Raw genomic sequence first — 71008 nt, forward strand, 5'->3', positions numbered from 1 at the left:
GGTGGAGGGAGCAGGACTGGGCGCTGGGGGCAGTAGGAAAGAAACCACCAGCGTGGTTTCCCAAGCGATCTGCCCTTTTACTGGAGGGCAAATTAGCTGACACAGGCAAGGGGAAATGTTTGCTCAGTTTGAGATCAGAGGCCCTTGTTTTGAAAGCTCAGTTTTATGCTCCGTCCTAACTTCTCTCCGCGCAGCTTAATCGCTGGTCTGGGAACAGAGGATTTGAATGGTCTCCAGAGCTATACAAGCAGATTTGGTGGCTCTCAGCAGTGCTCTGTAAATAAGTCCCAGCGGGCAGCTCTGTAAGTAAACAGCTTCTTTGCAAGCACCAGTGCCTTTCTCCATAGGTCACTCCATCTGGCAGAGGATGCGAGAGCAGGGCTCTGCTAGCTTTTGCACGGACAGCCCGAGCACCGCAGAGAACAGGCAGGGACGGGCTGCAGCCACCAATTTACAGCTTTACCCCCCGCTTCTTTGCAGCTTAGCAAGAGCGGGATTTCTATCAGGGAGCCAGGAGGCCAGCTGTGTGGCCAAAACAGCTGTGCCTTGACATCATCGTTGTCCCTCGGTGCGTGTGTGTTACGACACGGGCTTTAATTACACAAGCGTGAACTCACCTTACCTACAGGGCCTGCTTTGTCGCAAGGTGGTTTCTACATGCAGGAGGAAAGGTGTGGCTTGGGGATGAATGACTGAGGGGCAAATTCTCTCTTAGCACTTCATGGTAGGCTTCTAAAACAGGGCATTCTGCTGCAACCAAGAGCAAGGTATGCCCTGGGACCTTGCCAATATTTTCTCGAACGTTTCCCTTAAGAAATTATAGTTTTGAACCATTTGTATGCAATGTCTCAGAAATTCCTCATGCACACATGCATGTGGTTGAAATTTTAGGGAAAGGGAGTGCATTTGCATAAGCATTCCCTATGCATTAAGGTATTCAGTTCCATCCAAAGGCTGTTTTTCTTTTTAGATATATGTGTTTAAGCATTTTTTGTTTGTCTCTGTGTGTATGTGTATTTATCTTTATTTCTTTGGTTGTGTTGGTTGGGATTTTTGTTTGTTTGTTTGTTTTTGTTTTTGTTTTGTTTTGTTTTTTCCCAGAGGGACAATATCGCTTAGCCCCCGGGGACTTGATGCTATCAGGCAAGATTCAAATTATCGAACCACCGAGGATATAAATAAATGCCGCTAAATGGTTTAGCTCAATGGCCTTTGCCCTTCCTGGGGGATGGAGCTCATCTTCCATCAATATGATTAGCGGAGGAGATTGTGTATTGATTAATTGTCCAGGCTCATTTCTCATTAGCCTGTGATGCATGACCTTTTCCAGCGAGGCGAAGCAGTGCATTTTACTCCTTAGCGGTTGGGTGTGCGAATCCCTCAAAGCTCTCGAGGGCCTTGCTGGTGGCTGTCCCTATGGCTCAGTGACGACTCCAATTCAAGGCATGCCTCTAGGGAAGCAGATGGGGTGAAACCTGCCCTGCTGCTCCTTTGCATGTAGCCTGCCCCGGGGAAAACATCCCAGGCATGCAGGTCTATGCAAAAAGCAAGCACAAAGCAAACCCAGAGAGCAGGTGTGCACAGTGGTGCATGCACAGCTCCCCCCTTGGCTGGTGCACTGCTGAATGGCCTGATCACCCTGCCTGGGCATTGTCCCTAAATCCTGGCCTTCCTGCCAGCGCTGTCAGCGGGGCGTTGCTCTTTTCCTGGGGAGGAACTGGCAGTCCCACAGCAAGGGAGGGAGTGCCGGCGCAGCTGGATGGGGCCCCAGCGCGTTCCCGGCACAACCTGTCCCCAGGCCCCCAGCCTCCGGAGCTGGCACCTTGCGCTGCCTATTGTGTGCACGGCTGGGCTTTCTGCAGGAGTGTTAACCTGTTCTTCAGCTCCACAATAACACCCGAGCACTGCTGCCGCACTTGGCCGGATATTTCTTTTTCCCAGGGGCTTGGCCCTGGGACAAGCGGGATAAGGAGGTGGCATTCGCAAGGTCTATTCCTGTCACTGCCACGCGGCGTGACCTTGGGCAAGGCTGGCGGGAGGCGAGGGGACATGGTCTTGTGATGCTGCCGCCAGGCTTTGCTGTGCTGGGGCAGGTTGTTCCTCAGGCAGCAAGTGGAAGCATCATTTCTGGGATGGAAACTTCATGGAGGAAGCAAACGTGCTCCACATGAGCGATGCTGCTCAGTGGCACTGTGGTGGAAAGCACGGCACCCGAGGGAAAGAGGCAGGGGAGCTGTGGGGAGGACTGGGATTCAGGCATTGCAGAGGGGAGCAGGAGGTTTGACTCCTTCAGAAGCATGAAATAAGTTTCACTTATTTGTAAAATCACCTGGCTGAGGTGATTTTACTTCATTCTAGGCCATCTGAAGATGTGGAAATCCCACTGCAGCAGGGATCTTACTCTCCCATCCCCGTCTCCCTTCCCTAATTGCAGCACAGAGGTGGAAATGCTTGGGTCATCCCTACTGTGCCTGCTGAGCAGACACGAGAGCAGAGCTCATCAGGCATGTTAGCAAGTTCTTCCCTGCTACTACGTAACGTGAAATTCAAGAAAAGGCTTTAAGACTGGGAATGGGGAGGAAAAGCAACAAGGAGGAATGAAAAACTAAACCCATCAGCAAAGGAAAAGAGGAGGTGGAAATAACACAAAGTCAGAGCCCAGGGAAACATGAGGATGACATCCAGGAGCTGCTAAGGAGGAGAGGCTGCAGGAGGAGCTGCAAAGGGATGGGGGAATGGACAAAATGGAGCCAGAGACCCCAAGGAGCACTAGGGCGAACAGGTCTGCGTGACTGGGGACTCTTTAAGAGGAATAATTGCCCTGTTACAAAGAGAATCTGGAACTGAAAAGGAGCCTGACAGAGAGAGAGACTAATCCAGTGGCACCCTTCATGTTGGGACAAATGATGGCCAGATTCTCACTTAAGAGACTTGGGAGTTTATGTGGGCTTTTTGTCTGGGACTTGTGTATTTTCCACGCCTGCTTTTGATGCGTAGTTGAAGGAGGAGAATGAGCTTTAAGACAAAGTGATGAATGAAGGAACATGTAAGAGGAAGGACGTAATACTCACTGCAGCAAGAAGCTCTGTCCAAGACGACAGACCCAGTATTCATTGGAAATAGTGAGACATGGTGTCAAGATTGTCATTACTACTGGTTTTAACTTCCCTGTGGGGAGAATAATTGCTACTAGCATAGGCTGGACCCTGGTATTCCTGTACTGGCTGATATATTTCTGCACCAAAGAGGCAGCAAGATAATCAGAGCTGCTGTTGTGTTTGACCTGCTCTTGGTAACCAGTGAGACATTACAGAACAATGTGGCAGAAGATAACTTTTAACCTTGACTGGGCACAGGCTGATTCTGTTTAAATTAAATGGAAGAGTAAATATCATGGGACCACAGCGAAGGTTTTTTCCAACTGTGAAACGGGAATCGTCACAGAAGCTACGGGGCTGAGGCGATGAAGCAATCTGAGCTAAAAGTCTCAAGTACTTGTATGTGGAAGACTTTCAGGCTCAGCATTGCAAGAGCTAACTTGCTTTCTTCAGAAAGGAAGTAGATGGAGAGCACTTACTTGGAAAACATGCCTCTCTCTGCTGATAAAACTTCCTCAGTGAAAGATGAGAGCGGTCAGCAAGAACAAATACATTGCACAGGTCACAAAGTTTAGGGGAAAAGACCTGTCAGTCAGAGGAAATCAAGGAGAGAGAGACCTGGCAAGGAAAATCATAAGCTGCTGAAAGAAGTTTTTTGCATGGGTAAGAGGATCAAGGAAAGAGACCAGACCTTTGTGCAGTGAGGCTAAGATCAAGGTATGCCTCAGAAACCCAACATTTTGCCTCATTTTGCAGGGAAAATGATATGGAAGAAAGGGGTTGTAAGCAACAGCTAAAACTACCTGCAGATAGAAACAGTTCCATCAGAAGTTAAGGCAAAACTTGCAAGGTTTATTCAGATCATCTGAATAAATCAGATGATTTATCAGAGATCTGAAAAAAATGACTTCATCAAGTAGCAAGAAATCCAAAACCAAGGATGTTCAATCAACTTGTTAGACTGAAGTGTAGATAAGGATGACACAGTTGAACAGTACCAACTATTTTACCTAAATTTAAGTAATGAAACAAAAAAGGCATGCTGTTATTTACAGACCCGAGATCTCAGAACAACTTCTCTTTTTATTCCCAACCAAAGTAGGAACAATTAAACATGATGAAGTTGTTCTGAGATCTCAGGTCTGTAAATAACAACATGCCATGTACGGAGAATGGGAGAAAATTCAAGCCGGTTAAATGAAATGTGGGGTGGTTTGGATTATCTTTATGTTGGAGGAGAGAAAACTCATTTTTAGACATCAGTTATGTGGAGTATTAAATGCACTTGTGTTTCACAAGGGTGGTTAGTAAGACATGAAAGCAGGGGAGTACAGGGATTCACAGCTGAATTAGAAAGTGGGCAAGGAATTACTTGATAAAGAGACACTGAAACATAGAGCAGGAGGCAATTACTGATGACATTCCTTCGGGGCTGTTTTTGGCACCAGTCAAATTCATATCTCCAGTAATGACCTTGGAGAAAGAAACGTAGATGTTTGCTGAAGAGACAAAACAGGGAGGCACTGCCAGTACTGAGGAGGACAGAGGTAGCTTCCAGAGCTGGAAAAGGAGTGAGAAAAATGTACCAAGGGCAAGGACCAGCAGTAGAGTGATCTGGAAAAAAGAAAGAGGTGATGGTAGAAGTCTAACAGTCTTTGCTTTTTTTAGCCTAGCAATATGAATGTTAAGAGGGCATATGATTGCTGCCTATTAATACATCAGGTGGGTAAATCCCGGCGAAACAGAACTGCTATTTGAGCTAAAAGACTGGAGAGTACTGGCATGCGAACATATATGCATCACCGACTTAAAATAGAGGCCAGATACTCAGAGGTGATTTTAACTGTAATAACATGGAGGCTTCCTTCTCACCGCTTGTAAGCTGTTTTCAAATGCAAGCCATAAAAAACAGCTCCGGAGCCAAACTTTCTCCCTCCCTCGACCAACCTGGAATAAGCTGTCCCTCTGCTCTGTTGTGGGAAGTTAGCTAAACCATGCTGCTGGCCACTCCTAACTCCAGCTGCAGAAGGTCAGTCTGCCCAAATGCCATAGATTCAGTGGAAGTGGTTTTGCCCAAATTAACCTGAGCTACAAAATACAAACCCTCTTCTCATGGTTCCAGGGATCTGGCTGCATGGCTGGCTGCTAATAGCTAGAAGAAACTTCTCGAAGGAGAAACTTCTCTGGTGACCTCCCCAAAATGCACGTTTGGCACTGCCTTCAAAGTTTTGCACTCTCTGATACAAGCGGACATGTTGCCACTGCTCCTCATGAGGCTCTGGGCAGAAGCCCAAGAGGTAAGGGAAATAAATACATATGGGTTAGCAAGATGTCTTCCACCGCAAAACATCTTTCATCTTCCCTTTTCATTTTTCTTACCCTGCGTACATGTGGAATCAGCTGGCCCATCCCTGCTCTAAAAATAACAGAGATCCAGGACCCAAACCCCAGAGGAGAGGCTGAGCTGTGTTCCTGGGCTGCTCGTGAAGGCCCCAAGACAGAGGCAGGTCTGTCCTCACGTGTGTGTGCCTGCTAGGCTTCATGTGAGCTGTCCTGCCTGGCCTCAGGAACAGCCCAAATGGGGAAAAATAGCTCCTGGGAGAGCTAAAGGGAGAGGAGAACATCAGTCATGTGCCCCCTGCTTCGAATGATGTGGTCAGCTCCGCCTGTTTTACCTCCATCCAGCGACGTTCATATTTCATGCAAGGGTGGCCACTCCTTGCAGTTTGGCTGCTACGCGTGAATGCAGCCTGGAGACACAGCTTCCAAGGAGAGATTTGGTCTCACTTCATCTGGACTGTGTGCAGACACGATTGCCAGCGTGTGGTGTTCCCACTGAGTGCTTTGCATGGTTCAAAACTGCAGAGGAGGCTGCGGCACCTACACTGTTGCCTCCTCCATACACTGCTGTTTGCTGCTCTCACTGGTTAAAAAACGATTTCCCTATCTTCTGAAAGGGAGATACTGAAGCATCAACTTCAAATCTAATGTACTGTGCTTCTTTTGTCAGACACCCTTATGGACAATGACAGATTTCTTGTAGCACACTTGAGGATATCTTTCTGTCTGTCTGTCCTTATCTTCCTGCACTATGCTGTGTGACCATGCAAGATCCTTTTTCTGGCACGTGGGGCTCTGTGTTTTTGCTTCTGAATCTGTCTCATCAGGACCTGTGTGCATCACGGCACGGACCCTATTTTGTGTCTCTGCATGCCTCTCTGCAAGTTCCTCCCTCCGTACCAAGAATGTGAGAAATGTAACGAAGGTGAAGTCCTTATGCTAACACGCTAAAGGGAGTTGGAAGTGCGGCTGTCGTAATCCCACTCACCACCACCACTCCCATTCCCCTACCTGCTGGGAATTTAGGATGAATTTAGGATGTGCTGAGGGTAACCAGAGAGCTGAACCACCCTGCCTGCCCCTTCCCAAGGGCTATGAGGCATCAGGGGTCCCGATGGGAGCCAGCCAAGGCATCCTACTACCCATAGCCGATGCGGTCCTAAAAGATGCACTGTTCCTACACATCCATGGGCAACTTGACTGAGGTAGAGGAAAGAAGGGAGCCCTTTGTCGCTGCGCTGGGAACAATGCCCCGTCTGTGAGCCCGCGAGCAATCCTGCCCTGACCAGCATCAGCTGCCTTTTTTTCTTCCGCCACGCTGACAATGCACAGTTGCAGGGCTTCTCTCCCCACGCGGAGAATGGGATTTAGTGATACCATAAGTTAGTTGAACCGGCAGCCAAGACGCCAATTCAGGTCCCGTTCAATGGACGCAGCGTTTGCTTTGTGTTGTTTTTCTTCCACTTCCTCTCTTTCGCACTAAGGCTCATTTCCTCTCTCTTTTTCTCTGCAGCTTGAGCACCACGAATGTGCACAGGCTTTCACTCATCTCTCTCCCATTCGCCTCCTGTTTGGGAGGAAGCAGCTGCGAATTTATATTGCTGGGGAGATGGAGTGTTTTTACCAGCGCTGCCCTCCGAGAAAACAAACAATATTAATCATCGAAATTAGTGCCAGTGTGCACCAGCAGCATTGCATGCACCCAAACCACAGTGTGGCCGAGATTGGCAGGGACCTCTGGGGGTCAACTGGTCCAACCCTCTGCTGGAGCAGGGCCACCTAGGACACCTTGCCCAGGACCATGTCCAGGTGGCTTCTGAAGATCTCCAAGGAGGGTCTTCCAGCAATTTTCCTCTGGGGCCAGGAGAGAGGAGGCAGCCAGTCCCTGCTGGTCTCCTCTACGTGCAGCTTAGCTGCTGATTGATGACCTTGCCTTGTCGTTAGATAACCCGCAGGGAAGAGCCAGCCGGGAGCTTTGTGCACAGCAGCTGTCCCGGGAGAGATGCACGTACCCTCCGTGTATATCTAGCCAGGAGGGAGGCATGCGGTCTGGATAGATTTTGTCTCCATCCACAAGCCACCTGCTTAACTGCTTCCCATTGCTACATACTCCTGTAAAATCAGGACAGTCCTGGCTGACTCTCATCTGAAGCGCTGGAGATGGGCCATGGGTAGAGACACCCTTGCCATACAGATTAGCGCCTGGGTTGTGGAGGTGGGTTCACAGGTGGGAAGCAGCGGAGGGAGTTCACAGCCTGTTTCCCTCTGTGCCTGGACCAGGTGTGAGGAAACAAAACGTCCTCGTGAAGCAGCCTCTGGGCTTACAGCGGCTGGCTCGGGTGTACTCGATGGGTTTGGTAGTTTTAGGGGAGGAGGAAGGAAAAGGGGAGTGCAGCCAGCTCCTTTAGAGGAGACCAGCCCACAGCTGGAACCGAAAACAAGACGGGCGGCTGGAGAGCCAGAACTAACCCCGGCTGTGCCAAGCGACACAGCGCATCCCCTCCAAAAAGTGGCTACGGCCCAGCAAATAGGATCCCAAATCTGTTTGTAGGGCCTGGAATCCACAGCACTGCAAGAAAGGGGCCTAGAGCAGGAGTTAGGAGCTGCAGAGTTCGGTGTGTGGGCCAAGATCCAAAGAAGGGCCTAAACTGGCCCAGAAACTTGCCTGTTTAACCCACCATGTCTGCTGGTCTGCTGAAATAATTAATCTCAGGGTTATCCTGCTATCCCAGCGACATGCTCAAAGCACTGCTGAGCAACTAGTAATGTGGTGGTGTGGTGTAGAGTGTGTAAATATACATGTGGATAATAGAGAGAGATATAGATGTCTGTGTGTGCACGGATATTTGTATATGTAGGTATATATTTACAGGATACACTCGCAGGCATGGATATGTGACGATATCTATGTATGTTACAGTAGAGCACCTAACAAAGGGTATGTTTCTACCTGCTGACGTTACCTTCAAGAGAAACCCGAAGAGAAAGACCCTGCTGCCAGAGGCACTGGGGATTTGAAGCAAGTGCTGAGAGACAAGGAAGAGAAAACAAAAGCAGCCGCCCCAGGATCTGAGGTGAGGGAGCAGGGAAGTGCTATGGCAAAACCACATCCCTGAGCACTGCAGGGACGGTGAAACACCCAGCTGAGGAAAATGCCTGCTCCTGGCAGCAATTGCAGGTGCCCCGGAGGAGTCCTGCGAGTCTGAACAACAGCAGTGGGTGCTGCAGCAGCTCTCAGGCATCGCTCTCCAGGTGGATTGTCCTGGCTCTTCGTTGCTGTGCCCCGAGCTAGTGAACTCTGCTGTTGTTCTCCCACTTTGATCTGAAAAGTAAGCCTGGGGTGGGTTGAGGCCAGTGCTGCCTGGCCAAAATTAACACGCTCCTTATTGCCTCATCTGTGAGGGCCTGAAAAACCCTCCTGAGCACAAGCTGAGGGTGGAGGGCAGAGCAGCACCTTGCTGGAATAGTGCTATCGTGTGTCACCCTAGGCGAGGGTGTGCTTTTCTCACCACGTGTGATAACTCACTGGAAACCTTTCTCATCCCGGCATGCAGAACATAAAGGGACGCAATGGGATTGCATCTCTGGCTTCAGCACATGTAACTGAGCTTCCCAAATATTGCTTTAACAGAGAGTTGGACTCTGAGCCGAACGAGGAGGGTGTCTCCCTCACATGGCGTGGGGACACCAAGCCCAGTTTCATGTAGTTCAGTATAAAGGAAGAGCAGCAGCGAAAGCATCCTTGAGATTCAGCCAAAATCAGCTCCAGAGGGAGCTTCAGGTGCCACTTCTACTGGGAGGTCGGGCTGGTGCGTGCAAGGGCAGATTCCCGATGGAGGCAGCTCCATTTGCTGCAAGGAGACACCCCAGGACAGGCACACACCCTGTTAAATCTGAACTGGTTGGCTTGACCAGCGAGAAGCGATCAAGAAATGTGATCAATGTTAAAAAAAAAAAGGGGGTGAGCCCGGGTTGCTCGGGACAGAGGAGATCAGACTGGACCAGGAGGTCAGAGGAGGGATGCAGCTGGATATTCCTCACCTTCATGCAACTCAGGATGGGTCAGAGCCATAAATGTGTATGGCAGAGAAGAGGTTAAGTGAGGAAGGGTGGAAAAGGTAAAGCCACAACTACCCCCATATGAAGGCCGGGATGGGAACATTCTGCTTAGCTGCCTAGGACAGAGGTTTATGATTTTTTCCTATGCAGTTTGGTGGTGTTATCCACCGTGAAAAATCATTGGCCGTGGAGATATCTGATAAGAGCTGAGCTGGCATCAGTTGGGAGAACAAAATGTCAAGAATGCATCGGGCTGCGCCCCCCACTTTTACCAGCGGGCAGGACATCAGCATGGGAACAGCGTGTTGCCTGCCCTTATCTCTAATTGTCCTGCCTGCTTCGTTTCTTTACTGCCTCCTAATGAGTGCAAATGCTGTGTTTTGAGATTCGATCTTCTGCTGAGAACCCCCTTCTCCTGCATTCCCCAGCGCACAGCCGTGGCTGGGGATGGGAAGCTCAGGGCACTGGGAAGCTGGGGATGATGCGGGTACAGAGGAAGGAGGACCTGCGGTTTGGCTAGCTCTGTGCTCCTAGGTGAAGGGTAACACTGTTTTCCCCAGAGAACAGCAAAAACCTGCCATTTATAGCAAAAGCTGTCGGCTCCCAAGTGCTTTACAATGGAAAAAAGCAATGAATGAGCCTGTTCAGACTCGTCTTCCTGACAAGAACGGAGATACGGGCTTTGGGGTGCTCAGCAGCCTCCGCCTGCACCACAGCCATCCTGGGTGCACCAGAAATGTCCCACTGGGTGTCAGGAGCAGGCAGCTGGAAAAAGAACATCTTCAATGCATCTTCATGCATTTATGGCCCCGGAAGGCACATCCTAAGCTGCTCCCTGGGGCTGTGGGCAATTCAGCTCGTTTCCATAAAACCTTGGGCAAAATACCTGCTTCCCTCTGCCTTTCTGAGCAGAGGGTGCAACTGCTGTCCCTGAGGGCTGCTGCACCCTTCCCACGCTGCTGCTGGAGGACATCCAGGGCCTGTAGGGCACGGCTGCTGGGGGTCAGGCCCCACCGATGCCCTGGGAGAAACAGCATTGCTGTGCTCTGCCTAAGTACTGGGACAAGCCCATTCAGGCCTGCAAGGTGGTCAGGCAAGGGTATTTAGACAGCTGTAGCTGTAAGACATCTCTGGTCAGGTATGTAAACAACCTGATGTTGCCTGAGTGCTCAGGTGCTAATATCCCACTGATTTGGGTGAAGACAAGGTAGCTTTTAAGGGTTATGTGGCAGAAAAGTTCTGCTAAGTCCTGAAAATTTGGTTATAGCATGGTTGCTCCTTACAATGAGGGGGTGTTTTTGGGAGGTGTGTTCAGTGAGGATCCAGAAACCATGTGCATGTAGCAGTGTGAGTGGCAAGCTTCATGTGAGGGGCTAACAGGAGGATGATGCACAGAGAGGAAGAGATGCTGACTTCCTCATGATTTCGTAGTAATCTGGGGCTTTCACACAACCTCATCGGTGAAATGGAAGCAGCTACCTCATGACGGCATAAAAAGGGACCCTGCTGACACCAACACCAGTCTCTTGGTGCCAGTAACAATACTGGGGGTTAACAGTGTCAGTGAGTTCAGGCATCTGATTGCAAAAATGCCCTGAAACCCACAAGGAAGAAGGGAGGCTCAGACAAACCTCAGCTATCTGGCTGCTTCCAGAGGAGGTGGTGAGCACCCTGCCTTGACCAAAATCTATCTGTGACCAAAATTGACCTTACCCAGCAGATCCTGAGGGTGTTCATCTTCATGCTAAGTTTTCTTTCCTGTCAGACTTTCATATTTCCAGGTGAAAATAGCCTCAGTGGAGAACAGATCCAGGTCTCTGTTAAGCCTCTTTTCCTCCCAGGGCTCTGGGTTCGGGCACCGGGACAGCAGGGAGGGAAGAGAGATGCTTCCCAGCTGACTCAGGTCGTAGCTTGACAATGTGGTAAACCCCACTGCCGGGCTCCTGACATCAGATCAAACGCACCCCAGCCATGCAACACGAAGGGCAGATGAGTACAAACTTGTTGGTTCAAAATCGCTTGTGAATTTTGGAGAGAGCAATTCGGCACAGCCAGGCTTTACAGCTGTGCTGCTCTTTTTTTTTTTTTTTTTTTTTTTTTTTTATGGGTCAGACGCTGCCTGTCCTGTACTTGGGGCCAAGCCAGCACAAACACCACACAGTCCTCATGAATGGGCAGTTTGACCGAAGCGCAGCACCTCAGCCAGATCAGATTTATATGGGTGGGTAATGCAGACTTTGGGCTTTGGATGGACATAAAACGACCATATCCTCACCACCTTTTACATGTATAAACTCCTTTGGCTGGTGCTCTGGCTGAGGAGCTCCGTGAGGAGCTCTGCATCCTCTGTAATGACACTCTGTCTGCTCCTTGCTGGCTCCTGATCCAGCCCAGGTCCGCCTCGCCATGAAATCCGAGAGCAGCATACTGTGTCAGGCAGGTATGAAGACCAAGGTAAATAACCCTCAAAAGAAAACAAACTTGTTACAGAGAGAACGCGTGTTCGATTTCATAATTCACCTTGGGACTCACTCCCCTACGGTGGCTCTCAGCCCTTACAGCCGATGCCTATTTTTAACCGTGATTTCAGACAGCTGTGGGTTCAAGCCCATATAGATGACATGGTGTCAAGAATCCTTTCCTTTCTTTTTTTCTTTTTTCTTTTTTCTTTTAACATTTAACCCCCCTGTGTCGCTATTCTGCTGGCCATTCAACCTCTGCACAGCACCACGGGGAGGAGCCGAGCCGATCTGCGTGGCAAGAGGTTTCCCATGCCTCGTGGCTGATGGTTTCCAAAGGATCCCTCCCTCTCCACCTTGCCTTTGTGCCTCTTGTGAATCACCCAGCTTGGCGAGCACGCTGCACCTTGGGGTGCCAGCCAGGCACACCCCCCAGCAGGGTGACACCGACTTTCCATGGCGCAGGGACCCGAGTCTCGTGCTGCTGAGGAAGCACGGCTTTTTCCAGCCGTAGTAGGAAAGTTCCCATGGCATTTCGCTCGAGAGGAGGTTTTCGGTATCTGCCTCCTGATCCAGTCTCCCCTCTTGACTGTTTGAACTGGCTGTTTGCCTGACAGCAGCGTGAGCCTCCCGGAGGCTGAGGGAGATTTTATGTGTACCCTGCAGGAAATTTGGGGCCTTTTAAAGTGAAAGGAACTGTAGAAATGTGAGAAGCTATTGCTGCTGTTATTAGAGCTGGGCAAACTCCCCATATTTGCTTTCCAGCCTTCAGAGGGTTCCAAGGTTCACGCAGGTGATGATGTTGCTGTGTTTGGGACAACCAGGTGAAAGAAGCGGGAGGAAGGATGAGTGTGATGAAAGGGATAGGGAAAGAGGTAAATTTTCCCATAATTAGGGACCCTTCACCCTGCAAAGCCCAGGAATCCAGAAGCTCCTGGGAAGGCACGTGGAGTAAGGCAGAGAGAGATGGAGGAGGGCTGCGGGGGCTGGAAATGATGAGAAGAAGAGGGGAGGAAGAGGGCAATGTCTGAAGCAAGGGCAGATAGGATCTGATCTGAGGCCGGCAGCTGCAGGAGAGCACAGAAAGGGCCCCAAGCACTGCCCGGGAGCTGATGAAGTGTGAAGCTGAGAGTGGGAGCTACTGGGCCTCCCTGGTCCCTGGGGGGTGTGCTCAATGCCAGGCTCCTGGGGAGCCTGTCCCAAAGGCCCTCAGCTAATCACTCCGCTTTACCGTTTGCTTACACATTTCCACCTAATTGGGGTTAATCTGCTCGGTGTTTTGGCTGATGGGATGGTTCAGGGCCAGATACATTGGAGGGTGTGGGGGGTGTTTTTAAACCTTCCTTGTGTTTCCAGGCCATGGAGCCAGGGGAAGGAGACAGATGTGGTGTCAGGTCTGCATGAGGCCCGTCCTGGTGGCCACCGAGCCTTCTGCTCCTGCCTGGCCCTTCACCCTGCTGCCTCGGGGCCCCAGGCAGAGGAGGTGCGTGGGCCGGGCACCCGCCTCTGCTGTCCTTCTGTACCCTGTGAACTTTGCCTTCAGGGAGCCCTTCTGCACTCATCTCGGCCTCCCTTGCTATTTCGGGTCCTTTCGCTGGTGGGGAAGGGGTGAGTCACAGGCAGCTCGTGCAAAATGGTGCTCGTCGTTACGTTAAAGGAGAAACCGCCACCACCAGGAACTGCCACCCTGCCCGCTGAGGGTGGAAGAAGAGCTGTGTTTTGGGGGGGGAGCTCAGCTGTGCAGCAAGTGTTCATTGCACTAAGGAGAAGCTGTGGTGAATGCCACCCCTCCGCCCTCACCCGAGCTTAAAGAGCTTTTCCTGGAGGCTGTGATGGAGGAGCACAGCTCCACGGGACGTGCCAGCAGTGGCTGTGTCATGTTGTGTGGCATTTTGGACCTCCTGAAAGCAAGGCTTGCTTACTAGGCTGAGGACGGGTCCGATCCCTTCAGATGTTGGAGCTGGTGTCCAGACTGGTCCCTAAAAAAGTCCTTGCTCCCCTGGAAAGGCACCGTGGAAGAGACAACACACAGCAGCGTGTTTTGGAAAGCTCCCAGTTCCCCGGGCAGGAAACAAAAGGGAGCCCCGGAGCTGATAAGTTGTATGAAAAGGGGCAGAACAAAAACTCGGCTGTCTCCAGGGCCTCTCACACAAGCTCCCCCCCCGCACGGCGACAAAACCGCAAGAGAAACTACGCCGGTGGTGCGACGACGCCGAGCCGGCTGCCGGCAGACACTCAAGGTCTGGCGGTGTTTAATCACAGCAGACACAAACCTTCCTGTTATTCAAACCCGTCCTGGTGCCAGCTAATCCCGAGCCATCCTGCAGCCCGCCACCCAGCCCGGCTGCCCTCCCAGGGGGGCTGCAGAGGACCCCGTGGGGCAGTGTGTGACCATCCCACTAAAAAAAAAAAGGGATTCGGTGGCTTTGCCCTCCTGCCCCTGTGCATTTGGGTGAGCCCCCATCGCTAGCCGGGGAAGAAGCCTCTCAGTGAAGCCAAGGTCAGGGGAGCGAAGCAGCTCCAGCTTCTCCCTCCTACTGTTTATGCAAGACGCCTGCTGCTTGTGCTTGGCCCGCCTGCCAAGCCCGTGGGGCAGTGATTAAAGCTCTGCGCCTGGCACCCGTGCAGCAAATTCAGGTGGTTTCCCGTTGGGCTTTTTTCATCTCCCTCCTGCCCGCTAAGGTGGAGCGTGCCCTTGCCACAAACGCGGCTGGCCTTGCACCTCTCTGTGTGGTGGGGAGGCTGAGCTGGCTTCCTAAAAATTCAAGAGGGCAGCTCTGTCAGGGACATGTGGCCCATCACTCCTGAAGACACCCCAGAGGAGGTTGCTGAGTCCCTCTGTCATGGGGCCATGCTGAATCAAAGCCCTGTCTCACCACCCGCCCACCCCTGCATGGGGCAGGAGTGACCAAACAAGAGAAAACGCCCTCTGGTTGGGACACCATGACATGAAATCCTCTGTGACACAGCCCAGGCTTGTCACCTCCACGACCATAAGTCTAGCTGATGGCCCATGCACGATGGACCCACCAGGTTGTGAAGCGAGAGCTTCCACAAAGGTGGGCCTGGGCCTTGGGCCCTCTGTGGCTGCGCTGAAGGAACCAGCATGGGTTCAGCACATGAGAAAAGTCAGGACACTCTTCAAGAGCAACACCATTTAAGCATCAGCGTTTGGCGTCAAAAGCCTGGAAATCCAACATCCACGGCATGAAATCACCACCACGCTCTTTGTTTCAGTCTCTGCCTAAACTGATCTCAATCAGGAAACCTTTCTGAAGGCTTTAGGAGCCTGGCACCATGGGCTGCACTTCTCAAGGGCATGAAGCCCTTAGAGCAGAAAATCACAGGGGACAGATTAGTGTTGGTTTTGCAGGTTTTATGCCGGACACTGTCACCTCAGCTGCTGCTCTGCTTGGTGCACAGCAGCACTGGGCCTCTGCCTTTGGCTTGGTAGTGGCTATGCAGTCCCAAGCAGCTGATGCTGACTCTGTAAACACGCATGGAACAGAGCAAATATTGCTATCAGGGTGGTCTCGGCATGGGGAAAACTGCTGGAAGGAACCTTCATTGACATACCATGGAGGGAAGGGTTTGTGCCTGGCCTCATTCATGCAGTTTCATGGCTCCCCAGGGCCAGCGCTCCAAAGTGGTATGAGGAGTGTGTACAGGCCACCCCTTATAAAAGCCTGTTATGTTTTTAGCCTACACCTCGTACTCCACCTTTGTTGCCATTTAATAATTTTAGCCACTAATTAATGGGCATTGCTTAGCTTGTAAATATTGACAGATACCCGGAGGCTATATAAAACATCTTGTGGTGCCTACAGGACCGCACTGATCCTGGTTGCCTGCTCCTTCCCTAAGCATCAGTCCCCTTTGCCCTTTCTTCACTCTGGAAGAGACGTTACTCCAGGCTCAGCTTCAGACCAGTTCTCTTCCAGGAGATCACAACTAGGCTGGCCAAAGACAGCAGGAATTGCAGGAGAGCCCCTGGACTGCTGGTATCCAGGTGAGATATTAGGCTGAAGCAGCAGGCGTAGCCAGGAAGCATTCCTGCAGGGCATGGCTGCTCTCTGATCAAGGGGTTGGACCTTCGTTTAGCCCCCCCAGCCTGCATTTTTTGTTCTACTGAGAGGCCTGCTGCTAAGGCTGGTTAAAGCTGAACTGCCAGGGGGAGGAAGAACAGCTTCCTTATTTTTTTAATTTTTTTTTTTCTGACAGCATCAGCAAAGCTGATTTTGCAACCCAGTAGGACTCTCTGATGAGGAAGGCTCAGGCACTAGTCAAAAAGTTCAAGCGTCACTTCTGGGTGGAGCAAGTGTCATTTCTGCATCACTACCCCATCATCATCAGAGCCAGTAAAACTCATCCCACCTTCCTCCTTCAGCGCAACTCCTCATCTCTCCCTTCCCACCTAGCATCACCACAATTGCACGGATTCAGCTGTTGGCATGGGCACTCACACAAGTGGAAGACTTTTTCTTTGTTTTAATAATCTCCAGGCAGGGGTTCCACATTCGAGCATCTCAGCTAAGGTACAAAGTTCCACCCCTAGCTTCAAACTTTCTACAACCATAGCTCCCTGGTGTACTACTAAAACTGTTCACAAGCCTACAACGTACAGGAGATGACAGAAGTGATCGCTTTAAAATAACATCCAAAAAAACAACATGGAAGGATGGATGACAACATGAGAGTTTTAACTGCAGATGCTTTCTGTAATATGGTTTAGAACAACACTTTGCAGAGACAGACACACAGGCAGGACGTTCACAGACTTAGCAGTTCAGAGACAGGACTAAGGGCCTGAAGAACCTTCAGGTGGTTTAAGAACAACAACACAAGGAACATGAGGTTAGGACTTTGAGATGATGACTGTCCACACATGAAACGCCAACTCTCCCACAGAGCTCTCAGCAGTCAACCATACAGACATTAAACCATAGATCATAACATACAGAAAACAGCTGGAAATCCAGAGTGAAGCAGCATGACCCCCTTGAGCCCAGAGGCAGATTAGAGACCAGACAAGCACTGCCTTACAACAGTGATGAGTTATTTAAACCATTCGTGATGTGGCTAAAGAGAGAGGCGTTACCACTTGCTATTTTGCCCACCCTCGGTGATGAGACGAGGGTGGTGTTGAGAAATGGAGATGGGGTAGTGTGACATGACTTCCTCATTCTCACTCTACTCTGGAAAAAAGCAACATAGAGAGCTCCAAGAACAGAACCAGCTTAAAGTAAGAGAGGGAAGTAGGAAGCTTTGCAAGATGGACTTAACCACCCCCACTCCCACTAGAGACATAAAACCTAACCCCTGCTGCCACTGGCTTAGGGGCAGCACACACGCTCAGTGTGTATCCAAAAAGGGTGCTAGGAAACATGAGCCCTTGCTTGGCTAAGCAAGCAGGAAAACCACAATGGCAGGGCTGGGGGAAGACAAGGGTTTGGGGTCAAGTGCCAGCCAGTGGAAGCCTGTTCTCATTCTGAGCCCAGCCCACAAGTCACAGCCCGTGGGAGCAGGCCAGAGCAGACATTTAGCCACCACTTCTCTGCACCTGACGTTACATTTGCATGGCAGAAAACTCTTCCAGAAAGCAGCCAAGATACATAGTTAGAGGCCAGGAAGCTTCCTAGGCTTAAGGCTTTGCAGTGCGTTTGCTAGCAGGTTGTCCTGTTCAGCACTGACCTAGGCAGTGGAAAGGCACCGTGGCTCTTAAACTGCAGGTGCTGTTGGATCCAGCTACAAGAAGGGGAGGCCGAGGGCTGGAAACCTACACTGTCAGTGCCACATCCTGAACGTTTTTTTTGCCTTGAGAAAAACAGCTGCCTAAGACCATGTGGGGGCATCCTCTTAGAATCCATCTTTATTTGTAAAAATCCACATATAAAATCTTCTGTTTCCTTTTACAAAAAAACAAAGGCACGTAAAGCTACTCAATCTCTCATCCCCATGGACTGATGGTCTGACACTTCCCCCCATTCTTCCCCCTTGCTTTCTCCTCCAGTCCATGTTTCTTCGTGCTTCCTCCAGTTTCAGCTCATTCCTGCCCAGGCACAGTTCTGCGCTTGCAAAGATGAAGTACATGCACACAGGGGAGATGGTGGAGAGGTGGCATGGGCTGTGCGTGGAATGTTCTACAGGCGCTTTTTAGTAGTAGGTCTCTTTTTCCACCCAACCTAGAAGATAAAAGGAAGGAGAAGTGAACTTTACAGCCTTGAGACTAATGCAGAGAGCTTATTTCAGGCTCTGAAAACTTGCACAGCCATACGTGTGCTAGAAAGGGACCTAGTCACATAAACTCTTGCCAGGTAACTGGGGTGCTGCAGCTTTCGGGCCTTCTCCTGACTTTTTAGAATTTCCCGAGCATTAATGCACAGAATTAATGCTTGAGAATTAAACTCACCACAGGTTAAGTGGCCCAAGTTGTCAAAGAATAGTAAACGCAGCAAAACACACACCCCAAAACACACCCCCACGAGGTGCTCAGCACCGGGGGTCCCCAAGCACACCTCAGCAGCACGAGGAGGTAGGGAAGGGAACACAGAAATTAGCAACACATTCTTACCACCAGGGTTGCGTCTGATAATGAGCTTTCTGATTTCATCGTAGAGGAATATAAGGAGGGAGTATGGGAAGGCGCAGAACCACCACATGGGCCTGTTTGGGAGAGGAGACAATGAGAACACAGGCAGAGGAGATGCTCTTTGCCTAGAAGAGCTCTGATTTGATAGCACAGAGGAATACAGATCTTGAAGGCTGGCTAGCCCCAGCTTGCCAGTGCACCCACTCCCACGAGGCTGTGGTTCAATGAAAATGCTCCAAGCCAAGAATTACCACCTTTTTACTGCAGTAGATTAATCCACTTTTGTATATTAATTCCAACACAAGGTGTGTCACAGCACCTTTGTTCGTCTCTGTACCAGCACCTCCCCACCTATTAATCCAGCAACATTTCCTCTAAGTGCCTGTAACCTTTGTACCCATGGTCTTGCTCATTCAAACTGCGCTGCTTTCCCTTATGACTTACATGTGCTAACCTCCAGTTGCTGCAGGCACTGGGCAGATGCCAGCTTTTTGTTAGGAAATTCTAGCACTTCAGCACTTAACTCCAAACAACACTTCTGAGCAGAACTCAAAACATACCAGGAGTGGTTTTTTGTTGTTGTTTTGTTCTTGTGTTTATTTTTTTTTTTGTCGTGAAGATTTCATGGAAGTTAAGTGACAGTTAATCTGAGCCTAAATCCTGCTGTGAAATGTTGCAATGCTGTTGGGCAATGCTTATGCTGGCACTCTCTCAACCATTAGGATTATTAGCATGCACCAACTGATCTATCTGCACCTATGCCTCTTAAAAGATTTTGTGCTAATTCTTCGGAAGGTAGGATAAGGCACAAGATGTCATCACCAACTCTTCAGTAAAGAGGAGATAGCTGGCCTATATTTTAGAGCAATTCAGCTTGCTTTCTTTGGAGGTACAGTCCCCTACCCATAAAAATACCCCCATACAAGTGCAAGAGTAACTGCTCTTCTCTTATCTCCCTACTCAAGCACTCTTGTTCTGTGGTGTAGCCTGCCGCACAAGAAGCGTGATACAACTTACTTGAGGGGATACATCCTTAGAGCAACATCCATCCCGGGACAGTAGGAAAGGAAAGCAGCCAGAGCAGTCTCCTCAAAGAGACCAAATATTAAGATCTTGTTCCTAACAGAAACAGGAAAGAAAACAGTCAGGCTCAAAATGCTCTTGTGGATGATATCCTAGAACCCACCCTCGTTACCACATGGTAGTGACTGGAGCCAGACGTTCTGGGCTAGCCCAGAAGTCCATCAGGTGGGGGCTGTCAGGCAGTCCAAGCTGCTGGCATAGCTGTCAGAAGGGTCCTGTTGTGCCTCTAGAGCGAGTATTTCACAACTGCACCAACCAGCAGCGGCCTTCACCACAAGTTCAGAAGGCAGCTGGGGTTCAGGTCAGCAGCTCAAGACCTCGGCTGCTCTGTCACTGCACAAAGCTGTTGTGATGGAATATCTCCCTGCCACTGTCATTCGAGGTGAGTTAGCTTCTACAGACAGTGTCAAAACAAGTCAGCACTCCACTCTGTCTCAGCCCAGACTGCAGCAGGAAGAATGAGAAAGACACCTGATGCCTTTACCCACCACCAAGGCAGACTGTTTAAGACTTGTGCCAAGATGCCCAGGCACTGCTAGGATGGTGAACTGGAATGTCACGTGCTGTGGTCCCACCCCAAATCCTCCACAGATGGCCCTACTTACTTCATTCCCTGCTGGAAGACAGAATTCCTTCGGGTCTTACAAATGATCAAGTCCGCCCACTGCACAACCACAATGCTGACAAAGAAGGCTGTATGGCAAGTGAACTCCACTATTTTCCTCTGTTCATAGGTCTAGGGAACAGACAAAGCAGAGAACATTTGTTCAGGTACACTGCTTTTGCTCTCTGGTCTGAGCACCAAGTCCAGCAGACGCATTACTGATCTGTCTGGCAGCCTCTCAGCTGTGCCTCAAAACATACCCACTGCTGTCCGTAGCTGTCTTCGACGTCGTTAATCCATCGGTCATCCCACTGGACTCTGATTCCTAGCAATCCAGAGGGCCAGAACCCATTCTCTGCCATGATTACAAAATAGGTGAAGAAACCTCCAAGGGCCTGGATCATACCTGAACGGATAAGAAAAGGGAAGACAAAATGATTAAGCTACCGCACAGTGCAATTAACAGAAAGCAGTTTACTGGAGGCCCCAGGCACCTCAAAAAATTGCTCCCTGTGGGGCTCAGTCTCCCAAAACAGCAGCTGTGGAACTAGTTCATGCTAACAAACTCAACTGCAGACATTTGCTGAGCAGTTTCTGCTCCCAACTTTGTACACAGTTACTTCTGTTTTGCTCTGTACCGTGAAATGCATGGTACTCAAGGACAGCAGATAAAACTCTCTTTGTGTTCTCATTAAGCCTCATCCACCCCCCAGTCTTTGCAAAATACAGGCAAGAAGGTTCCCAAGGTCTGCTGCAATTAAGCACGAGCTCCCATCCTGTGAACCAGGCACGTCTCTGTAGCTGCCTTTAATCAAGGCTCCTAATGCTGTGTGTTTAGGGATATGCTGGAGAGAATCCTTTACTTCTAATTAAACTAACAATGGGATCTATGTTCCTGCTGAACAAGTCTGAACCAGAGGCGAGCTGGTTGTCAGCCAGCTCCTTTACAGTGCTATGCAATTAAACAAAATTACTGTGAAAGCGATTCAATGGATCAGGCTGCACAAGCCACTGCTATGTGCTGTAGGGGCAGGATCATGGAAAGTTCTCAAAAGCCTGAAGGTTCTGGTTTACACAGCCCAAATTTCAACCCTACCAAAATAAACACAACAGTCACTGACTCAGGATGGCATATAATCCCCCACTACCACCAAGTCCAAGACAGTGCCAGAGCAACCGGAGCAGCTTACCGATCTGCCCGTAGGCCATGCTGATCAGCCTTTCGTTCACCAGCTTGTCTGTTTTGGGATTTCTGGGCTGCCTCTTCATAATGTCACTCTCAGCTTGCTCGTATGCCAGGGAGATAGCAGGGACCTTTGAAGGTGACAGGTTTGCCGTTAGAACCACTTCTGTTTTTCGTTGTGCATAGCCTCATCAGGCTGAAAGTATGAGGCAGGGAAACAGCACTGCCTCAAAACCCAAGATGTGGCATTTGGTAACGACCTCCACCCTCCCCAGCATGTCTTTACATGGAACTGAAGGATGCTCAGACTTGGGAGAGCCAAGAAATAGGGAGTAGGTTCTACAGAAGTATCAAGTGGGAACTTATTTAAAACAAAGCACTCAGGAAAAACTGTATTTGAACATTTCCTTACACCTGTTTTTTTAGGGTACCTAAAAACATCCACAGTTCTTTTTGAGATAAAAAAAAAAAAGACATTCACCATGTCAGTGCCCAAGTCAATGCAGAGGATGGTGACCGTTCCCAGTGGAAGGGGGATGTTCGCAACGATGAAGATCAGGAAAGGTGTGATTTCAGGAATGTTACTGGTCAAGGTGTAAGCGATGGACTTCTTCAGGTTATCAAAGATCAGACGCCCTGGGGCAGGGAAGAGAAGAGCACAACCCTTGCTTATCAGGAGAAGTAGCTCACAGGCATCTTCATTAATAACAAGGAATGGCAAAGTGCTAGTGCAATAAATTGAAGAATTCTCCTGCATGTAAGGGTGCTGTACAAGGCAACAAGGACTGCGTACATCAAGCATTAAATCACCTGTTCAAAAGTAGCATTTTCTGGTCAGTGCAATCCTTGTCTGCAAGGTTAACTGCAATACAGCAATATAATACTGAGCCCTGCTTGCTGGAGGTCAAACAAGAGTCCTTGGAGGTACTTCACCCCTTCTGCTCTTCTTTGAGAGGATGACCATAGGGCCAAAGCACCAAGCTTTTGTTACCCAATTGCTTTCCACTGTTAGCTGTCCCAACTGTCCATTTAGATGCAGTTATAAACTCACCTTCTTCAACGCCCGTGACAATAGAGGCAAAGTTATCATCCAGCAGAATCATGTCAGCTGCCTGCTTGGAGACATCTGAGCCTGAAATGCCCATAGCAACACCGATGTCCGCCTTCTTCAGGGCTGGGGAATCGTTCACACCATCACCTGTGACTGCTACAATGGCACCCTAGTCATGAAGAGACATAAGGCAAAGAATGAAAACATCTGTATGGTGTTTCGGACAGAGGAGGTTTCTCCTGTCTTCCCCTTACCCCTTTCTAGGTTCTGATCAGGCTTGGCTTATCAGGAAGGCATGCTGCTCCCTCCAAAGATGGCGGAGGAATTACAGCCATGTTGAACCTGAACCCTCCCCAAGCACCTCCAGAGAATTTAAGAATTAAGTGTAATTAACCTGTAAGACCTGTACACATAGGTACTAGCAATTAGCCTGATTAGCCCAATGGCTACTGACAGACTGAAGTTTAGTCCTGTCCCATTACTTGAGGGCACTGAGAAAACTTAACCCTGCTACTTAAGCAGGCAATACTGCTTGATAATTTATTGGTAATTTATTGTCTAGGGATTGCTTTGATAAAAATCCTTGGTCTCCTGTCTTTTTACCTGTCGCTGACAGCCTTCCACAATGATAAGCTTCTGCTGAGGAGATGTCCTGGCAAAGACAATTTCTGTATGATGCATCAGGATGTCATCCAGCTGCTCGCTAGTCATGTCCTTCAAGTCTGAGCCATGAACAACACAAGCCTTAGCATCCCTGCGATCAAGAGACAAGAACATTTTACTTCATAAGTTAGATTTTTGTTATATTTGTCCCATAAAGCTACAGCTATTCAGTACTCTGGGCAAAGATCAACCCTTGCTGTGGGTGACTAAGCACCAATCTGGGCAGCCTCTGCACAGGAGTTTATGCATTTAGTCTAATGCTCCAAGTCTAAAGTCAGATGAGCAGCACAAGGCAGTGCCAAGCAACAGACAGAAAGCCCCACAAGCAGCCTAATTCTTTCTATTGCTTTTGAAAAAGGCAAGGCGTACACGAATTGTTTCCACAGCTCTTGGTCTCCCTGCAAGAGAGGAACCCCTGGCTCAGGCAGTTAGCTTCTAACATCACAAAAGATGCTCTCGTCTTCTGCAGACGATCCTTTTTCCAACAGACTGTTGACCTACGCTTGGCTTTTCAGAGAGCTCGTGCTATGCCAGCTCAGCCTATCTTACTCTCTTCAGCAACAAAAGCACATGTTATATTTAGACTGGTTTGGTACCCTGCATGCTACGGCGAAATACCACCTCTCTAACCCAGCATACCATCCCTTATAGGTCTAGGGGATTATCCGTGCAGCTACTGACATCACGCAGTTTAGACAGGGAAATTCCTTCCCCACCCTTGCAGCCAGCTGTTGATATGCTCAGTCACACAGCCCAGTGATCCCCAGCCCTGCATTGCTAGGCTGTGAAGTTACCCTCAATAAAAGGGAGAAGAATTCAGCCACAATACTTGCCTTCCCCTAACAATTCATCCCACAGGGCGTCTCTATTCACAGTTCATAAACTACATGGCTACCCTCCAGGCCAAACACAGGCTGGGTCAAGCTAAGCAACGCAGACAGCCCAGCCATTCTGCAAACAGCCCACTTCTGCCAAAGCACATTTTCTTCGGACGCCTCAGTTCTGCACTGGGCTGCGAAGACGAACTTTAACCCCATAAAGGGAGAGAACTCCATCTTCACATTTATCCTGCGCTCACAGTTACTGACCAGCAATTCCTCCACCCAGCTCAAGACCTGCTCCCTTTGCCTACCTGAAATCAGACCCTGAACTGAGCCTGCAAGCAAGAGGAACAGAACTGGACGCTGAGTGCTCAAGTTCACATGCGGTGTTTCAACTCTTCTCTCAACAGTGAGAAACAGTTAAACCAGCTTGACTTTTTGTAGCCACAATCCAAAGTAAGTTGGCCACCAAACTGGTCTTTTTTTTTTTTTTTAAGCAGAGTTTTCCTATGAACCTCTAAGTTAACTTAATAAAGAAGCTTAACTAAAATATATGTTTGGGGGCAAAACTGGATTTAACCTCTATTTAAAGATCGGAAATCACAGGAACGTGTGGGTTTGAGCACTGCTCAAAACAGTCCCTAAACCTTTTTTTCCTAAACCACTACCTAGCTATTCTTTCCTGCCCAGTATGTAGTGCTTGTGTCCTCGGTGGAGAGGAAACACTCAGCTCCAGGGGAAAAAAGTTACATCCCCCACAAAAAGAGACTCCACCCAGCCTGCTGGTTGGTTGTTTCCCCCAGCTCGGGGGCAGACCATCAAGATATGGGGCAGAGGAAGGAAGGAACTGCAGAAGTTGTCTAGATAGGGCTTACTTTGAACTACATGCACATTCAAGGCAGCTTTATGTATTCTTCACATAGCTCACGACACATTGTGGAGGAGCCACAAAAGCCTCAGCTAAGCCTAAGCCGAGCTTTTCATGTCTGGGGAGAAACGCCGACAGATTATCCGAGGCAAGGAGAGAGGCAAATACTTAATTCTTTGAAGAGCTTTAGTGTTCCCCACGAGTCAGTACCTAGGGTTTACTTGGCTGACAGGAATGTTGAGTCGAGCAGCAATGTCTTCCACTGTTTCATTGCCCTCAGAGATGATGCCGACACCCTTGGCAATAGCTTTGGCTGTGATCGGATGGTCTCCTGTAACCATGATGACCTGGAACACAAACAGACTGCCGTGAAAGCCTTGCCCCTGCTGCAGAGCAGCACTGCCCAGCAGGCAGGATCCCTTGAGACTGAAGGGCCACGTGGCTTTTGTTCCATTATCGAGTCCCAGTACAGAGCAAGCCTGAAGTACAGCTAGTATAACATGTTATGCATTTGCAAGGGCTTGAGGTGAAGGGAAGACAAAATTGATAACCCTGAGTCACATCTCCAGTTCATTCTCCAATTTGTGCTTTTTGTTCTCTGGTTGCAGTCAGTACTGTGGGACATACAGAATGACACCTGAGCCAAATCATGTGTTTTGGGACAGACACCACTACAGCGTTTGCCAGTGTCCTACAAGTCTGGAGCCCTACAACTCTGGAGATCTTGACCAAATACTTCCCTTCACCCACATTATAGCCTCACACACAGCATGGGAAGAAGCCCTTCGTATCCAGAGGTTTAAAGCTAGGCAATCTCAGCCGAGAAAGTAGCTACCTTAATCCCAGCGCTTCTGCATTTGCCAACAGCATCTGGCACAGCAGCACGAGGAGGGTCAATCATAGACATCAATCCTACAAAGCAGAGTTTGTCTACAGGAAAGTTCACTTCGTCCGTGTCGAACTGGAAGCCTTCGGGGAACTGGTCATCAGGCAGAGCCAAGTGACAGAATCCTGCAACACATCAAAACCCACGATTATTCTGTTCCTACATATCAAAGAGGTAGAGAGTGTGAATGTTTATTGCACTCCTGTTCTGATAACTAATGGCTGTTGCTGGGTGCCAAAACACAGCTTGGTTGCCACGTAACAGAGCAGATCTAACACGATGTGACCTCACGGAGACTGAAGGGCTCAAGTACTTTGCTTCACTTTGATCCAAGCAACCCAGCTGCTGGGCAGGACAAGACCCTGCAGGCTGCCCTGTAGGTTAAGAGCTAAAAGCAGAACTGTTCCTGTATGTATCACTGAAGTGACCTTGACTCAGCACTACGCACTTCATTCCTGCAGTATAACGAGCGCTTTGTTTAATCTGTGGGGTCTCTGCACCAGAGCACGAGGGACAAGCCTTTATTTATTATTAAAGCTGTTTTTCTTACCCAACACTCTCTCCCCAAGGCCTCCCAGCTCAAGGTAGGCATTCTGAAAGGCATCTTTCATCTCCTCATCCAGTGGTTGCTCTTTGCCATGAAGAAGAATGGAGCTGCACCGATCCAAGATCCTCTCCGGAGCGCCCTTCATCACCAGCAAGTAACGGGATTCTGAAGGGTTTGCGTTCTTGTGGATAGACAGCTAGGATGGAAGAAATTAAAGTTTTAGACATTTACTTGTGACCTTCCCAGCACATCACCATCACTTTAAGTTTTTTGTGACTACAGCAGCTCAGGATTATTGGTGACATTCTGCTCTACTTTTCATTCATCCAGACTTGAAGGAGGTCCTCAAACTAAGGTTTTCATAGAATGGCTTGGGTTGGAAGGGACCTTAAAGATCATTTAACTCCAACCCCCCTGCCATAGGCAGGAATGCCACCCACTAGATCAGGTTGGTCAAGGCCCCATCCAGCTTGGCCTTGAACACCTCCAGGGATGGGGCATCCACAGCTTCTCTGGGCAACCTTTTCCAGCATCTCACTACCCTTACAGTGAAGAATTTCCTCCTAATATGTTTTACTACATGTTCTGTAACATTACCATAAAACTACAGATGTGGCACAAGCCTTTTGTGTCCAAGCTTCACCTCTAAGATCATTTCCCTCTCAGCTCTGAGTTCCTCCATTCTCTGTGCACTACTACCACATAGGTGGGAAAGAGTCTTATCTTCTTTCAGCAACTGATGCCTCTGTGTCAAGGTAGCTCCAGCAGCTCTTACACAGCATAACTAAGTAAATTTCACTAGCTCTATACAGACTCAGTCTACAAGCAGTAACAGCTAGACAAGATTTTGGTGTCAAAACAAGTTTTGAAGTAGTCTTCATGCAAATTTACGTAAGCACTTCACACAGTGTCTCCCCCTCAAGAGATAAACGAGAAACGTGCTTACCTGGTACTTGTTGGTAGAGTTAAAAGGTATTTCCACCACTTTGGGATACCTCTCTCTCATCTCCTTGACAGAACCACAGCACAGTTCGATGCATTTCAGAAGTGCTGATTCAGAGGCATCCCCTGCCACTGCTCTCTGAGGAAAAAAGACAACTGTCAAAGGGCATGTTCCAGTGAACTCACCACAAGATCAGACACGTCAAAAAAAAAAAAAAGTGCATTCAGCTCAGCCCAGTCCCAGGTTCTACATAACATGAGAGCAGTAAAGAATATTTCCATCATCCAGCCCTGACAAAGAGCTGCATTTCAGAACGCTAGGCCTTTTGTCTGAGAGAATAACAGTCTCCTGATACCAAAGCCAAGTCCTTTTAAATGGTAGAGAGTCAGCTAACCAGATGAAGTCAGAAAGAGGATGAATGGTGAACTTTAAGAACTGATATGAGGGATTTCTCAGTCATATACTGCAAGCTGTTTGCCACAAAAATGCAAATGCAAGATTGGAAACTAATGACATGCATAGAGATAGATACTTGTATGCCCTCTCCCACCCCAAGACAAGATCACCTTAACAAGCCTCTGGATGAGAAGGTTTAATCTATTCCCTTCCCCACTCCCCAAAGTAAAATCAGCACTGGTAGAGACTGCAGGTGAGTTCTCAGCCTTGGAGATCCGCGTGTGCTCTGTGTCCTGCCTGAATTTCCTTTGCTGTAATTTAAACTACTTCTTGCCCTTCTGTCTCTTTTGTCCATGAATATTTTTCTTCTATTTTTACACTACTATGTTGGTACCTAAAAACTTCTCTAGAACTATTCTTTGCTCAGTCTTCCTTAGACTGGAGGAAGTCCAGCTCTATCTTCCATGTTAAAAAAGACCAGAAGTTACAGTCAGGACTGCTATGGAAAAATAAATTGCCCTATTATTTCCATCACCACATTATGATAACATTCTCGGGAAGAAGTTTATGACATAATATGACTAATATTTGACAGATTATGAGCATTGTACAGTTAATTCAGCCCTGGCTTGGTCACAGTTCAGAATCAGGAATCCACGTTGATGTTATGTTGGCATTTGCACCCGTGCTGAACCAGCAAAAACTTAAAAAGCTAAGACTTGCCAGTGAGAACAGAACGGCCAAAGACAAACAGTCCCACGGCTGCTGCTCCCACAACTCTAGTGTCCACTTATCCTGGCTCCCAGAACTGGGTGTTTGTGGCTTTTAAGTATATACATGACAGAAACAGCAGTTCTTGGAACAGTTGGACAGGGGAAGCTGCCTAGAAAAAGTTTCTGGCCCTTCCTAGTCCTTTCCAATGTATCTGACCCCCAGACAAACCAAAGATAACAGTGGATGGCAAAGAGCCTGCTGTGGAAAGCATCTTCCCTGTCCTATTTCCTCTGTCAACAGCAAATCTATAAGGGCACTTGACTGCAGATGAGACCAAGAGTTACAGATGTCTCTATTTCAGAGTTCCTTAAGCCCTAATGAAATTGAATCTCACCACCATTATGGGAGACTGGTGGGAAAGGAGCAATGCAAGCGTTGCTTTTGGGAACTCACCTTAAGGATTGGTACATTTTCCTGATTGGCCTGGAACACGGCACGGTTGCAGAGACCTGCAACCCTGGACAAAGCAGTCCAAGTAGCTGAACTCTTGTCAAAGGAAGCACCTGAAAGCAGAGGAAGAATGTCAAAAAACAACCAAAAACCCACACAAACACAACACTCCATAGGCTTAACAGTGAGAAGCCTGTACCTCATGAGCAGGAGACTCACCTAGAGCACACTACAGCTCCTTTGTTTCCCCACCCCCTTCCCCAGGTACTTGATGAGCAGCTGATTATTTTAAGACCTGATGGTGAAATAATGATAGCACAAAAAACCACCTCTGCCACCAAGTAACTGATGAATGCAATAGCAGCAGAGACCAGGCTGGCAACATCCTTTCAGAGTAGGTAAGTAAAGGATGCTGGGTGCCACTTCCAGCTTGTCTCACTTTATCCATCACCCCATGAAACACCCCCCAAAGAAACAATGCTTAAGTACATAGAGAGATAATGCTTCTCCCATGCTGCCTCTTAAGATGGCTTCAAGGGAGATGAAGTGAACAGCTAACTGATAAGCTGATGTACTTTCCACAAAGAGGAATCTTCTGTGTTTATTTCCACTGCAGCCAAGCCAACCGTTGCCAAGCCAGAACTAAGTGCTTCCAAATAACACTTTATTTATAGCTTGTTACTTTGCACTAGCGTTAAAGACTAAGAACAATAAAGCAGCTTTAAGTGGTTGGGACAAGAACAATGTTTTGTAGTGGTTGGGGGAGCAGGGCAGAGAACAGCAGCCCCATTGGAGAAAGGTTATGCTGGTAAAATGCTGCAAGCACAACCTTTCACAAGGTAGATGAGAGCTGGAAAACTCCTGAATTTGGTTGTACTTACTAAACAGTTCTGGAGAGATAAGTACCTCTCAATAGCACAGCATGCAGAGATTTCAGATTCTTATCAGTATCTGGAAGAAACTTCCTGCTCGCCTCTTACAGAGGCTTCATTCATTGCTACCACAACCAGGACGTTCTGGGAAAACCCCTGTCCAGGAGCAGCTGTCTACTTCAACATGGGAAATTTCAGTCCACGTCTAGTCTCAAGGAATTCATTATCAGTGTCAACATCTCTTCTGTCCACTTTTAAAGCTGTACACACAACTTAGGATGAGGCAATTTGGGATATATTTTGGCAGAAGTAATCAGGTACTGTGAAGTACTGACCAGCAAATACGCCTGTCCTGTTTGTGGAAATAAGGACCTGAACATTCAAGAGGTTAAAATTCCAATGGACTGGTTTGATGCAAAAGCAACCAAGGGATTTTTTCCTGTTTATGGATTTAGGTAATCCGTTTACGGATTAAACAGAACTGTGGTATAGTGCAAAGCTTCCTAAAATTCACCACAAGCCTTTTAGCAAATCATGATAGGAGCCCCTGCACCATGAACTTCACTTGCACTGAAGAGCTAGGAACACAGGCTCTTACACAAAACCCTTTTTTTTTTTTTTAAAGAAAGAGATGCCTCCAGCACAAAGAGATGGCCTTACCACTCTGGTTCTCTGTAGTATCAGCCTCATGAATCTGATTGTCAAACCACATGTGCGCAACTGTCATGCGGTTTTGTGTCAGAGTGCCTGTTTTGTCAGAGCAGATGGTGGATGTGGATCCCAGAGTTTCCACAGCTTCCAGGTTCTTCACCAAGCAGTTCTTGCGAGCCATACGCTTGGCTGTTAGTGTCAGACATACCTGGAGACAAGGAATAAAACGGGTTAGATATGTTTGTGCACTAATACCATGCCACCCCACTCACTGTGGGCATGGAATGACAAAATTACACACCCTGCAGTGATTCCTGTTGCACACCAGCAGGGTGAGCATGAACTGCAGCGCTTAGGGTCAGCTCTTATACTACGTTTAAGTGACAGTTTTCTCCAGAAAATGGCTTAAGGTGTCAGCCTCCTGTTTCTCGGTGTATTAGGAAGGAGATAACATGCCCTGGAGTAACGTTTTAGTGTTAACTAACGTTTAACATTACAGTTCCCTAATAAGAGGAACTCTCAAAATAGGTAGAGGCAGGCCACGTAGAAGAAAGCCCAAAACAGCCCTGGAGATAGGGCAGCGACTTGCTCATATAGGAAGCAAGCAGACCCAGCTGCTTTCTTGCCAGAAGCACTTTGGGGTTGAAGCTCCCAAATGTTTGTTCCTGCTTCAGCAGCTGCTCTGCAGCCTAAAGCTGCACAGAAGCCTCTAGACCTGTCCACCAGGACCCTCTACACAGCTAAGAGCACCTAGATTCTCCTCTATCTATATGGGAAACCAAGCTTACAAGAACCTCTACCAGCTGCCGGATCAAAACTGGGGACAACAGCAAGACTTGCTAGATGCTCTGATAGCCCTTCAGGACTGGGGGGCAGGTGTGTATGTGGGTATAAAAAGCAAACAAATCAACACTTAGAGTAGAAGGACCCCTCCCCACCACAGAAAAAGGGAGAAAAGCCAAATTCAGGACTCCTAGCCTTACTCACTTCATTCTACAATGCCAAGGCTCTTTGCAGGTCTAATTCAAGAGACTCACCTTCATCAGATAAACAGCTGCAGAACCAGAGACTGATTCAGGCAACTGGTCAGAATACACTAAATTTATAAAACCTAACCCTGCACACTCACCACACAGAGAACCTACAGAACTTTAGGTTCACCTCTGCAAACACATGCTGAGCATGAAGCACTCCATTTGCTGAAGAACCATACAGTTTATGCATGAAGTCAACCTCTTCTTCCAGCTTCACTCACCGTGACAGTTGCGAGCAGTCCCTCAGGAACGTTGGCAACGATGATTCCTATAAGGAAGATTACAGCCTCCAGCCAAGTGTATTCAAGGATCAGCGAGAGGATGAAGAAGCTGACACCCAGGAACACAGCCACTCCGGTGATGAGGTGGATGAAGTGCTCAATCTCCATGGCAATGGGAGTCTTTCCCCCTTCCAGTCCAGATGCCAGACTGGCAATACGGCCCATCACAGTGCGGTCCCCAGTCCTAATAACAATGCCACGGGCAGTGCCTAGAAGAAAGACAGGCTTTAAGACAATCTCCCTTCCCAATACCCTAAACTGAGCTTGTTCAGCCTGTCCTACAGTTTAGCAAGCTTCATCCAAGATAATGCAGGTAGACAATCCAACAGGCCAAGGCCTCCCACCACAGCTTTAAAAAAGTTTCCAGAAATAAATGGGGACAAGGGCTACATAGGATTTATGCATGAGTGGCCACGCTGTATGCCCTCTCCCTTCTACCCCAGGGAATCAAGAATCCACTTGGTTCACGTACCAATTGCATAAGCAATTAATGGGAGAAAGAAGTCTTCAAGAAGTGGGTTATGTCCTCCTCTCTCCCTTTAAAGGAGAAGCCCATTTTCTCTTCCCAAGGTTCTTAAAGATCAAGAATATTCCATGGTACTGCAGGTTATTTTGAGCTTTTTTTGGAGGTGGGACAGAATGTGGAGCTTCCACACTAGTGGACACCCTGTGATATGGAAAAGATGCTCTGGGCTGCAACGTGAAGAGGGCCTACCACAGTACTTGGAGCTAATACAGAAGTTTTGCCAGAAATGTTTGATATTCTGGATTTCTGCAGTAGCTTGTGTACACCTCAGCCTAGCCCTCTTTGTTCAAATAACGGTACTTTGTGATTTAACACTGCTGTAACGGTGCAGTCATGTTTGAAGACACACCATGTAGCTTCATTTCTGGGAAAAGCATACAAAAACAGTAGTGCTGTGGAGTCTTCAGCCCATTGTACTGTCCTGGAGTTGGAATGGGCAATGGAAGGCCTTCACTGGGCATTTCCAGCCTGCTCTTGCATGGTAGGATTGGACTAACAGCAAGTACTCTAAACACATACAACGTTTGCACTGCTTACCTATGGAGTTCACTCCCTAGCACTGTTAATACCTTAGCAAACTAGGAAGAGCCACCTACCTTCCACACAGTTGGTGGAAAAGAAGGCAATGTTCCTGGTTTCCAGTGGGTTCTCGTTGGAGAAGTCTGGAGACCTGGTCTGAGGCTCTGACTCGCCAGTAAGTGAGGAGTTATCCACCTGCATGGAGGAGAGTACTGCTTCATACACAGCCGGACAGATGATTCAGCAGCAACAGCTGATGACACACCAGGCGCTCCCCAAACGTTCCTCTTTTACCCCACCACTCAACCCATTCACAACATTGAAGAAATTCTTAGAAACCAGACTAATTCATCATCCTCCACTACGAAGCTTTCAGACAGCCTGTCGCTACTCACCTTGCAACCATGTGCAGAGATGATCCGAAGGTCAGCTGGAATTCTGTCTCCTCCTTTCACCTCCACTAGATCTCCAACTACAACACCTTCCGCATTGATGCTCATCTTCTCACCATTTCTGACTACAAGAGCTTGCTGGAAGACAGTAAAGAAACAACTTGCGTCAAAAGCAACTCTTAAGAAAGGTGCTCAAAATATCCAAGCATCCTAAAATAGTTGTCTCATGCGTCTAAGGAGCTTTCTGCTTGTGCTAACATGTTTATCTCAGATACGTTTAAGAAAGATAACTATTCTTGTTTTCTCACTACTTAAATTCCTTGTTGCCAAGGTGACAGTAAGATGGTTAGGTATGATACAGACTGTCCATGTCCTCTGAGTTTTAGCGCTCATTTATCACACCAGTTACAGAATTCCCTACACTATCACGAAAGTTATGGATTTTAATAAGCTGGTGGATCTCACAGGGTGCCAGGAACTGCCCTGGATTATTAGCATAATTACTTGGAACAGAAAGAGGAACTAGCGTTCCCCTCAACATTAAGAGGGAGAAACCCACACTAACAGCTTGGCACAAAAGACATCTTGCCTGCTGAAAGCCAACACACAGCATTCACCACAAGGCATTTTGTGAGTGAAGCTCATGTTTAATACAGCTAATAACCCTGAGCAAGTGTGGCAGATCGAGGAAACGAGGTATTCCATACCTGAGGCACCATGTTCTTGAAGGACTCCATGATCTTGGAACTTTTTGCTTCTTGGTAATACGAGAAACAGCCAGTAATGATAACCACAGCTGCCAACACAATACCTAGGTACAGCTACAAGGAGCAGAGAAAGTGATTGAGAGCGTGATCTGCCTGAAAGGCTTCCAGCTCGTCCAGATGAATTGCTTGGTATTTAAATGCCCCATTACAAAGCGTGGAGGTAATTGCAGTCTCCGTACATTTTGTACACAAAGGCTGTCCACAAGCCACTGTTGTTAACACAACATGAAGGAAGTCGGCTGTCCATTTCATTACATGGAAGCACTCCAAAACATGTTAAGCTCACCCACTGAATTTCCCGTACTTCTGGGAAAAGCTTCTGGACTGAATGCCTAGAGGAAGCCGATATGCTTTAAGCCAAACAAGCTGCTCAGCCTGCCTCGGAGGTAAAGCAGACATTTTTTTACTTACGTTATCTTTGTTGGGCTCCTCCTCCATCACGCTTTGTATGCCGTAAGCCAGAAAACACAGAATAGCACCGATCCACAAGAGGAGTGAGAACCCTCCGAAGAGCTGCCGACAGAACTTCACCCATTCAGGGGTGGTGGGTGGGGGCGTGAGGGTATTTGGGCCATCACGAGCCAAAATCTCAGCTGCGCGCGCAGTAGTCAAACCCTAGAAGAGAAGTTCCTTTTAGAGGCATTGTGGCAAGACTGGCTGGGGAAAGCAGTTTTAAATTTGTTCATCTTCTGCTTGAGAATGCAGGTAGAGGCCTGCCACAGCAATAAGGAGATGCTAACAGATAATGGGAACCTCCACAGCTGCCAGGGCTCGGCAACCGAAGTGAAGGATGTGAAAGCTGCATGCTAGAAGAGGAGCTACAGGATGTTGGATGCTCCTTGAGGAGCCTGCACATCATATGGCTACAACACAGAAGGCAGGCAAGGGAAGAGTGCTACAGCAGCAGACTTTGATCAGTGATGAACAGCCCAGTGCAATCCATCCTATCAAATTATGGAACAAGTGAAAGCTGGGGACTATAAAGATGATGACACTTGAGATTGTCTTTCCAGGAAGTTCAGCTTTTAGAAGCCAAGGTCTTTGACAGAAGTATGCAAGCCTTCTGTAACAGAGACAGAGCAGACTTGTTGCTGTACGCAATCCTGAAAAAAACACACACCTTAAAGCAAACAAGAGCAAAGGTGCACTGCAGAATCACTGCAGTGCTTCTGCACTAGCCTTTGAGGTTAGCCAGAACATTTGCACACCTGTTACTATAAAAGGGTTGAAATTTTTAACTACTGCTAACCATCACCAAGTCTCTGGCATGTACTAGCTCACTAGATTACATCTGCAATATAACAAACATTTGCCTTTATTACAAGCTCTTAAGGAAAAAAAAAAAATCCAAGAATCAGTTTGACCTTGGAACAATTCAGAGGCAGATAACAGTGACTTTGTTAGAGAACAAAGTCACTAAAGCATTGCATGCTGGCTGTACAGTGGGAGGACGAAGAGGAGTATTTGTGAGCTCAACAGTTCTCTCAAAGCCTGGGAAACTTCACTGGAAGAGCAGAGATTAAACAAAAAAAAAAAAGGAAAAGAAACAGACCACCCAGATCTCCCTTTGTGAAGTGCTCTGAGCCGAGACTGCTCCTTTTCCAATCAGGGCAAAGAGGGAGGGAAAACAAAGTCTACTTACCCGACTCAAGTCTGTTCCATATTTACGATGAAGTTCATCAAGGCTGAGCTTGTGGTCATCCTGAAAGACAAGAAACAGATGAGGGGTGACCACACTACCTGCAGATTGGTCAGTACAAACTCAATGATTCGCCCCATCAACAGGTTTCCCTTCTGTAACACCTCAGAGACTGAAACTCTTGTCACAGAGAAGATAAGCTAGAATCTTCCCATCTCGTTCAAGAATTCAAAACAGTCTCCTCTTCAGCATTCTTCTGGATATTTAGGCACAACATAACTTTTTAAGCAATCCCTGATTATATCAGGGCAGTCTATCTCACAACAAATTTTGTGAAGCCTCTTTTTTTTTTTGTTTTGGTTGTGGGAGGTGGGGGGGTTGGAAAGGAAGGTGTACATAAGATTAGCTGTGTAATTTCACATGTTTAAGTAACGCTGCCAGCTTAAATAATGTTTCTCCCCCAAAGAGGCTCTGTTTCACAGCCAGCTTATTTTCAGTTTAAAAAAAAAAAGTACACAGCAGTATCTCACTTAAACAGTGGCACTGCAAGGAACAGATGCCTTAAGCTAGCATCTCCACCAAACACAAAACCTGATCTTTGAGCAAGTTTTAGCAGTCCCTCTCCCTAACAAACAGGGCCAAAAAAAAAAAAAAAAAAAAAGCGAGCCCAGTCTCCATACACAGCACAGAAATAAAGCCTGTATCAACTTCAAGGCGAGCAGATCTACGCCACGTGATGCTCATGCATATGTACAGCATCATCCACCATTCACAGATGGGGATGGAAGACGCTCCTCACGTCCTCACACACGATTAAGGAGTACTAATACTGAGGTCAGTCTGAGCTGAGGCCAACAGTAAATGGAGTTGTACAGATTCCACTCCTCAGCTGGAACGAAAACAGCAGTCTCACCCACATGACAGCACATAAAAGCACTGCTGCTCTCCAGATAATGCTCGCCTGGGTGAGAAGCAGCTACACTTTGCTGCGTGTAACTCAGGCAAACAAAGACTTGGGTTCTGTGTCAAACGCTTTTGAGAAGTGATGTTTTCAGGGCCATCATGATGCTGAAATGCTCACAGGATGTCAAGTTTGAAGGCAGAGGGGATGGGAAGGGAAATCAATGCCTTCCCTGCTGTCAGCTCACCAGCACTTTTCTACGAGAAGCCACGTGAGGCACAAGGCTTTGTGAACACTCTTAAAGCTGCTCTTTCCACGCCTTACAACTCTTACCATTGAGACTTCCTTCTTAAGCTCATCCATGTCCCTCTCCACCTTCGCCCCCTTTTTCTTCTTTGCGCCATGTTCGGATGTTGCAGTAGGCTCATACTTGTCTCTTCCAGCCTACAAGAGAAGACAGAGTACTGTTAAGAAACACCTAGACTCAGCTTCTTCAGCAGCAGATATGAGCCATATACACAAAATCGCCAGGCGGACAATAATTATGTTTGTGTTTTTTGGTTTTTGGTGTAACTTTAGTTACACCACTTTATTAAAGAACAGACTTAGTGAGCAGCTAGGTCTGCTCAACAGCATCGCAGCCTACAGCCTGACATTTTACAAGTCTGGCTGGGAGGAGAGCGAGCTGTATGCTATGCAGCCAGCCTTGGTGTGCGAGCCCCAGCTCAGGCAGAAAGTGATGAAGAGCAGAAGAAACCAATTCCTGAGTGCATACGTATGTTCCCTTCAAGGCATTAACTCCTCCTCCCCCCTGCTCAGCCCTCCACATCCTCTGGCAAGGAGCAGCCTATCAACTGGAGATAAGTAAGAGGTGGTATCTCTAACTCAAATTTGGGGGGATAAGTTCCAAACACTTTCATTCTCAGTTTGGCGCTTGAGCTGAGCTGTTACACAACGGAAACCTGCTTTCAATTTATGGAAATCTGTCCAGTAAGAACGATATTCAGAGCAGCTCACTTTCACAGACCTGATCCGTGCTCAGTCCAGCTTCAGAGAAGCAGACGATTTGCTTAAAACCTCTTTACTCAGATGGATTTTTATTCTCTTTACTCGTGGTTAATTTTACATTGAATCACGCAGAGACTCGGATCTTAAATGCAAATGAGCATCTAAGGACAAATCACAGAATCACAGAATTTCTAGGTTGGAAGAGACCTCAAGATCATCGAGTCCAACCTCTGACCTAACACTAGCAGTCCCCACTAAACCATATCCCTAAGCTCTACATCTAAACGTCTTTTGAAGAAAAAAGAAAGAAAAGAAAGCATGAAGCAGCAAATACAGGCATCACTTGAGACCAAAAAAAAAACTACAAGAAACTTGGACAGCCTGCAAGGTACCGAAGCCAGGCACCAGCACGGCCTCACAGAGCAGTTCCTCCTTTAAATACTCCATAAGCTCGTTCCCAACCCTCACAAGCCTCCAATAGCTGCTTTCCTCCCCCCTTCCCTACCGTGCAGGGCCTACGACATCCTGCCAAGTTTCATGCGATGACATTTTCACCCAGTAAGATCTCCGAGAAGTACTTTGAGATGAAACAGCCGCCAGCAACACCTCAGTCAAACCGGTAACAAGATTAAGGGGAGGTTTCAAAGGCGCTGCCTTGCTCTTTGCACGAGTGCCTCAACTCACAAGTCGGATTCCTGAGAGCAGTCTGGACACAGAAACTATTGTTGGGATCCAAGAATCGTCCTGTTCAGCAGCAAGCACGGGAAACTTATTTTTATTATTACTTACTGCAAGAGAAGCAGAAAACCAAACTAAAAGTGAAACTACACTAAAAAAATAATCCCCCCAAAAAAATAATCACAGCTTCCCTGCAAAAAATCATCGGGCACATCTAGACAAGGATTTATATTGTTCTAAGAAAGCTTTGGGCGCATCACACTGCAGCCACATTCACACATTTCACGTGTACAGAGGAATTCCTCCTTACTCTGGTCAGTAAAGGTGGGCTTTGCATCCCCTGCATGCAGCTGCAGAGCTGTGCAGTGGAAGCGGTTTTGAAGAAGTGGAGCAGAGTCTATTGGCTGTTTGCCACCTCCCAGCCAGGGAAACGAGACACACAACTGCAGATTGTCAGCATTCTTGACATTCTCTTCCCTGTACCTAAACTCCCATTGCACTATTAAAAAAAAAAAAAAAAAAAAAAGGCGCGAAAGCCACAGAACTTCAAACAGCACAGTCCTCGCATTCCAGCATCCTAAGAATTTGCCATGGGGCAATTCACAAAGTCACCATGAAGCTTCTCTCTCTTTCCTTCAGTCTCTGAAAGAAACAACTTCGACCGCTGCTAGATCTCTGGCAGGCAAGTCCAAAACAGTCCCCCACAAAATTCATGCTTCTTGATTACTGCTTTAAATAAGTGACTTCTAATGAAGGTGAAGAAGCCGGTGCCCAAATTGGCATGCCAGCACCTCTGGCTTCACCCCTTCCCCACCAGAAAAGCATGGCAAGCTCTTGGGGACTTCCACAACAAGTACAGTGGCTTAGCCCACTGGGGCAGCAGTGAATATAGCCCAAGAACACAGGAAGCTTTAGCTCTAGCAGCTGCAGAGACAACCTGCAAGGAGGCCAAGATGAAAAGGCTCACCACCCTTGTTCACGCATGATTCGCTTAGAAAAAAAAAAAAAAAAAAAAATCAAAAGAGCCCAGCATCAGCTGCAGGCAGGACAAAAAGCAGACAGAGTTACTTGTTTCTGTAAGAACCCAAGTACTTGCTAGCCTACCAGCTTCTCAGTTTAAGAAAAAAAAAAAAAAAAAGCACAGTACCTTCCCTTCTGTTGCTTACTACCATCTCCCACCCTTACAGAAAAGGTGGGCCAGTAGTATCGGTCTCAGCTCTGAGCTTCCTGCTCTGTCGTTCAAACGTGACCTTGAGGCATGGATCAAAGCACTTGCCCCTGGTCTCTGCCCTCAGGGCGGCTGGCAGAGGAACCTCACAGCTCCACAAAGGCTTGCCCTGGGACAAGGTGTCCATCCTGCCCCTCAGCGCTGGAAGGTCTCCCTGCTCTCCCCTCCTTTTCCTGCCAGACATAAGAGCAAGCATACGGTAGTCCTGACCCTCATCTTATCAAGATGCGAGCACACGGCCTGGACACAAAGGAAGGTCTGTCTCATCAGAAATGTCACATCTGTTACTTTGCTTAGCTGAGGAACACTTCTGACTCATCAAAAGTGCCACAGAAGAAAAAAAATAAAAGAAAAACACAACTTTTTCCTTCCCTTATATGTTTTTTTTCTCCATTGGCTTAGGCAGAACAGTTGTCGACACCGGTGTAAGAAGTCTTACACATCCCCCAGAAAACCCTATTGTCTTTGAGGCAACTTATGCTTTTCCTCTCTGGACTAATTGAGCCATTCATGGCTGATGTCTTAAACACAAGCCATGATTGACCAGGAAACGGGAGGGGTGCAAATCAGCAGACAAGTTCTGAAGTATCCTATTCTGCCATTGCCTAATCCACCAAGCAGTGTCAAGAATAAGCCAAAACAAATTAAGCCGTCTCTGGAGGCCTGCTCTGTTCTAGTACTTATGTCATTACAATCAACTGTGCAGAGAAAACAGAAAAGTTACTGTCTTGCTGCCTCATGGGACAACCTTCAGTAAATATATTAAGCAGATGAGTCATGATACTGACCATCCCTACTGGACTGGAAAGGTTGCTCCATGACCCTATGCAATACTAAGAGAGGGACGTGAATGCCTTCCCAGGATCCTTCTTACTGCCTCCCAAAAAGCAGCGTTCAACCTCCCATCTTTCATCAAAAGCCCAACTGCCCGCCTCAGCTGAGCAGGCTCTCGGCAGCCAGGACAGGACGAGGCAGTTCGTGACAGCCAGCAACTGCTCATCATGAGCTCTCCTCACTGAGATTCAGCAAGCAGACAGCTGCCTCCCTATCTATGGGAGGACAAGTCTTCCCTGCATGGCCAGAGGGCTAAAACTTGCAAGGGTTTTCATCCTCAAGGTTGAAGAGGGACTATCCACATTCCTCAAGTCTTCTCCACACCCTGGGACAAACATTTCTTCTCATGGAGCCTCTTGAAGAGCCAGGTGCAGAACTGGCTTTCCAAACACCAGAGTGTTTTTCAGTGCTGTATCGCTATATACTGTAGCAGTGCCATCTCCTACAGTTCTTTATGTGACATATTAGTGCATCTCTACAGTCAAAGACAGCATCTCCAGTGTCTGACACACACATGAAGACCAGAGGAGCTGGTACCTTCAGCAACCCCTTGGGAAGGGCTGGGTGAAGCACAACCACACAGCTTTCCGTGTGTCAGGACCCCACTAGCCCATACAACCTGTCAGAAACCTTTTTATCCTGTCACACTGCTTTGAGGAAGTGTGTGTTGACTAGGCCCAGCCTTTCCTTTGGCCAAAGGAATAGCCTCTCAGCATACCAGTAAGAAGTGGGAGTGAAAGACGTAGGTAGAGCAACATTGAGATTTCTTAATTGCACCAGATGATTGCTTTGATTTGCATAATTTCCCCTCAGTTGGTCTATTACACAACACACCTTCCTAGTTCCTGACAGGAGAAGAAAACTTAACCCGGGGTTCAGGCATTAGTATCGATCCCCAGAAGCCACTCCGAGCACGCAGTAATGACCATCCACCCTGTGAGCGTAATGAGGACAGAGTCTGCGGACAGAGATGAAATCCTGCCTGCCTGCCCTCCTCCCCTGATAATGCACATACCCAGGCAGCTCACGGCCCTCCCATTGCCATCTAAAGTAAAACAGCCGCTCCACTCAGCTGCTCTTCACAGCCGCCACACACAGGGAGCTTGTTCTCACACACACACACGCTCTTACTTTCTGTTCAAGGCCAGGCTCCCATGGGAAGGAGGTTTCCTTTTTGGGTGCCCTAAGTCAGGGCAAGCGCACGCTGTTGAGCTGTGCAGTCACACCCTGCCCTTTTTTTCCACTACCTTGCTCTTTCACATCCCTATTTTTTTTCAGAGGGTCCTAATTACCGCATGTTCTCCCTGCTAAATGAGCGAATCTTGTGACTGGAGGAATAATGCAACAGTGTGTGGCTGCCCCAGACTTCCCGGTAGTATGCTGCTGGTTCGGTTCCAAGCCAATTGTTTACTATGCACACACAACCCACGTAATCTGAAGTGCAAATGAGCTAGCTATATATATATATATATTAGAGCTAGCCTTCTATATTAGAGAGCACTTAACTCCCATTAGTGAAGGCAAGATGGCCTGAGCCCCTGAAGCCTGTGGCAATGCTGTCACACACAGAGTTAAAAGGTTTAAAGCATCCAGAAGGCTGCATCGATGTCTCCCCCCCAAAAAAAATATTAATTATATTTGAGGTGAGGTTATTGTACGTATTACCTGTTGCCCACTAGCCTGAAATGAAACGTGCAGGGTTACCTGACTACAACAGGACTTCACACCAAGGCAAGAGAGCAACCCTCCCAAGCTCCCCCCCGCGTGCTCCTCAAACCCTTCTCCAAACAACCATCCTTTCAGCCGTGTTCCTCCACCTCTCCTATTCGTGCTGGTGTGTCAATACCACTGGTTGTACCTCACATGGATGAGGACAATGGGGAATCAGCCAGTGTTTGAGCAGCGCCTGTAGGCAGCAGGCAGGGACAAGGCAGCCACCCCTGCGCCTCCGGGGACCTCACAGCTCCGCCCTCCACGTGGAAGGGCACATTTTGTTTCTGCTCCCCAGCCGGCCATGTGAGCTTAAACATCCAACTTCAAGTTCCCACTTCTGTTCTCAAGAGCCTTCGACTGCGTTTAGCTAAGAGATATAATCTGGATTAAGGACTTCTCGCTGCGCTGCGGGCTGAAGGCTGGAAGGAAGCCGGGGCTGACACAGCGCCTTGCGAGCTGCACAGCATGCTGGGAGGCTTTTATCAGCCCAATTAGCAGGATAGACATGATAAAGTCATGCATGATCACCTTCCTTATGCCACCAAGCCTTATGAGTAGCCGCGGGGGCAGATAAGCGAATGGGCGCTAATAACCAGCCCTTTATCCTGTCACACCCCCGCGGGGGCCTGCTGTCTCAACAAGTCTAAAGTACTCCTGCAGAGGCCAGGAGCCACGAGAGGGGCTCCAGAAGGGCAGGAGATAACCGCAGCCTCCCCCCGCAGCAGCCCGGGGACCCCCCCCTCGGATCCCGCACCGGGCTCAGCCCCGCGCCCCGTAGGCGCGCCCTGCGCTCCCTCCGCGGCCATTGCCCACACCGCCCTCCTGCTTCGTCCCTCCCTGCTCCTCCCTTCCCTCTCCCGAAGCAGACGGCAACCCTGCACCGGGATGTGTCGGGGCGGCCCCGGCGCCACCCTCCGGCGGCGGCCCCAGCGAAAACGACATGGCCGTCTCCTCCCGCTTCTGCTCCTGCTCCTCCCAGAGCGCACAAAGCAAGGGGCGAGATGCAGCCCGGCAGCCCACCCCCCCAGCCGGCAGAGCACCCCCTTTTTATCCCCGCAGCCCCCTCCCCGGAGCAGCAGCAGCAGCGGCGCCCCCCAGCCCCGCCGCTCACCCCCTTGCCCATGGTGCGGGGCGGCGGCGTGCAGACCACGCGGCAGGCGACAAGGAGCGGGGCTCAGCGCAGCCCGGCAGGTGCCGACCACCCTGCTCCTTCAGCGGCTGCTCGCTCCCTCCCTGCTGTCCCCCTCCTTGTCGCCGTCGTCCTTCTTCTTCGTTCGTCCACCTCCGGCACCGCTGCTCCAGCCGCAGCTCCAAATTCCGCCGGCTTCCCGCCGGATAAAGAGCCCCGGCTGCTCTGCACCTCCCCGTCCTGCATTGTCGCCCCGCCCCTTGCGGGCGGGGAGCCATTAGGCTCGGGGGCAGGTTTTTAGGGGGGAGCCGTGCCCGCAGAGCGGCTCCGGGGGTGCTTTCAGGCTCCCTTCCACCGCGCCTCGCCCGGGGGAGCGGAGCCCCGCGGGGGGCCGTGGGCTCCCGCTTGGCTCTGCCCGGGGCGGTGCCGCTGGAGGGCGCTGTGCTGGCTCCCGCTGCCGCCGCCGCCATGTCGGGTCGGGGCGCGCCGCTGCCCCGTGAGGGGTCGCCCACCGGACTGTGTCCCCTCATAGGCAGCCGTGAGGACCCCCGAGGGACCCCCGAGGGACCGGGGGAGCCTGCTATGAGGGGCTGGGTGCCTCCCCGGGGCCCCCGCCTGACGCTGCTGCTGCCGTCGGGCTACGCTGGGTAGACGTGGCGGCCGAAGTGTTTTCACGCCTCCCCAGGTTAAAGCTCGTTGTTTGTGCTAGGAGATGGATAAATACTGGTCAAAACCGCAGCTTTAACGCTTTGTGATGACTGCAAACGGCGGCCGGGACCACAGGGAAGAGTTATGGGGTGTATTTCCATGCCATCTGCTGCCCAGAGCACCTAACGATGTGGTGATATCCATAGTTGCTTTACACTCAAAAACATGGCAAAGAGATGCAGAAGCTGTAGCTCAGTGCACTTGCTCCTTACTTCTCTCTTTTAATCAGTTCATGATCTTTCTCATTCTTGACAGCTTAGAAGAACCATCAGGACCCTCTATGCACCTGGAAATGCTGAGGGAGAGCCACCAAGGAAGTGTTTTGGGAGCCTCTTCCCTGCAGGAGACTGCACTTGCTGAAGGCCCCAAGCACATTGAATTACAGCTGTGAGGGCATAGGGAACACTGCTGTGGAAGAGGAAAACTTACATTTAGATAAGCAAGCATAGAAGTAGGTAAGTATGGAAACTTACATTTAGGTAAGTACAGTTCTTTTGAGGTAAGTAGGGTTTGAAGCTGCCCTCAGCAGGAGAAGAGAACTGAACTCAAGCTGAGAAAGTCCTGGAGAAGAGCTTTCTGATCAAACTGTTTGCCCACAGGCCCATGTGTGTAACAGGAAGGGATGCCACCACAACCATGGCAAATGACTGTTTTAAAGGCTGGTGGGAGGCATTGCACCACTGGTGGAGCTTGATGCTGTCGCTGTGTCCTGGACTTGCTTTTGGAGCTTCTGATGGATGCGGTGTATGGGCAGACAAATGAGCATTGATCCATCTTGGGATTCCAGCTGGACTTAGAAATGGCTTGGCCTGTTCCATACCGAGGCACTTCTGGGAGTCAACATAGTGAACTTTAAAGTAAAAACCTGTGATGAGCTCAGATGCGATTGTAGATGGCAGGAAAGTGTTTCAGAGCCATGTTTTTAGTCTGCTTTGTAAGCTCTGTTTTATCCCACTAATGGTCTGTATTGGATCTGGCATAGATCTGGCAGACTTGGAGGCTGGATCTTTCAGTTTACCTATAAAACCCATGGTACCTGAGCAGCAGTCTCCCTCCCAGGCTGCACCATCTTGACCTCAAGGCAGAACTCCCATTTAGTTCCCATTACTCATCTTTGAGGTTTTCTTTCCCATGAAAACACCAGCACTTGCCTGTGGGTGGAGAGAAGGAAACCGGCTAGGAATTAGGAACTGGGTAGAAGTTTCAGTCTGAAATCACCCATTCACTTCATTTTCAATCCTTAACAGCAGTTTACCGTATCAAGCTTCAGTTTCCTTCAATGTGGCTGTAAAGCATCATCAATAGGACATTAACAGAAGATCTCCAGACAACTTCTAAGCCATTTTGCCCCTTGATGTGAAACAGATGTTATGCTAACAATATAGCTGAGCTGGAACGCTATGAATTTCATCCATCTTTTGCTTTGAGATAGTTGACATGTTGCCATTTCTTCCTGACTTAAAACCAGAGGGTCCAACTCTGATGCTGTAAACTTATACCTAGCATCTCTTCCAGGAGAAAAACGTTCTCTTGCTGGCAGTGAGTTAAACAGAGGGCAAATCCATATGGATCAAAGGAAATTTTATTATCTAAGACCAGGCACAGAGGGTAGCATACTTGTGTTCTCCTCCCATAATAGGTACCAGAGAGATTAAGAAAAATCAAGAGAACTCTGTTTTCAGTATCTACAAGCAATTACAAAACTCTTTTTGATACCTTGGCATGATGACTAGGAGAAGCAGAGATAACATACAGGGAACTTCACTCCTGCCAGTGGATTAGGTCCAAGTCAGTTTTTAATGCCTGAAAAATCCTGCTCTTTGGCTTGCATGTCCCTCTCAGTTCATCCTGTGAGTAATCATGAATCCTTTCTGAAGATCTGAGGCAAGAGGTTGTTTTTCCCCGCCCTCCTTGTGGGGTGCTGAAGGGCTGTCAGATTCCAGGGGGAGGAAACAACAGATTACTGAAAAGGGTGGGCCTTCAGTAGATAGCACAGGGCACTATATGAATGCCTGCTGCTGGCTGCTGTTATCAATAGCTTGTCCATTGCACCATCTTTCTGTAACATTTTTTACTTTGAGAACCCAAGGGTGCTTTACAGCAGGGAGTTTTATTAAGTCCATTTTAGGGATGGGAAAAATGGAGTCAAAGGGAAGACAGGCAGAAAAGGTTTAGCAGATTCCAGGTATATGTCCAAGGCTCTGACAGCCCTTTGCTCTTGGTGTTAGGAACAACAGCTTCTGCTCAGGTGTATTCCTGCTTTTGGTAGCAACCTGCATGTAGCTTGACGTAGAGAAACAAACCTTTATCCATTTCCAACTGCTGTAGCTTAGGGCTATGTTTGCTGGGAAAGCTAGGATGTTAGATACCATCTTGGAATAGGAAAGAAGGTCATCTCCCACCTCATTTTTCTTTCTGTGAGATCTACTGCGTCCATGAGCATTTTTCACATGCTGTAACTAGAGCCATGCTTTGGCCTTCACCTTGGAAACCACAGCTGCTGCTTCAGTGGCAAGTAATACACACACACTGGGGTGGTTTGCCTGTGGGCAGTACAATGTCCTTCACATCAGAGAAGAATCATAGAATCGTCAAGGTTCAAAAAGACCTTCAAGATCATCAAGTCCAACCATCACATCTTCTGCAGCTCCCACTTAGCAAAATAATAATCCATTCTCTCCGGAGAATGGAGTTGCGTACAGCACACTAAAGTAGGCAGTAAAAACAGCAGCAATGCGGATAAAGTGAGCTGTGTTCCTCCGTGAGATGTCTATATAAATGCAGTTTAGAAAGGCAATCAAAGAGGATTCACTTAATAGGGGACACGGAGAACCCCAGGTGATTGTATGTAACTTATTTCTCTCCACAGTCCAACTGCAATTACAGGTCTCACACCCCCTGCTGGCTTGTCTCCTGCCTTTAATGAGATCACTTTAAGAGATAAGGCTGTGACTGTATTAAAATGAGAAAACAATATGTAACTATGGAGTGAGCAAAGATCAAGATCCACTACAGCCAGTCAGGCTTGGCTAACTTTCTTCGTGCACTTTTTTCCCCTCCCTCTGGCTGACGGATACAACATTTTGCATTTTTGACAGCACTTTGCATTTTTCTGAAGCCTTTCAACTAAGTCATTCAAATGCCATTTGCAAAAAACATGACAAAGAGTTCTTAAAGTCCCTTTGAAAATTAGGCTTCCATCCTTCGCCACTGCACACGAATGGTACTACCTCCATTCAGAGCCACAACATTGTGGGTTGCAGAGGCAAAGGGCAGAAATATCAGACATTCCAGTCATTTTGAGTGCCTCAGCGTTACGCTTATATAAAATTCCTAGGCACTTGGTACTTCCGTAGGTGGGAACTTTAGCTGCTCAGCCTTTCTCAATAGTAAGTTGAAAGTGTGGTGGGGTTGGTTTGTTTTTGTTTTTCTTCTTCTCCTTTTGTTCTCTTCTGCTTTACTGAGGAGGTGGCAGAGGCTTGCCACAAATCAGGTCAAAGTCTGGAATTTAAGAGAGTTGGGGTCCTGTCTAACTGCTCGATGAAGGGCTTTCAATGATGGTTGACAATGCCCCAAAGATGACTAGCAGGGGGATGCTGGGAGAGCAAGAAAAGCAAAGCCATTGACAGTACATTCAAACATGCCATTCAAGGATTTGCACTTCCCCAGGAAAAAAAATGTAGTAATCCACAAATAAAATGATTTAAAACTTGTGCTCTAGGAGTTCGAGACATTTAAAGCTGTAACCTCCTTGTGATGCCTTGTTTTTATAATGAAAAAAATACACACCATAATCTATCATTCCATTTTTAGTTACTGACACTGTTTTTAATTCGCCCTTCTTTGCCAGTTAGCTATCTGGAAGATAAAGCAGCTTTGAAATCCCCAGACTCCCTGGAATCACACTTTGTAGCTGTCCAGGGTCTTCTGTGCACTTCACGGTTCCAAAGCAGATAAACCAAGTGCCACCTAACTCACTGCTTCTCTGCAAAGTTTTGAGCATTAGTGGCTCTATGGGCATAATTGAAAGAGCGTATGATTGAGCTAAAAATGTCTTAATGTGCTCTTTATTTTTCCCTTCCCATTTGATAGCTTCCTATTAGAAATTTGCATTAGGAAAATGTGACGTTTTCAAAGAGAACCATCACGAGGTCAGGATGTGCCAAAAGTCCAGCCTCTCGTCTTTCCACCTGTCTGCACACACACTGTGGTGCAGTCTTCAGATACAACAGGCTGCTGCATTCAGCGTTTCAGGTGAAATGCTGCCTGATAAGAGGGAGCAAGTTTCTGTAGACCAAGGTTTATCTTCATCATTCTGATCTCTGCCAAATTCATTTTATCCACTCCATTTTGTTCCCCAAAAGGTTTGCCCCATGAATACCTATCCCATACTTTGTATTCTTGGTTTACAAGCATGAAGTCAGATCTGGTCAAGAATAAAACGCTTGGCCTTGAGTTCTGTGAAATCCTGGACCATTTGCTGAACATGACACAGCCGGTGCAATCCCTGAGACCACAGGAAGGATTGGATGGAGTCGCATAAAAAGGAGGAGACGGTGCCAATTCAAAGGCAGCTCTCTTGTTACTACATCAGTAACATTAAAATGTAGAACTGCAATTTCTATCTGTAACGGTCTCAGCTTTGGCACTTCCGTGACACCTTAATGCTTCTTTTTACAAAATTAATGTTCTGAGATTGAAAGCACTCTCTTGTAGGGCACTGGGAGGTGTTAAGGAGAGGAAAGCAAGCTGATGGAGATCCTCCTGGCTGGGACTTGGCTGAGGCTGCGCCTGAGCTACCCCTGGAGACCAAGGTCTGCACAGAGCTTATCGCCTTGCCTGTTGACTGATTGCCAAGCAAGGATGACAGCAGGATCCTGAGATCTGCGTGATGGTGCTCTGATGGAGCTCACTGTCTTGATCTGATACCTGATGTGGTCTACAAGAGCTGTGCCTCGCTCCCCCCAACGCTGTACACCCAACAGGGCTACTAAAGCTGGGTGTTCTTGGCAGTAAAAGAGAAGATACAGCTCAAACTTATTGAAATAGCCTGAATGTGCTGAATTTCTGGGCTAGCTACTCCACAAGCCATCTAATTGACAGGGCACTTGGGGAAGACTGAGAATATTCTTCCCAGCACAACAAGGATGGATTTTCTGGAGGTGGCTGGTTCTGTTCCCGTAGAGATGATTACTTTAATACAATAAAAAATGAACAATATGAGTTTGGGCACCTACAGCCCTAAATAGCCGCGTCTTTAAATTTCATTTAAGTCTGCATCCATCAATAAAATATTTGATATTTTTTTGCTAGACAACTGAGTTCTGCACAAGATGTTCAGTCTGGCCCTGGTTCATCAAAACACTTAAGTGCTTTGCTGAATCAGGGACTTGCTTCTCATTAAATCAGGCACTTTATGCAAGGGAGCAGAGAGCATGCTGCAACCTTACCTCACAGTGTGGTCTCTCTTGGCAATTGCTGTGCACAGTAATAGGTTATGGATTAGGACCCTCATCTGAAGGCCCAGACTCACTCCAGAGCTTCCACCAGACACATTTTCAGTTGGTATTTATTGAACTGGCATGGGAATGCTCGAGCATCAGCTAGTTGTTGGCTAGGGATGGCACTGAAATAAGTTTCCCTGTACCAATGAAATTCTTCTATACAGCCTCAGGCTTATAGAGAAAAGGTTGAAAGTGCTGGGCTCTGAAAGGGGGTCAGGCATCGTGCAAGTTCACTTTTGGGATAGTCCAGTCCCCATGAAGGTTTTAGCAAAAAGGCAAGCGCTACAGAGCAGACAGTCTAGTAACTCCTCTCTTTTCTTGTCTGAAAACTCCTTGTGAGTTTTTCTCTGGGATCTGCTGTCACATCAGTTCCACACAGACAGCATTGCCACTACAGCTTGGAAGCCAAGAGTCCCCAGATGTGTTGGTAATCGTGTATTGCCCCTATAGAGGTCCCAGAGCTTATAATACCCATATGATTCACAGCTGTTTGGAAAAGCATTCTGCACACCTGGAAATGGTAAGGAAGTGCTCATGTCTCCATTACCAGACTGAAGCACAGAGGTAGGAACTCAAGATGCTCCTGGGGTCCTGCAGAAGTGGCTAGACTAGGAAACACCCCAATCCCACTGCATTTGGGACAGTCTGAAGGTGGTCCCAATCCCTGATGCTCAGCAATACTCCTGATTCATGCAGTTTACATGCAGAAGAAATTGTCTCCTTTGCTGGGGGGTGCAAGATGTCTTGTAAAGAGCAAGGATGTCAGCTATCCCAGCCACAGCCAGGTAAGCCAGGAGGTGCAGTCCCACAGTAGTTCTCCTAAACTGCTTTTGCATAGTGAGTTTTGTGCCCTGGGAAATAAGAAGCACATACACATGATCGGTGTTTATATGTGGAGCTATTTCAGGGCAATGTAACCAGTGGGAAATATGAGGATTATAAAAAGGTTTTGAAACAGACAAGATATCTCCATAAAATCCTCCACTGCCTTAAGTGGAAAGCCAACAGAAATAAGCTCCGCCAACAAACACAATTCATTCCAGCTCTTGTGGCAGGGAAATAAGGCAAGAGAACTGCCAGAACAGTGGGTTGCAGTTCATCTCGGGAGTACATCAGGATCATTATAGCCCTGAGATGAGCAGTTGCCCTTAGTAAGAAAAGCACACTCAGCAGCAAAATTGTTCTGTGCAGATGGGTGATAGCCCAAAGGTAACTTGTGTTCCCAGAGCAGCTCGGATAGATATGGGTAAGCAAAATGCTGACCAGCTGTAGGCTTTCATTTTGAGTTTATGAGGCCTTCTCATCTGTAACACGATTTTAAAACCGACCTATTAGCACTGAGCACTTGTTCTGGGACAGAAGAGCTGCCTATCAACACTCTGTAATTTTACCCCCTACAGGAAAAAGTAAGAAAATTAATTACAAGAAGAGAATTGATGAGGGAGAGGGAGAACTCAGATGACAGACATGGCTAACATGGTTGCTTGCTGCCTTCCACACACACACACAATTTTGTGTATGTGTTCAGAATGCAAGTAAATGAGCTTAAAAAGCAGACTTGGAGGTCATCAAGATCTTGAGCATGTTTCCTCTGCATGTTGAAGCAGAGCAAGTCTTTAAAGCAGGTACTTCGAAATCCATTCAGCCCTTTGTCACAAAGAGCCCAGCCTAACACCCTCTCCTAACTTCAGCATGCCTTGCAAAGAAAAGGTTTGACTGTGTGCTGATGCATGACATACCCAGGGGAGGATGTCTGGGTGTTGTCCCCACTGCACGAGCCCAGCCCGTGGCCAGGGCAGCAGACAGTTCACCCTCCTTCCAAAACTTAACGTGGAGCAGCAGTGGCTTTTAATCAAATCGGGCAGAGACCTGGGATGTCTCATCTAGGCGTGCAAATCCCGCAGTCCTGTTTTCCAGGGCAGAGCCAGCCACCAAGGAAAGGTTTTGGGGAGATGACTGCTCCAGGTCCTTTCTTGCCTATCGGGAGATGCCCACCTCCACCCCATCGTACCAGGCAGGCTATCGTGTGGCCGTCGCACTTCTGGGCACTGCTCCTGGCTGCCTGAGATAAGAGCTGAGCAGAGGCTCTGCCTGAGTGACAACATCCAGATTAGGAAGAAGAGGTCCCACACGCAGAACCCCATCGTGCCATTATCTACATTGTGCAAGAGGGAGGGAGGAGGAGAAAAAAATTAAAAAAAATCAAAAACCTGAATTTTTGGGTAAGCTGAAGTTCACCAGGATACCAATGGTTCCCTTTAAAGGTATTTCTGGGAACATCTACTTTTGGGCAGCTTCAGCTTTACATTCATGCAACACATACTTTTACTACGACCATAATGTTGGTTTAGCAGCACTGGAAATTATGGCAAATCTGCTGACTTGTGCTTTTGGATTGTTCCCTGATGGAGCAAGGTGTCTCCTGCTGGGCTCTGCTCTGGGTGCTTTCCTGTTGCCCTCTTTGTTCTTTCTCCCAGGCTGCTGAAAAAGCAGCATCCCCTGGGGCTGTAGCACTTCTAACACTCCAAAATGCAATTACAGTGGAGACTGTGGATCAGGGGAGCAGCCCAGAGGAGAGAGCACATATCCTGGGAGAAAGTTCTTTGCTCCTTGCATGACGTTGCTCTCTCAAGGCCCACAGGTATCTGCCAAGTACATTCCTTACCAGCAGCCCAGCTCCCCATTCCCCACTGTGATTTTTTTTTTTTTTTGACTACATAGTGTTTAGATAGGTTAAGACTCCAGCTTGCCAGCACATAGCTATTGTCTGCACGGGCACGTCCTCAAGAAACAATAGAGAGAGCCCATTAGGGTTTGTGATAGACCTGAGCTGTATAATTGAGATCCACCCTTAAGCCTCAAGATGTTCTGATCTAATGCTCAAATCCATCAGTCTCCTCTCCTGCAGATAAAAGCAAAAAATCACCAGACACAGCATTTCCAGAGCTGAATTCTCCCAGTTTTAAGAAGTCTGAGGATTTTGTTTTGGCTCAGTGTAAGAGTTCAGCTCCTGTTCAGTGTATCACTGTTCAGGAGGAGAGCTGGATGTGCTAGCTGTCTCAAGCCTGGTCTGTAGTTACAATGGAAGTACCTTGTGGGGAGAGGCTAATCATGAGTTTAGTAAATACCTGGGAAAATTCATTGTAAGATAAGTCAGTAAAAGTCTTTTTTGTGCCAGAATAGCAATTATTGTTAAGGCACTTCTTTCTTTTTTTTTTTTTTTTTTTTTTTTTGGCAGATAAGTTGAAATTTCTGTAACGGCCAAAACCTTAATGCAAATGCTGTTGAATCCACTTATATGTCTTTTTGCCAATATGTGGTCATTTTTGTTCCATTTATCAAGATCAGCTAAACCAACAAAATTCTTCTGAGAGAGAGTAAAAGCAGTACTCCCACAAGGAAGGTTTGCTAGGATAGCTCTTTTGGAATACTCACACTTGGAAATTTTAAGAATAAGACCCTGCTGAGGTTAAAAAATATATATATATATATATGCATATAGCTTGTGCAAAGAGCTAGTGATGAGAACAGCTTAAAAATGAGTCTTCTCCAAGCTATCCCAATGGGAAGATGAGCAAACTTTGCCTTGCTTCCAGTTCCTACATAAACAGTGAGAGCTTCCTCTGTTATTTATGCCCCGGTGAGTAGGAAGACAGGAATAACAAACACCAGCCTTGTCTCATTCTTCTCAGCTTATTACCCTTACAGTGCGCACACAAACCTCTCCAAGGGCATTGCCAAGCTCACCAGACTGCTTCCCCGAGGTATGTTCTGGAGAGCTAAATGCACGTCACGCCCATTCAAACCTCTTTTCATGCATCTCCAGGCGAGGGCACGGACTGCCCATAAAAACATGCAAATGATTCTCCAGGCATTGTACAGACATGTGAAAGAAACTATTTCCTTGCCCTGAGGAAGTCACTGGCAATGAAGACGGAGACTCAGAGAAGACTGGGGAAGAAGCGGAGGGGGTTGGCTGCTCTCAAGCCGAAATAAGTGGCGGTGGGGGAATAAGCAGGGTAATGGAGGAGGTATAATGGTCATGCCTGCTGACAGGACTGGGAGGTAGGGCAGAATTCCCCTCCTGGCTCAGCTCAGCCTAAGCAGATCAGTTGTGGTGGCCCTTCCCTCTCCCTTCACTTTTGGGGTGACATTTTCCAGTTGTACTTGCAAACTTAAAAATGCAGCTGTCACAAAGGCTTCCTGGCGCAAGCAGGGCATGTTGAGCAAAACGCCAGCGTTATTAAACTGGAGTGGTACCTCTCCTTCCACAGAGCCACAGCGGAGGAAGCAGAAGGTTTTGCAAACCTCATCAGCTCGTCCTATGGGAAGTCACGAGACCAGCCCTAGTCAAACCAAAGCACTGAATGCTTAAACAACAAATTCAGATGTTGATTGACAGGAAAAAGCCTTTTAATCTATATTGGTCAATCAAGTTCAAAAGGGAGGTTTATTGTTGCAAGTGTATATACTACAAATAAGAGGGTTATTTGATGTTCTGAGCATTGCACAACAGGCTGTTTTATATGATCTTTCAAGAAATGGTTTTCACATGAGCTAGGTGGGTGGTTCTCTGAGGTGTTGGATTTCATGAATATGCTGAGGCTCTGGGGAGAGCTTCCACCCTGAGAAAGATGGATCTGTTGTGTTGGCTTTCTGCCTCTCCCAGGTGACAGAGAACAGAGAATGATAAAAGGACAAAACCCTCTTTGAGAAGACAAAGGAAAAAAGAGTTGTTTGGGTGAAGGAGGAGGGGAGATTTGTTTACTGCTTGTCCAAAGGAGTCCGATCTCCATTTGAGTTTTGGAAATACTTTTTGTCCGTGTTGTCAACACAGGCAGCAGTGCACCAGGAGCCTGATAGATCCTAGCACTGCTTCTAGAGTCTCCTATAACAAAACACAGATGCTTCCATAGCCTGTGACCACCTGGCAATCCTGAAATCAGCTTCTAAGGGAATGAGAAAACAAAAACACAGCAGAACAAGCTAGTGCACGACAGGACATCAAGGCAGGGTGACATGAAGCCCCTGTAGCAAACTGGAGTGCAGTGAAAAGGTGGCAGCACCCACGCATCTGAACATCTTCAGGACCTCAGGGCAAAATTGGGTGCTCCACCTCCCATGCTTATCTTCTCAGATTTCTGCCCTGCTGTCATGCCATGGGGAGCCCCATTTCCTCTGCTCTGGATCAGCACAGCAGATTACAAAAGGTCTCTCATAGACATAAGAGAAAAGGCTGGGGCAAAAAAACGTCTTTGCAGCTGGATGCAGCTCTCACCTATGGTTCCTGCTGGCAGACAGTACTTGTGCCTCTGGTGATGCTGGATTTTTGTTTGATGTGGCTGGGGCAGGAAAGCCAAGATCCTTGCTGCCAGTCTACCCAGGTTAATGAGTATGAACTGGGTCATTGCCACTATAAAAAGGAATGCCTTAAAGAAAGATTGCAGTGTAATAAAAAGGTAACCCAAGTACTGAAGTACTGCATCTAAGTGCTGAACACTGGGTAGCTGAGATCTTACTCAGCCTTGCAAGAGTTTTTACACCAGTTTGACTGTGAGAATAGACTTCTGCCCTAAATCAGAAAGAAAAGGTTAAAGTTGAGCCAAAGGGTAGGATTTACTGCTGAACGGGGAAGGCCACCAATCTGCAGGCTTAACAGCACAGGTATTACCCTCCTTCCCACCATACTGAAGCCTAAAATACCATGTGCTAATTGGTGAGGATTCATCACAGAGCCTAGGGAACTCCAGCTACATCTTAAGTGGAAAACCATTGTTCTTCTCTGGACCACACACCTGTATACAAGAGTGCCTACCTCTGTGCCTTCTCCCACAGCAGTACAGCGGGGCTTTGATCACCCAGCCTCTTGGAACCAGATTTAGGGGATGCTGACTAAGTAGGTAACGCATTTCCCTAAAGCCTTCATCTTCCAAAGCTAAAGGTCACGGGCAGTACCTGATTGCCTCACTGGTTAGCTCATGCTGATCTAACATGTTCGTCAGAGGTCGTGTTTTCCAAGTCCTCTGTCTAGCTTGCTTTCTCTCAAAAATTTTAATCCCCTCTCTGGGTTATTGCACATTAAAGAATCTGAGATAACCTAAACTTCACCTGAATCCTGACACCAACATAAAATTCCCCTTGACCCTAAGTACACAATTTTTCCATTGAGAGAACAGATACAAGACAAACATGGGACCCACCAGTCTATGGGGATGTTTGCCCCTGGATCATAACATCATAGTATTTTTTTTTTTTTTTTTAAATAACGGTAATAAAAACTCCAAATCCTGCCTTTAGCCATCTCCAAACTTTGGATAAGCTCACATTTGAGATGAGTGCATAGGTCCACGAGCAGAGCCCAACCCATGTTAATTCCTGAACCAGACATTAATAATGCAGAGGAATTAGAAACTTGGGATACTCAGCTTGATTTACCAGAGGTCACACCTGTGGATTGAGTTGCAGGTCCTAGCACTCAGACTTGCAGGGCTCCTCTGTGAAGGCAAAGGAGCATTTGCAGGTGGCACTCGTCCCTGCCCTCCCACAGGCACCAGCAGCATAAGGCACAGTGTTTGTTGCTGATTTGGGTTTCAGCACAGCTACAGATGGTAACCAGAGAGGCCATAGCAGAGCCACGGGGAAGGCAAGCTGAAATTGATCCAAGAAACTTGTAGCCCATGGGCTATCCTGTTGCAAATCCTACCGAGAGGATGCCAATATAACAGTAATGGAGATTATTAGAGAACAGGCTTCTCATGTTTTATGAATTAAAAAACAAAACAAAAAAAAAGCACACAAATCCAACAAGTTTGCAGCTTATGTATCCCTGTCTCAGGCACCAAGTCTAAGAAACCACATGTAGGAAAGCAGCTGTAAGAAAGGCGGATCTCACGGGTATCAGCTTGGTCTCTGGAGCCCCACATCCAGGAGGAGGGCCTTTTCCCTTTCTCAGGAAGGGGAGCAGGGAGTCAACAGTCCTGCAGCTACCTGCTGCAGCTTGTGAGGGCACCCTGCATGCCCAGACCCAGAGGATGGGCCCTCAGGCTGCTGTGTGAAAGGAAGAGCTGCACCCTGCTTCACCAGGCTGTGCCAGCACCTACCCATGGCCTCGGAGGGGCTTTGGTCATCCCTGATATGTCCCCATGCACTCACCTTCATCCTCTGAAGCTGGTGGGTGGGGAATTCACATCTCCACGTTCATCTGCTTCTCTCACCATGCTACAGGGCTAAAAAGAGATGTACTCCCTGGGTGCCAGCACTTATCTCTGATTCCCAGCCCCTCTCAGCTGCATCCAGTTAGCCAGAAAAAGGCACGGTGCTCAGGAAGAGTTTGCTGCTGGTGTTACCTTGGCGTTACTGGGTCCCATCCTGTGTGTGACCTAGCCTGGAGAAGACGGGAGGGTGGACCCTGGCTGGTGAAGGGACATGGGGTAATGTGACATGAGCTTGCTCCTTGTGCTCACTGACACTGGGGTTTCACTGTAAAAAACACAGCATTGTCAGAGCTCCTTTGGAAGCCATGGTTTTCCAATAGCAGGTTGCAAGGGCTACATCCTCTCAATCCACGCCTCTTGTCCCCTTCACCACACACTATAACAATGAGGTGAGAAGCAGATAAAGTTGACGCTTGTAAGGTCCTTTACCCATGTTACCTGAAAAGCAGTACCTAGATGACAGCGTCTGCTGCTGAAGGGGGGATTTTTTTCTGGCTGACTTCAGCTGGACTCACTCCCATCCTCCTTGGCTTTACCTATTCTCTGCCTTTTTAGATGGAAAGAGTTAATGCCCTTATTCTCACAAAGTCGGGCAAATATCCAGCTGAGCGTGGAGACACAGAAAGGACAGGGGTTCATTAGCAACCTTGGAGCAATGTATGAGAAATCTCGTGCTGTATTCATCGCTCGGCACCACCGCAGAGATTTGGACTGGATGGACGCAGCTTCCCAGCTTGTAAAACAAGAGATAATCAGAGTGCCCAAATCTGTTGCTGGGACAAAGTTTGTTATTGCTTATTAAGCCCTTTGAGGTTGCTAAAGGGCAGGCTAGCTGGCTGAAGGAGGTGAGGTCTAGCACCCAGCTGGCAGGCGCTCCAACTTGCAGTACAACAGCCCCTTGCAGGGGAGGGGGGGGTCGTAAATTCCACAGGGCACCAGATAAACCAGAGGCAGTGGAAAGACAAAGGGGCAGCAGCCACTTCAAGTCCCTTCCCCCCATCCCCTGCCTCCTCCCACCCACCTTTGCCATGCCAACACAACAATAATCCTGACAGCCCTCTCCATCAGCTCTCTGCGAAAGCAGCGTGCAGTTATGCTGTGCCAGGTCCTGCTGCCCATGAGCCACGTCTTTCCTTCATCCCTCTTCCTCCTCCCAAAATTGGTCAGCAGGTGGACAACCTGACCAACTCCTCTCCTGGAAAATGGAGATGAATTATGATGGAAAGGGAGGATAGAGGAAGGTGGGAATGGGGTGTGATGGAAAAGCTGGAGCAGAGCAGGAGGAAGTGGAGATCCTGGGGTAAGAGAGGTGGAGAGGGGAAAGGAGCACACAGACACCCTCAGGAAAGAAGTGAAGGGGTGTCAGTATGGAGGAGAGACTGTTCTTTGGGGAACCACTGTTGCAAAACATAGCAGAGGAGAGAGGTTGCACAGAGCCTCCTTCCCTCGTCCTCCTAGCGTCGTCACCTTCTGCTACTGGTGCAGAGTCTTGGGGCCAGACCAGAGACCTACAGACATGATGCTGCCCATGTTTGGTGCCAGAAGTGCCTGCTTTGCCCAGCTCAGCCCAGACTGTTTGCCTTCTCCCGTGCGGGGTGGCAATCAGTCACACACTCGTCACCCAACTTGTTCTACTGCTTTGCTTGGACAACGCGGAAAAGCTACAGGAGCCTGGAGGCTTTCTCTGAGGGTGAAGGCAAGGAAAACAAGGCTGCACTTAAAAGCTTTACCTGTGTAATCACTTCAGAAGGGGGCAGGAAGAGGAGGGAAGGCAGCACTTTGTCGGAGCGGTAACACATGCGTAGATACAGTCATGCTGCAAAAGAGCACTTTAACCAGGATAGCTCACTTCACTTGCGAAATTATTGGGAAAAAAAAACACCATTGGCAAGTGCTTTGTATGGAGAGGTATGTTGGCAAGACTGTAGGTATGCACCCAGGTCACTGTGGTGTAGCAAAGTCCTGCACATAGCTGCTCGTTGTCTGTGACAGAATTCAGAGTTCGCAGCACATGCAAGGACATTGAATGTATAGAAACAAACAAAATATTTTTTTGGGGGTAGATTGTTGGCATCAATACCTTAACAGTGTGTCTTAGCTCTGAAATGGTTGGGTCCTTACGTTCTTGGACTCACCTCCAAACTCCCCTTCATCCAAAAGCTCGGGCATTAGTTGGTCCTGCTGTGACAGACTGGGACCACAGGCTACTCGCAGCTTGCGGGCTGAGAACTGCCTTTCCCCAAGTGAACGGTAAAAGAATTTGCCTCTTTGTTTTAGGGATCGCTCTCCCCAGTCCTAAGCACCAGCTGAATATTCATGAACCCCCTATGTGAATTGGTTATCTTCTACATGCCAACACAAAGTCCCCATTCTGCATGAGGTGCCCAGGCGCTGGACAAAGCCGGGTGTCTGTTCTAACAGTGGATTTCCCAGACACTGTGCACGCTGCCGTAAACCAGTTATGATTGCCTGCTAAAGCAGTGTCACAACAGAACAAAGACAAAGACTCTTGCAGAGCTGTTGGAGGCAGCTGCAGTTAGTTCAGACTTCTACATCTCTTGACCTAACGTGACTCCCAGGCTGCCACAGTGTCTGGACGAGAAGCAAGAAGGGAAGATAATGTGTTTTTTGTGACAAGTGCTGCTGACTGGTGCAGCCAGCCTAGTTCATAGTAAGAGTTCAGGTTGCTAAGTAGCTTGCTAGCGCAGAGGTTCAGATTCCTGTTTGCGCTGTATTTGTGGTAGGAACAAATGGGTGTGTATGTGCACAGATATATTTAATGGGTTATTTACAGGTGTTCTTGGTAGCACGCGTGAGGGAAATGTGCATCTCCATCTGGGATCTCTCCTGAGGTTGTTGAGGACATCGGAGAATTGTTCATTATGTACTTGACTGAGCTGACATGACAGTATTTAAGAAATGGATGTCACTGAGGAGGCAAACTCAGGTGCAAGTGAGATGGGAAAACAGTGAGCAAAAAAGAAAGGAAGAAAGAAAGGAAAAAAGGAAGGAAGAAAGGAAGGAAGGTAGAAAGAAAGGAAGAAAGGGAAAGGAAGAAAGGAAGAAAGGAAGAAAGGAAGAAAGAAAGAAACAGCACTGATAACTGTCTTGGGAACATGAGCGTTGTTGCCCCTCAGAATGCCACAAGTGCTGCAGAAGTACCTCAGGACAGCATGTGCCTCTGGGCTGGCCCTCCCGAACCAGCGGGGAGCCCTCCTCTCTGGGCACAAGGATGCCCCTTACCCTCAAAAGATGTTGAAGGGCCCCAGCAATTCTGCTTGCTCCATGAGCCAACCCCATTCCCCCCAGCAGCAGCCGGGACAAGCATGCTCACAGCATGGTCCCTAGACACAAATCCTTTCTGCAGCATGAGAGATGCCTTGTTGCAGCCCCAGGAGGAGGAAGATGAAGAGGAGGGACCATTGTGACTATTTCTCTCCCTGTGCTTTAGATGCTTGCAACGAGAAGGGCTCTTCCCTGGTTCCACATTCTTGTACTTCTAACCCTTCGATCCTCATCCTTTTTCTGCCACAAGTTGTCCCCATTCCTGCTGTTTTTCTTTATGCCCCCCCAGCCCAAGCGCCATGGCTCAGTTAGGATCAGCTGACACCCAACCTACAAGGTCGGGTTTTCCCCAGCAGGCCTTGGCTGGAGGCCACACCACTGCAGGCAGCAGGAGGGAACCCAGCCTGGCATTAATGAGGGCAGGAGGTTGTCGTGTGACCCTCTGAGCAGCAGGAGCCTGGCCCAGAAAATGCTGCCACGTGTAGCAAAGCCTAACACTGTAGCCTAACGCTGACCCCAGGCACACCCAGGGCTCTCAGCATCCCAGCTTTGCTCTTTCCTAATCAGAAAAAGACTGGAGGGTGCTTGTTCCTTGCAGCAAAAACCAAAACGGCTTGCATTTCTGCTGTAGTAGTGTGTGTATCTTGCCCAGCTCTGGAGGTGGCAGTGTCCAGTGTCCTGTTTGCAGGACACAGTTGCATTGGGACCTGCCTCTCTTCCCTGCTGCCATTCAGGCACCAAAACTCATCCTTTCCTTGTGCCAGTGCTTTGGTGAGGGCTGCGTGCAGGCTGTGAGATCCAAAACTCTCTTGCCTGGCCAGGCTCTTTCTCTTGCAAGTCCCATACTAAGAAAACCCTTCTCAATGTAGCTCACTGGTAATTGCACAGCAAAACACTCGGAGCTTTACACTACCAGTGTTGTTCATCCCCACTTCTCCAAGTCGAATACAGCAGGGAGTTGCTGACACAGCTCAGTAAGCAAAAGATCACACTTCTTCACAGCCTTAACTGATACCAGATGTAGGGAAGGCCTGGCCCTACAGCCCCTGAGGTGAATGTCATCAGAAGCAATTATGTAGTTTAGTTATTACTGTACCCCTGCACATAACAGTGGTCCCCAACTGGAAGCCTGGAGGCAATCCATAATGCTTGTGCAACCCTGAGAACAGATTATAATCTTAGGAAGCCGCTGTCTATGCAGGCCAGAGACATCAAAACAGCATATTGCCCACAACATGCTCTCTGCACAGTATTGTTAGCTAAGAAATGACATATAATATGTGGTCATATCTATCATCTGTTTAGCTATGCCAGCATAATTCACACAAAGAAGTTATGCCAGCAAAATTTCCCTGGTGGACAAGCCTCATCATGGTTTTCTGACAACCACATAATACAAAGTTTTTGTACTGTTCAGAGCAGACAGGCAAGGATCAGACCTGGCTCTCACTTTAAGAAACCCTGTGAACAAAAGCAGTATGCTAAAGGGTAGGTCACCATCAAAGATATTTTCCTGCTCTTCTGGATAAGGAAAACAAAAAGGTTTCTGCCCTTCTAGAATGTGAATTCAGAATATTTTTTTTTGCCAGGGACTTCAAAATCATAATTCTGGGAATGCTGAATGACAGACAGTGCTGGGTCTGTATATATCAGGAGAACTTGTATTTGCAACTGCATTTCTGCAGCAGAGATGTGGCTCTGTTCACACCCCAGGTAGGAAGCAGGCTGGTATAGGAGTTTGTACAGAGCGTGTCTGTCGGCACAGATCTCCACTGAAAAACCGTGGTCTTAGGGCAAGGACATCCCATTGTAGCCTCGACAGAATTAACACGTAATCACTGATGTTTTCCAGGTTGTTTATTTTCCATGCAACCTGAGCAGGGACCTGTGAGGTCAACCACAGACCCAAGGCCAGTGAAATGGCTGCTCTGAGGATGAAGGTGAAGCCATGGACCAGGAGAAGGCCACAGCTGGCTGTACACTTGCCCCATTAGGCATACCTGTGTGCATGAAAGGATGTTGTGATGCTGCACTGCAGTTAAAGGGAGACCTTTAGAGGATGAGGCTAGAGTATAAGGTCCTTGAGTGCATGCTGAAATGAAGCTACCTGTGCTGCATCAGCCAAACACCTCCAACATGCCCCAGCCTTCAGCCTGGCTAAGGATTGCTCTTCAAACATTATCTGCAGACATGATTTTGTCTTGCTGTGTCATTCAGGAGGATCTGCAATATTAATGGGCTGACAGAAAGCCTCACATGTGGGAGGGTTGGACTGTAACATCAGAGATAGAAAGTGCAGCAGTGCAATAGGTGAGATGTGGAGCAATGTCACACCATAAACAAAGCTTGGCCTCACCTACGTGGAAGGGATCATCCAGGTTTGCCATAACACAGCCTTGCAAAAGCCATGGACCAAATACTGGCTTTTCACTCACTTCAAGAGCACCCCTACTCAGAAAACAGTTAAATGCAGCTTTAGTTCTCTGTGGCTGAAAGGGATCGATTTTCCTGTAACACGATAAGGGGCACTGTAACTGGCTGCTTCAGGGCTATGGTATTTGTAACAGGGATGGGGCTTTGGCAGCCCAGGGAGTAGGAGGTGAGAACAAGCCATGAGCTGCTTGTGTGCAGCCGCAACAGATGGGGATGGAGGCAAATTGTCCAGATGAAAATTGTCCATGGGTGAAGCAAAGGCCTGCCTGCAAACACCTGGCTGTGTCTGAACTTGCCCACCTGGAGAGGGTGTTGGAGTGTCAGTCCGAGCCTCTGGAAACTCGGTGGTGTAGGAGGTAAGAGTCAGAGCAGAACAGATCACAGGGTTCATGCTGGTGGAGGGTGCAGAGCAGGTAATGGAGTCTGAATCCAGCAGCTCCATCACTCTGTGAATCATGAGGATGAGGGAGTTTTGCAAAGTCACAGCTTTTAGGCCTTTAGACAAAGTTAGCAAACAGGCATCTTGGTGCTGATGCATGTGCATTGCTCCCAGCGAGGCTCTGGGAGTACAGAGCAGAGGCAGCATTTGACCCGTCCTGGTTTCATCCCCTCCCTCTCTATTGCCCCCACCACAGACAGTGGAAGGATTGTGCAAAGGGTTACCCAGCTACTTTCCCATCACAGCCCTCTGACCGCGATGGGAGGTCTAGAAAAGATGACTTGGGTTCCCATTCAATCTGCGGGAGACTGAGAGGAGCCACAGTAATAGGCTTCAAACATGTGAAAGGTCACTGCAGAAGGGAGAGGAATAACCCGCTCTCTTTTCCCACTGCGGGAAAGTCAAGCCCATGTGCCTGAAACACAGCGTGAAGAGGCAGGTCAATGGCACGAACCACTTTTAAACAACAAGTTGAGCCCATCACTTCCTGAGTGGGCTGCAGGGCTGCTAGGGATGTGCCAAAGAAACATCTTTGAGGCATGGGTTAGGTTGAGTTAATCCTGTTTTGGAGGGGAGGATGGGTTGGCTGATCCCGGGGCCCTCTGCTATTCTGTGTTCAGTGGTCACATGAATCTTCCTAGTGCCCAGGGACCGAAGGCTGCTATTAAAAGCTTGTGAGATCCCTAATGGTTTGTGCTTCTTCCACAAAACAAAACACAATGGAAAACAACCAAAAAACCACCACCACCAGCAAAAAAAAAAAAAAAAAAAAAAAAAAAAACACGAAACAAACAACCAAAAAAAACCCACCAAAAAAACAAAATACAACCAAAACTAGATTGACCCATAGTTTATTCGAGAATGAAATAAATATTCCAGGAAGGAAAACATCCTCCACTTGCTCTATAGCCAGGGCTAAAGGGAGGACTGTGGAAGGAACCAGGTCCTGCAATGTTTTCTAAAAGCAAGCAAAACCTTTCCCTCGGGAAGAGCATGAGGGACTAGACATCTGGACGAGGTATCACCTGGGCTCCACCTTAGATTACTCTCCCAGGCAGCAATCTCTGCTTTGAAGCTCTTCTTTAGGACAGACTGAAAAGCACACCATTCAGAAAGGAGAGGACAGCGGGCAGGCAGAGGGAAAAAAAAAAAAAAAAAAGATATCTTTTTGATTAATAACAAGAGGCTGTTCCATAAACCCCCAGGGGCTCGCCATCACCACCGTGGCATTTCTCATGCACTCAGGGATGGAGCTGGCGGATGTCTCAGATGCAGGACGTGGCGTCCTCCTCGGCCATTTGTGACCCTTGCCAGTGTCCCGACGTATGCATCTGGTGACAGTGACGCCAGGCAGCTTTGGCCTCACGGTAAAAGCCTGGTGGTGGCTGCTGCACGTCCCTGGGGGCTCCCAGGAGGTTCTGCTTCAGCTCCTGCGCCGGAGGGCTGGAGCATGCCGTCCTGCAGCACGGAGCATTGTTAGCAGAGACCAAAACGGGCTGTGCTTGGCAAGCGCAGTGGAAATGAAAAAGAGGGTGACCTAGGAGTATTTCTGTTCTCACTTCATTTTTCCATTGCATCCATTCCTTTTTTTTTTTTTTTTTTTTTCTTCTATCAAGCCCAAAGAGAGAAGCAGAACAGAAAGGAAATATAAACAGGTTGTCTCGACAAAAATACTACAGTAGGGGAGCACTGTCAGAGAGAGGAAAACAAGAGCTTGGAAAACAAGCTCCATCTTTCCACTCACCCCCTCTTCTGCCTCTCATCCCCTGGTCTCCAGCATCCACTCCTGCTGCCACTCAGGGCTCTGAACAGACATTTGCAGTGCTGCCTCACACGGGTACCAGACAAAGAGCTAGAGCATTGGCCCCGAGGACTGATTTTTGGAAGTGCCTCAGCTCTCCCCACAACATATTGTCAACAGATACAATGGCTCAAACATGACAGCAGCTGAAGGCAGCGGGGATGTTATTGTTCTGAGAGCAGGCAGGATCCCACACCACTTCTGACCGCTCAGTGTGGCCAAGCTCCTTGGTGGGGCACGGACACGGCCATCAGAGATCAAACAGACAGTGCCTGTCCCCTGTGGCACCACCTCCATGCTTCTCTTTGGCTGCCAGGAGCTGAAGATCATGGGTGTCTGCCCCAAACTAAGAGACATGGTCCTTGTCAGATGGTGTGGTGTGACCCCTCCTGCGGCTGGTTCAGCTGGAGGATCAAAGGGTGAGTGGTCCAGAGAGATGTCCTGCAACAGAGCATGCATGGGGAAAGGTTCCTTTGCCACTGCTCAGGCTGTGACACCTTCCCAAGGGCTGTGCTTGCAGTATGGGGTTCAGGGACACAATATGTCCACCAGGCAACCTGCTTTGCCCTTCTTCTCCAGGTCTCCTGCACCACCTTCCTCCATCCCTGTGCAGCAACGATGACAACACGTGGGTTATCAGTGCTCTGCTCCAGCAGCCCTGCAGCTTTGCCCATTCCCATGACAGCATCGTGGTCTGCAGGGAAAGGTTCACAGAGGACAAGATGACAGGAAAGTCCCTGGAGAAGTTACATCTGTAGAGAGCTCCCTTTTGAGACAGAATTGCACCCATGATGATCCAACTGCCCTAGAGTTGGACCCAGGGAAAAGACATTGATTTTTTCAGGTTTGACTGGGAGTGTTACTGCCCTGGCAATGGGCACAAGTTGGACCCCTTGGCCCACCCCCTAAGCTTGGCTCCCTGTTGCTAGCAGAGCCGCAAGGGCTGGGGAGCTGCAGCTCCAAAAAGCCTGAGAGCAATCGTGTGCTCGCCCACAACAATGAGTTTTTAAGCAAGCAAAGAGTTTACTCAGACCCGCAGGTGGAGCAGCCAACATTTCTTCCCTCCAAAGAGCGGCTCCGAAAACAACAGCCATCAGGAACTACCTTGAAACGGGCCCATGGCCAAAAGCACATTAGTCCTAATGCAGGGGAGGAGGCTGCAGGAGGCAGCTCCGAGTGCGACCTCAGGCAAGCCGCTGCCACCGCTCTGCCTGGGCTGCCTGCACCACAGCCCTGCCCCAAGCAATCCCTCCTGGCCTTTGCTTTGTGCTGGTGGGTTTGGTGGCCGTGCTGCTACAAGCAGACCCTCTGGGGCGGTGGTCGTGCCCTTTAGCAGCAGCTCCTCGGTTCCAGACGGCTCCTGCAATCCTCCCGTGTAACCTGAGCCCAACCTGAGCCTAACAGAATTGGCGCTGGCACAGCGAAGCAGTTACACAACGTGGAGGAGGTGAAACCCTTTTGGCGGGGGGACACTCGAGTGACTGTCTGCCTCCGGGCTGTTGTGCTCCCTGTCCATCTCTCCCATGAAGCACAGATGGACCTGGACAATAAGGGATGGCACTGACGATGTCAGGCTAAGGCAGTCTCCATCCATGTCTCAGGAAAGCAATGCAGAACCTCTGGTGCTTTTCAAGCCACGTGAGCCATGCAGGAGCATTTTGCCACTGTTAAGTATCAGGCTCAGGAAACCCAGCTAGGGTGCTGGCCATCATGTGCTGCAGCCCTTTGAGGTAAATGGAACAACCCAGGCCTCACCAGGTCTGAAAAGCCACCAAAAAAAAAAAAAAAAAGCCACCCACAGAGATGCTATCACCCCTGCACTTGTTGGAAGAATCACCCCTTGGTGCCCAAAGCCAAGCCAGCCATGCTCTCCCTGCATTTTACCCTGCCTTCTGCCCTAGCTGATACAAACTCAGGAGTTAGCTCCGGGCTGAGCAGGGGCTAACCCAGCCCCGGGGAAGGAGCCGGGCAATGTGCAGCCTGCATACCTCACCGTACAGGTGAGCATGCCGTGCCGTGCCATGCCGTGCCTGCTCCCAAGGGCAGGGCTTGGCTCAGGCAGCCCTGCTGTGCTGGCACGTGCTCGTGGCAGCGCTCGCATCCTGCTCCTTTGCACGGGCTCGCCAGCATGTGCCCCATCTCACAGGGGGGTGACGCCTAGGGCTGGCACCACCCCGCTGCCAGGAGAAGAGCTCTGACCTGCCGGGGCAGGATTTTGCCCGCAGTATGGTTTTTCTTCAGCCATGAAAATTAATTCCCTGGTAACTGAGAAGCGTGATCCAACTGGTTCTCTGCACCAGCCACACATGCCGGAGCTGCCGGGGCTCCTGTCCTCCTGCAAATGAACATCCATCAATGTTTTCATCTGCACAAGCCATGCAAGATATTTGGAGAGGGGCCCTGTCCTGGGCTCTGCCCCTCGCTGCCGAGTGAAATTGCTCCCCACGAGCTGATCAGGAAAACACTGTCTGCGCGCCGTCTCTCCAAGGTTTCTTACAGTCAAAATAATAATTACGTGGCCTGGGAAACAATGATTACTGCCCATGAGCCTGGGAATGGCTTTTTGCTGTTCAGCCTGATGGGAACCGATCGGGCTTCTATGGAAGGGGATTATTTACCTAGGCCCTGAGAAAAAGCAGAGGGGCCTGCATGCTATTGTGTTGCCGAGTCCCACGGCGGTGCAGCCGGCGAGCAGCTTCCTCTGGCTGTCATTAATCCTGGATGCTTGACGGCCTCCACACTTGCATCCTTCGGTTCCCGGCTGCTGGGAAGCCGGGCCATTGTTTCAGGGCTTTTGTCCCAGACCCAGGGCTTTCTGGAGCTGAGGAACCAGGCTTTTCTGTTTGGCTGCGGCTGGCCAAAACGTCACAAAGTGACCAGATTGCAGCCTGATGGTCGCTTTGGCCCTTCCTCTTTCTCCCAGAGCCAAAAGAAATCAAAGGAGGTTTTTTTTTTTTCTTTTATGGGGCTGGTGCCCACGGCATGCGTGTGCACACACGTGCTTAGAAGGAGTTGGGGCATGCAGAGAAACCCAAAGAGGCCCTTGGCTTGCAGAGGCCTGTGTGCTTCCTTCTCCTCCAAAACAACACTTGCGATGGCCGTCAGGAGGTGGGGAGGAAAGAGGAAGATGTGGGAGATGGGTGTCGGTGACTCAGCCGTCACCAGACCGTCGCTGTCGTGCAACAGGCAGGTGGGCATCAAGGGACGCTCGTGGGCAGCCTGCAATAACAAACCTGCAATAACAAACCAGGCCAGCCGTCTGGAGACCTTCAGGACCTGCCACCTCCAGTGACAAAGCAGCACGTTGTCCCCTTGGGTAGCAAACCCACAGAGTGCTGGGCAAAACCAGAAGGAGAGAGGCAGAGATTAACCAAGCGAGTCCCTCCTTTATGGCCACTCACTGCTTCGTGAGGCATGCAGAGGGCTGAGAAAGCAGCCTGTTCCCCCAGCCGGCTCGCCAGAGGAGCAGCCAGGATCTGGAGAAGGTCTGGCTGACAGCCCCCGTGGATTGAGGAGTGCTGGTGGGGAGCCAGCTCCCTCCCCAGCCCCGCACAAGGCTGCAATTAGCTGGAGGAGACAGCGTGTCTGCCTGCGGTGTGAAGCCTCTGTCCTCCTGGGAGCGGGCTGGCACATCCATGGCCCCGCTTGGGGTTGCTCAAAGGGGCTGGGAACAGGGCCTGAGGATGCCAAAAGTGTGGAGAGCAGGTGCTGGGGTACCCATGGAGGTTTCCCCCGAGGCTTTGCTGGGGGTTTGAGGGAGGAGCTGGCCGGTGGCACTTGGTGCCCACTGTCATGGCTGCATTACCAGCATGCCCTTTGGCAGGATTTGGGGATTTTCCTGCGTGAAGGATGCTACGGGAATACGCGATTCCTGAGCACAGCCCTGCTTTTAGCATCCTCCTCCACACTGTGATTATCCAGCCCCTGATGAAAAACTCGAGTCTGCTGGGAAACAAAGTCCTTGTCTCTGGCTTGGAAAGGCTCAGAATTACCCCGCAACTGTCACAAGTGTTTAACGTGAGCCCTGTTTGGCAGGGGCTGTACAGCAGAGGAGGGAATGGGAGCACACACCATGATGCTACCACAAAGCTTGGCTGGGAAACTCCTTGTGCTTCACCTTCTGTAGACATGAAGGTCCAGGCAGAGAGCTATGGGCTCTAAAAATCAAGCAGAGTGACCAGATCACCGGATTTCCTTTTTTTTTTTTTTTTTTTTTCCCCAGTTTGTTTTCGCTGCCCTACCAAAACACAGATGAAACAGAGTTCATACAGCCTTCCCACGTGATGACAGCAAAGAGAGGTGCTTGAAAAAAGCCAGAAACGAACGGGAGAGAAAGCAGAAAGAGGAGAGCCCTAGCAAGACGACGTTGTTTAGGGTTTTTTTAAAATATCAAATAATATGCTTCAGACTTGCAGTGGTTTTCTGCTTCCTGTTCAGCAGTTTGAACCCAGCCCAACTGTTTTCTTTCTCTTCTGGTCATTTTAAGGTCTTCTTTTTTTTTTTTTTTTTTTTTTTCCTGAGGGGAAAATACATGCAAACAGAGGGAGGAGACCTGCTGCTGCCCTCGCTGTCCCCACCTGCTTGTGTTGTTTTCGTTTCATTTCGAATAAAGGCTTTGGGAATCCAGAAGTCATTTCCGTGGGATAACAATGCTCCTTTCATAAAGGGGCACCGCCAGGGTCTCTGGTATGCCCCATGCATTGGGTGGCTCTGGGTGTCCCTGGGGATGCTCCAGTCTCGTTACCCACTGCCCCAACCTCAGCTGCACCCTTCTGTGAGCCTGGGCAGAGGGGGAAATATCCTACCCTGCCCAATGTCTGTCCCTGCTACACCCACCCGGGGTCCCCCCAAAGACAGGCACAGCCCCAGCAGACCCTCACCTAGCCCCAGCAGCACAGATGCCTTCTGCATCCATCACTGCAAGGCAAAGAGAAACATCCTAAGAAAGTACAGGGCAGGGACCAGATGTGACCAAAAACACACTAATTTAAAAGCTTGCCATGTGTAGAGGTTTTCCAGAGGCTGCCAAAAGTTAATGGCAGGTGGACATGCCCCACTAGCTCCAGTGAAGGCAGTGCCATTACCTGTGTCCACACAGGTGTGTCAAAGCACTGTGCTTTGCTCAGCTCACGCAGAAAAAAATCAGGAGAGCTGGGAGAAAAAGCAGACATCTCGGTTACCTGCTCTCTGCTCCAGTAATACCATGTGCTCTGCTCCTCTGTGCTTCCTAAAGAGCTACTTGCTTGGGCTCTCAGCAGGCATGGATCTGTAAAAAAAGCAAACTTGAGGCTCAGGCTGTTTGCTCTCTTGCAAGCCACAAAAAAAAATCTTTCTCTCTCTGCTGGTCAAAAAGCCTTCAAGTTTCAGGCCACTTTGCTTTAGAAGTAAACTATCTTCTGCTTTGCGCAGGGAAAGAATCTGTGGGCAGGAAAAAAAAAAAAAAAAAAGGTTAAAAAAAGCTCCCCTCCTCAGCGAGCAGTGCTGTTTGTCACCCACTTGGAAATTTATAAACTCTTTTCTCTGTATTTATCTAACTCGGCTATTTTGGGATTTGCTGGAGCTGCCTGTGCTGGTGGGGTGTGTGCATGGAGGGTGCCCGTGCCACCGTGCTGGGGCTGCTGGTGGTGTGACAGCCACGGCCAGCAGCCACAGAGGGGCTCAGGTCCCCCAGTGCACCTGCCCAGCTGGGGATGACAGCCAGGGATTAACACCCTGAAGCAGGGCTCCCCCCTAATTTGACACAGGCTTGAAAGACCACAGGCAGCCATGGAGAGTGCGCTTCAGACCCACGCATCTTCAAACCTGAAACGGGGTCGGCGTGGGCTGCGATCTGGGGCAGTTCAGCCCCAGGTGTCCCCATGCAGCGGTGGCACATCTGGGCTCAGGAGGCCACCACGAGGAGATGGCAGCGTGGCTGTCCCATCCATCAGCAGGTAGCTGCACTCTGCCCCAGCCAAAATCCCGGTCACAGCCGCTGTGCATCCAACAACCACGCACGAAGTCGATCCCCATTTCCTGGAGGCTTCGTGGCAGCGACGTTTTTCAGCTCCGGAGTTTTGACGAGGGCTCATCTTCCAGTAGCCAGAAGGTCATGGTGTCTGGATGGATTACAACCTGAACATCTGCATCCTATTACACAGCGATGGTGATTATTTTTCAGCATTCCCCAAGCCTTCTAGCAGTGACAGTAGTGATTAAAGCCCGGAGTGGATTCCTGAGCAGCATTTCAGCTTCCTTTACTTTCGCATCCTGATCATAAACAGGAGAAGAGGGCTTTCCTTGGGTGCTGAGTCAGGAAGCCCCTGTGCCTTATGGTGATGCCGACGCGCTGATGAAAGCCCGGAGATGTCAACGGAGATGTCAGCTGAACAAACCTGCCAAGGGGGATGCCAACAATAGCAGGATGTCACTGCAGCTCGCAGGGAGGATGTTCCCATTCACTGAATTGGCTCCTGCACCACATGCCTTCCACTGGCCCAAGGCATGAAGCCAAGGTCTCCAGGAAGCGACCACAAGCAGACCCTGGTGGGGTCAGCATGAGCAGCGTGGATTTGGTTTCCCATCCTCAGAGCCAGGAAGGGATGAGGATGTGTGCTGAGGGCAGCTGTGGGCACTACCATCAGCAGCTCTTGCTAAGTCCAGAGCTGTTCCCGTGACAAGGGAGCTCCACAGATTTTCTTGCCAGAGTCTAGGGCTTG

At 48.8% G+C, this 71008-nt stretch overlaps 1 protein-coding gene across 1 annotated transcript; it reads right to left on the reverse strand.

The window, feature by feature from the left end:
* Positions 1-16429: 16429 nt before the first annotated feature.
* On the reverse strand, positions 16430-43151 carry ATP1A1 (ATPase Na+/K+ transporting subunit alpha 1). Its single transcript, XM_032195793.1, has 23 exons — positions 42909-43151; positions 36670-36780; positions 35439-35498; positions 34208-34411; positions 33737-33850; positions 33033-33167; positions 32715-32832; positions 31533-31801; positions 30287-30485; positions 28758-28867; positions 27198-27332; positions 26255-26447; positions 25654-25829; positions 25029-25165; positions 23070-23220; positions 22467-22635; positions 21897-22051; positions 21423-21546; positions 20493-20638; positions 20234-20364; positions 19563-19664; positions 18528-18619; positions 16430-18138 (listed from the first exon to the last, which is right to left on the reverse strand). The coding sequence occupies exons 1-23, from the start codon at positions 42918-42920 to the stop codon at positions 18110-18112; spliced, it is 3072 nt and encodes a 1023-aa protein (XP_032051684.1). The 5' UTR covers positions 42921-43151; the 3' UTR covers positions 16430-18109.
* Positions 43152-71008: the final 27857 nt, after the last annotated feature.

This window comes from Aythya fuligula, chromosome 1 (assembly GCF_009819795.1).
Source record: "Aythya fuligula isolate bAytFul2 chromosome 1, bAytFul2.pri, whole genome shotgun sequence".
Classification (NCBI taxonomy): domain Eukaryota; kingdom Metazoa; phylum Chordata; class Aves; order Anseriformes; family Anatidae; genus Aythya; species Aythya fuligula.

Excerpts from the sequence above, each read along its gene's own strand:
- ATP1A1 (XM_032195793.1), bottom strand. Across the intron at positions 33,168-33,736 it reads TCAAGAACATGGTGCCTCAG|CAAGCTCTTGTAGTCAGAAA; the intron begins GTATGGAATACC and ends ACTGTCTTCCAG. Across the intron at positions 30,486-31,532 it reads GACTGCTCGCAACTGTCACG|GTATGTCTGACACTAACAGC; the intron begins GTGAGTGAAGCT and ends CCTTGTCTCCAG.